The 72,089-nt window shown below is 38.2% G+C and overlaps 1 protein-coding gene across 1 annotated transcript; it reads right to left on the bottom strand.

Moving 5' to 3' along the window:
* Positions 1 to 30,064: 30,064 nt before the first annotated feature.
* Positions 30,065 to 69,602, bottom strand: LOC308217433 (ATP-dependent translocase ABCB1-like; the record flags this gene model as incomplete). The annotated part of the gene is made up of 27 exons (XM_080610503.1): positions 68,687 to 69,602; positions 67,966 to 68,017; positions 65,941 to 66,082; positions 64,566 to 64,599; positions 61,874 to 62,065; positions 61,414 to 61,585; positions 60,344 to 60,468; positions 59,419 to 59,590; positions 58,129 to 58,242; positions 57,019 to 57,129; positions 54,659 to 54,784; positions 54,267 to 54,470; positions 53,705 to 53,875; positions 51,199 to 51,360; positions 49,673 to 49,855; positions 48,621 to 48,767; positions 48,193 to 48,297; positions 46,805 to 46,882; positions 45,285 to 45,368; positions 43,070 to 43,273; positions 39,992 to 40,092; positions 38,074 to 38,214; positions 35,842 to 35,998; positions 35,199 to 35,396; positions 33,101 to 33,307; positions 31,634 to 31,780; positions 30,065 to 30,271 (listed from the first exon to the last, which is right to left on the bottom strand). The coding sequence occupies exons 1-27, from the start codon at positions 68,782 to 68,784 to the stop codon at positions 30,065 to 30,067; spliced, it is 3,834 nt and encodes a 1,277-aa protein (XP_080466629.1). The 5' UTR covers positions 68,785 to 69,602.
* Positions 69,603 to 72,089: the final 2,487 nt, after the last annotated feature.

The raw sequence follows: 72,089 nt of genomic DNA, 5'->3' as shown, positions 1-72,089 counted from the left end.
AAAAGAAGTGGGAGAGATGAGATTCCATTAAATGTTTGCCAAGACTATTCTTGTTTCAGAACAACAGGATAAAGCAAGGATTATTTTATCTCAGTAATACTAAAACCTCTGAAGAGCTGCCATTTTCATCAAGAATATTTTGAATTGTGAAATTCAGGTGATGTCAAAATGAGCAAATAAGAATTGAGTCAATCTAGTTTACACCTTTAAGCTACCTTAAAACTCGTCACAGTTTAAACCCAGCTGAGTTTAAACTACTACCGTGTAGCCGTTTGCTCACTCCACCCCAGTTGAAATCAGGACAAACTCAACTAAGTCTCTGTTTTGCAAGTTTTTATAGGGTAATCTACTTACTACAGTGTTAGATGTTTACATGGAAGTTAGCCTGGGAAATAAGATAAAATCCAAGAGCCTAAGAGCCTAATCCAAACACTGAATTAGCAAATAGAAACATTGCATTGTTTCAATCTGGTTTCAAACTGATTTCAATCAGGTTTGGGCCAAATACTTTGTCCTTCACTGAAGTGAGAATAAAGTCTCTTCACAGTATTTTCTTACACATAAACATGTAAGGTAAAAAGTGCTAAAAGGTGGAATGGGCCTATCTGAGGGCATTATTTAGGTGTTACCTCCATCCTCCCACAAGCTAATATTAGAAAAGCAGCACAGCCACTTCAAACCCTGCTAAAATGTAGCTGTGATGACAGCAAGCTTGGCACAGACATTGCACACAAGCACCTGCTTAGTGTCTTGGCCAGGTTTTGCAGCCCTTGTGGGTGAAGTGCTCCTGCAGCTATCACATGGGATTAATTCCCAGCTATTGATGTCACACAGATCTGCACCACACAGAAGTGCAGAGTGAGTTCTTCTGTTACAAACTACCCTCTTAGATCTGTTGTCAGTAGACAAAAGCAACTTAAGAATATGCAAGTGTGTTTCCATTGATACGTTATGTTTCCTTGCATTCTCTAAGTTGCTCATCATTCTTGTTTTCATTTGCTATGCAACATGCTTCACCTTTTCTTGCCATGATTAAGAGCTAAAAAGTTGGCCTCTGTAATAGAGGAAGAAGTGAAAAAAAAAGCCCTTCCCTAATACTAGATAATGTGACAAACATTTTAGAAACTTGATGAAGAATTTGCTTAAGAGTCTTCATACTGATTAAAATGGCAACTAATGTAAGTGCCAAATGATTTCAACTGATCTCTTTAGAAACTGATAAAATGGATTATTTTATTTGTCTATTCCTTTAAAAGCTGACTAAGAAAGCCCTGTTCCTCTCTATCTTCATATTCTACCTGAACAAAATGGGAATGGGTCTCCTGTTATAGATGGGTAAAACGAGACTCACTTCATATTGGAAAAGAAAATTTTCCAATACATTCTTAATAAATGTATTTTCAGAAATCATTCAAACCTTTTCCCCAGTTAATACCATCTAGAATTAACTTAGTCAAGAGCTCTTGAACGAAACAGTCTCTTCCTTCAAAGGGACAGCTTTTGCATTGTAAATGCAATAAAGCAGGTGTTGGATCTGCTGCCAGTTTCTTAGAGAAATACTTTTACCAGACTTACAGTGTAGAAAATTTGAGAGATCAGTACACTACTATAACATTTTTTTGTATTAAAATGAATATTATAACAATTACAGTTTCTCATTATATTGGGCATTTACAAGGACCTTCTAGCTTTTACTGGAAATTTCTTGTAGCTGCATTTTACTTCAAAAGGTGGGCTCTTAATTTAGTTAACTAACCAGTTCTGGCTAAAATGTGTTATTAGTTCTATACAAAAGCAAACGTTTGCATTATTTCCTGAATGCCATTTTTTAGTTACAGCAACCATTTTTCTGTAAGGCAATAAGTTATCTTGAAAAGAATCTGTATCACCTCGACGCATAATACCTTAATATCTGGCTTAGCAAGATAATTGAAGTAAATATTTTGGAATTCCAAATTCCCCTTAACATGGTTTGTTTCTTAGCTATCAAGCATCAGGTGCATTGTCAGTTTCAGATTCCTAGGCAGAACATGTCAAGAAAAGGGAAGAAGCCATTTTTTATATTTCTAATGACATTTTAGCATGATACAGGGCTGTGAAATCTTAGAAGTTAATGTTACCACGTAATACAGCATAGCAGGTCTCATTGCAAAGTAGCTGTAATTACTCACAGATGCATGCAGCCGTCAGTCCAGGTCACTGACAGATTTGCTGCCAGGGGTGAATAACCAAGGCAGATACTCAAAGCCTTAAGTCTTCACTGACATAAGGAATAGAGGCAATGATCTAAAACATCACTGAAAGAAAGGAACAACCTACACATTTGCATCCAGCCATGGCATACTGATAGTAATTTGCATTCATGATTACCCTCTTCTGTTAGGACAAGAGGAAAGCACCCCAAGTTACACCAGGGGAGATTTAGATAGGATATTAGGAAAAAGTTCTTCACAAAAAAGGGTTGTCAAGCACTGGAACAGGCTTTCCAGAGAAGTGATTGAACCATTATCCCTGGAGGTATTTAAAAGATGTGTAGACGTGATGCTTAGGGGCGTGACTAGTGGAGGACTTGGCAATGCTGGGTTAATGAACAGACCTGATGATCTTATAAGTCTTCACCAACCTAAATGAACCTATGATTCTATATTTTATGTACAGTATTTAGTATATATAATATTCAACAACTACATATATTTAAAACGGTCATCATCTGCCACTAACGGTGATTTGCCGACGTATCTCCAGAGAGGAGCCTTCAGCACCGGAGCGAGGGGAAACACCGCGTTCAGAACCCTCAGTTCTCAGCGGCGACAGACACCGAGACAGCGTCAAGCCGCACTCAGGCCTTGCCCAGGAGCCGGCAGCTCCGCGGAGGCGAGCAGGGACTCACAGGGGGCGGTGCAAGGAGGGAGGCCCCGCCCCGAGCGGAGCAGGAGTACGGAGCGGCGGTTGGCGCCGGGAGCGCGAGCGGGCAGTAAGCGGTGGGGTGGAGCGCTCGTCTCAGGGCCCGGCACGGTCTGGGAAATCTGCCCTGGCTGCCCCGGGGGAGGCAGCGTCGGCACCAGACAGAGCCGATGAAGGGGGAGGCTGCAGCGCAGAGCTCGCGGTGCCGAAAGTGCCTGCGCTGGTCTCGTGAGGCGAGGGTGCGCAATGGGCAGGGCTGCACTCGGTGCTCCCTGGTGGAGGCCCTCCTGCAGCAGCGGCTGAGCTGCGGGGCACTGTCGGTAGGTAAAAGGTGTCAGGGAAGGTGAATGGGAGCTGAACAGCTTGCTCCAGGTCCAGACTGTGCAGGGGCCACAAGCTTTCACCACAGCACATACAGAAAAGGAGAAGGGCGTTAATCCAGGGAGCTGGAAGCTAGTAACAACAACAAAAAAACCCAAAAAAACCAACCCAACAAAAAAAGGAGAAAGAGAACAATTAAAAGCAAGGGGTTCTTCCTAAATCTGACATCCCCACCCAGAACCACCTCACAGTTCTGCAGCGGGCTATCGAGGCAACACACACCTTGCCAAATTAGCAACCAGCTGAAGCACCCGTAAAGAGGGTCACTACGAGTGCCTCCAGGAAAAAGTGGTGGGTCATAGTAGTGGGTGACTCTACTTGGAAGTGCACGGAGGCACCCATCTGTCAGCCTGACCCAGTCTCAAGGGAAGTGTGTTGCCTACCAGGGGCTTTGATCAGGGACGTTGCAGAGAGGCTGCCTGCTCCAGTAAGCCCCACTGACTATTACCCACTTCTTGTGGTCTAAGTGGGTGCTAGTGATACCAACAGCAGTAGCCCGGAGAACATTAAGAAGGACTACAGAGCCCTAGGAGAGGAGGTTAGGTGCTCTGGACTTCAGATAGTTTTTTCATTGATCCTTCCAGGCCCAAGGGTAGGACCTTCAATAGGCCAGGCAGATTTGGCAGATTAATAAGTCGTTAGAACGGTGGTGCCATAGTCAGGGGTTTGGGTATTTAGAACATGGGACTCAATTTGGGAGGCCAGGTCTACTTGGGGGCTGGTGAAGCTGGTCTGACAACGAAGAGGAAGAGTGGTTTTGGTAGGAAGCTTGCCAGACTGGTCAAGAAAGCTTTAAACTAGATGTGTTGGGGGAGAGGGACATCATTCCGTCCCAACACACCCAGTCAGCTGCCAGCACCTATAATAAATGCTCAGAGCAATGTAGAGATATTCCAGCAACTCCAGCCAATGAGCCGGCTTCATTTGCAGCTCGGCTCAGATGCCTCTATACAAACGCCTGTAGCATAGGAAACAAACAAGAGGAATTAGAGATGTGTGCACGTCTATGGGGGTATGATATAATAGGCATCACAGAAACATGGTGGGATGGCTCCTATGACTGGAGTGCTGGAATGAAAGGTTACAGGCTCTTTAGAAAAGACAGGCCTGGCAGGTGGGGAGGGGGAGTTGCTATTTATGTCGGTGGTAGGCTGGAGAGTATGGAACTCTTGTCTGGGGACAGGTGAGCAGTTGACAGAGAGTTTGTGGGTCAGGGTCAAAGGGAGAACAGCTATGGGGGACATTACTGTGGGGATCTGTTGCAGGCTGCCCGATCAGGAGGACTCTGTGGATGAAGCGCTCTATAGACAAATAGGAGCAGCCTCACGCTCACAGGCACTTGTTCTCAGGGGGAACGTCATCCACCCTGATATCTGTTGGAGAGATGGTACTGCCCAGCACAAGCAATCCAGGAGGTTCTTCGATTGTGTGGAAGACAACTTCCTCCTGCAAGTAATAGAGGAGCCGACAAGGAGAGGTGCCGTGCTTGACCTCATGCTCACCAATAGGGAGGGGCTGGTTGGGAGTGTGATGCTCCAGGGCAGCCTTGGGTGTAGTGATCACGAGATGGTCAAGTTTGAGATTGTCAGAACAGTGAGAAGAGCGTGCAGCAAGCTCACCAGCCTTGACTTCAAGAGAGCAGACTGTGGCCTCTTCAGGAACCTGCTTAGTAAGGTTCCATGGCATAAAGCCCTAGAGGGAGGGGTGGCTCAAGACTGCTGGTTGATATTCAAGGATCACCTGCTCTAAGCTTAGGAGTATTGTGTCCCAACTAGAAGGAAATGCAGCAGGAGAGCCAGGAGACCTCCATGGATGGATAAGGAGCTGCTGAGAAAACTTTGGGGAGAAAAAGGAAGCTTATAAAAGGTGGAAGTGAGGACAGGCAGCCTGGGAAGAATATAGGGATGTTGTCTGGGAAGCTAGGGACCAGGTCAGGAAAGCTAAGGCCCAGTTAGAGTTAAATCTGGCAAGGAAAGGCTTCTGTAGGTGTGTAGCAAACAAAAGACAGACTAGGGGTAATGTGGGCCCTCTCTGGAAGCTAACGGGAGAACTGGCGACCCTGGATTTGGAGAAGGCTGAGGTTCTTAATGACTTTTTTGCCTCGGTCTTCACTGGCAAAGGCCAGTGAAGGCTGCACCACCCAAGTCTTGGAAGGCAAATGCAGGGACTGTGAGAATGAAGACCCTAGGCCCACTGTAGGAGAGGATTTGATTCGAGACCATCTTAAAAACCTAAACATACACAAGTCCATGGGACCTGATGAAATCCATCCGCAGGTCCTGAAGGAGCTGGCAAATGAAGTTGCTAAGCCACTGGCCATCATATTTGAAAAATCATGGCAGTCAGGTGAAGTTCCCAATGACTAAGAAAAGGGAAATATAACCCCCATTTTCAAGAAGAGAAAAATGGAAGACCCAGGGAACTACAGACCAATCAGTCTCACCTCTGTACAAATATGCTGGAGAAGGACTCATCATCAGGGACTGTAGTGATAGGATAAGGGGTAATGGGTTTAAACTTCAAAAGGAGAAGAGCTTAGGTTAGCTATAAGGACGAAGTTCTTTACTGTGAGGGTAATGAGGCACTGGAACAGGTTGCCCAAGGAAGTGGTGAGGGCTCCGTCCCTGGCGGTGTTCAAGGCCAGGTTGGACAGAGCCTTGGGTGACATGGTTCACTGCAAGGTGTCCCTGCCTGTGGCAGGGGGGTTGGAGCTAGATGATCTTAAGGTCCTTTCCAACCCTAACTATTCTATGATTCTATACAAATATTTTAATACTGATTCAGGACTTGAAAGTAGACGTTACATTGCCGAATTACTACAGATGTAGTCACTGTAAAAACAGTCTTTTAAATATTGATAGCTGAAAAATATTATCAATAAAGCGAGCATAGTTACACAAGATCTAGAATTGTCTCTCAGTTGTTGGATTGTGTTTTTTTAATCAAGAAGGTTGAAGTATATTTATTCAGGCAAGCTTTGCAATAACTTCTTTTTCTTCTTTAACCTTGTTTTCTAAAATACCAGATAAAATAACAACTGGTAGAAATTTGCAACTTCCTAATTTATTGGCTCATATTCCACTACTTAGATGTTTTGCTCTGTATCCAAAATTGTGTTGAGTGGAATTTTTAAATGTTATGATATTGTACACGCAATTGATAATTTTAATTCAGAAAAGAAGTCAGATATTCAACACTTTTGGATGACAGACATGGCAAAGATACTGTCTTTTTTACTAATAATACTAATCTATAGTATTATTGTCTATAATACTATAGAGTGCATAGGCAGCTCCTATGTGTCCAACACTAAAAACTCCAAGTAATATAGAAAGAAAAGACTTAAAAAAGGAAACAAACGAAACCCAAGCTAAACACCAAGCCCCATACCACATAATGCTCATGAGATAGCTTTACTTATCTGACAATATTAATTATCATTGCTTCAAGTAGTTCCATGCATCCTGTGCAATGTGAGGAAGCTTAGAATCAAATCGATTCTAGGCTTCAAACAGTGGCAATCATTTAAACAAAAGGTGAACATTGGTAGGAAAAAGGAGTCAAATTTCCTTCCTCCGTACTTGGACTATAAGAAGGACATTGCGAGGGCTGATGGCTGGGATTCTTCCTCAGAGTGACTATAGAGAATTGAAGGACATTTCTGATTCCACCTGAAAAAAAAAATAGCCACAATTTAATCACTTCTGTGATTAAATTTAATCACTTCTGTGATTAAATATAGAAAAAATGTTGTTTCAATAACATGAAAACAGGAGTTATTCAACCCAGAAGATAAAGGCACAGTAATCTTCTCTGTTGTAATGCTAGCAAGGACAGAACCAAATGTTTGAGGAAACTGGAAACTTCTTTGTGTGAAACTATAATCCTTTGTCAGGCTAAAGCAGACTTTCATTTCTAATTAATTTTTCAGCCTTGAGCCTGACCTTTTTGTATGTGGGTGTTTTCTTTGAACACATGAAACTCTGCCACTCATTTCAGATGTTGGAAATAAAGGCTTGTTTGCACTTTATTCTAATCAGGTCTAAGTACTAAACCAAGCTTACATTACCGTGTCAATTGCTAGTGGCCTGGAAGAGGTGACAGCGAGTCAGACTGCTGCAGGGATCAGCAATAAGCCCTGCTCTGCAGTCATGTGCTGCATGCCAGGCAAGGAAGAAGCCTGGCTGCAGGTGCTCCTGCTTTCCTTGCTCCACCAGTCACTTTCACTGGGAACATGAGATCAAAGCTCCTTCCCAGCTGCTTTCTGCAGTGTGTTGGTAATACAAACTCACATATGTGGCTTTGCCCTGGAGTGGATAAAATGGGCTTACCCGCTTGGTCACAAGTGGGATTTTCAGAATCACTTCAGTATTTTTCATAATCATTGTTCAGCTACTCTTGAATACTTACTGTAAAGACTTTTCTGACTGTACAGTCATCAGAGACTATCAGATCGGTTCCATACTGAAAGGCCGAGATGCATATATAAGAAAGAAAGCAATAACCACAGAAATGTTGGCTGAAAGAGCTGGTTTTGATAGCAATGTGTTTGGCATCTTCTATTTTTTTGGTATCTGAAAGAAGAAGAAACACTCCTCCCAAAAAACCAAAACGTACAGGAAATTACTCTTTCTTTCATTACGTGTGTTTATAAATTTCCCTTAAAATACACTGAAGAGATATATTTTTTGTAAACAGTAATCCAGTCCAGAGAAAGATCTTGATAAGAGTAGAAGAAAATGTATTGACTGCCTTGTCAGTATATCTTGTGATATACTGAGCTGATCAATTTTATCTGGAACAAGTCCTGGGTGAGTGGAAGACACTGTGTCAATTTGTTGAACAGCTTTAACCTTGTGATTTTCAGTGGAAATCACCTAGTGCAACCCCCCTGCAAGGCAAGGTCACCAAGAGCAGGTTGCACAGGAACATCTTCAGGGCTGCCCCCAACCTTTATGTCTTCAACCAGTCCCTCCTGGTTTGTTAGTACAAGATTCAGCAACACAGCTTTCCTTATTGGCTCCTCCAGCACTTGTAACAAAAAGTTTTCTTCAACAATCTGCAGGAACTTCCTGGAGTTTGTGTTCTGGGCCATGTTATCCCTCCAACAATTATCTGTGTGGTTGAAGTCCCACCAGAAGAACCAGGGCCTGTGACCGCGAGGCTATTTCCAGCTGCCCATAGAAAGCCTCATCAACTTCTTCCTCCTGATCAGATGGCCTTTAATAAACATCCACCACAGTGTCACCTATAATCACATGTCCCTTAATTATCACCCATAGACTCTCAAATTGTTCATCTGGGTAGAGCTCAGTACAGTCTTCCACATGAAGAGCAACTCCACCACCTCACCTCTGTGACCTGTCATTTCTAAGAAGTACATAGCTGTCCAGGACAACATTCCAGTCATGTGAGCTCTCCCACCATGTCTCAGTAATTGCAGTGAGATCATGCCCTGTCACCACACATAGATTTCCAGTTCATCCTGTTTATTCCCCACTCTGCATGTGTTTGTATACAGGCACTTCACAGCTAGGTTCCCTTGAAAAGATGTAAGAGGATTCACCATAACCATAAATACCCTTGATGTGGTGAGCCCTTTGATCCTCATCTTGAGAGGTAGTCAAGGAACATCTGTCACTGCACTGGTTGGTATGACCTACTCCCCAGGAGGAAGCAATGGCATGAGCACTGCCACGCTGAGCCCCAACCCTTAGCCACTTTGGACATCACCCCTGCGGGCTGAATGATGCCTTCTCCTAATATACAGACTCCATCTGGGTACCTTGCAGTAGGTGTCTAGGAATGAGGTTAAACTTCCTGAAGGTAGTAAGTGTAAAAGTTGAGAGAGACTTGGAAAAATCCTAATCAATTCTGATGTATAGGAAGAGCAATGAAAGTACAGCGGTTCAAGAGAGTAGAAGAATCAATAATGGGAGAAAGAAAATACTGGCATTGGATCAGAAAGACAACAAGGATGGAATAAGTGTTGCATGAGTATATTTTAAAGAAAGGAGAAATGGTGATATGAAGAAAATGGTATGAAATTATGTCAAAATATCTTTCGGGAATGATTGTACGAGATATTGGGCTGGTGTTTGTATCGAAAAGTCTAGACTGGATTTGGACATGGATGGAGAGAGCAATTTGATCAGGAGTGTGTGAAAGTAAGAGACACATCATAATGTAATAAATACAGATTAAAGAATCAAATGCCAGCAACAGCTGAATGGCCCATGTGCTCTGGGAAGTGATAGCTGAGATTTTTGTTTTTCAAATAGCCTCTGAACAAACAAAAGGACCTTTTTAAAAAAAATAATTTGAGGCTATTAAGATAAAGCTGGATATAGACAAAAATCAAGGATAAAATGATTGAAGCAGTTAATGTAATTACAGATGAATCTCCACAAAAAAGGTCTGCAGCAGTGGTTTTCCATTTCCTGGGTCTTAGAAATTAAAAAGCACTGAGATGATAATTTCACCAGGGGTAGCTTTGAAACTGTAATTCAGCATCAACTTTCAGTAGAAAGATACCACAGAAGTGCATGGTGCCAAAAGCAGGATGACCAATGTGAATTAGGATATTTTAATTACTGTATCTGACCTGACAGGGAAAACAGTAAGGAAGAAATGTGCTTCTCATGGTGATCATGCACTCTTTATTCTAGAGTATTGAATAAACTGACAAACATAACAGTGGTCCAGTAGCAAAGGCTCCTAGTGATTATTTTCAAATTACGGATAGAGCCACAGGACTGAAGCGTTGTAACAGAAACTGTAACCTGAGAAATTGCAGGCTTTTATCTTGACAAAAACAGCACATAAAGCTTGCAAACAAATCCTGAAGAGAATAATCAGAAATAAACAGAAATTAAACAAAATGAAATCCTAAAAAAATTCATTAAATTAAATATGTCCTCAGTTATGAAAGCAAAGGATTAAAACCCAATTACTTTTCTTTAATACTGTCTTTTCTAAAAGTGCTAGACATAGTAAAACTAATCCATTGGGACTTCATAAATGCTGTCTAATGCCAATTTATTCTAAAGCCATAGGATAAATTACTAATTAAACACTAGTTGTAAAGTAACAGAACAGTAGGGTAAGAAACTGTTTGAAGGAAGACAGCAGCATTCAGCAGGGCGATGTAATACCCAAGGGTACTTGACAACATGAATTCTTGAGCCAGTCTTGGGATTTATTGTTTTTACTTATATTAGTGATTCGGGCATGCAAGCAATACTCATGATAATAAAATTTCCTGATGGTACAAAACTGAGAGGATGAGTACAGAGGACCAGTGGCAAAAGAATACCAAAATATCTTGCAGAATTAGATACACAATGTTGGAGGGTAGTAATAGGAGAAGTAGATGAACTGTAATTATGTGAAATAAAAGATGACAACATTAAAGAAAAAAGATGACTAGTGAAATGGCGAACCTATACTGCATGAGAAAAGTAAACAAACCTAATATGATTGGCCTAGCAAAATGCCACCTGAGAAAATCTATGATTTATTTCTTAAGCAGCACAGGAAGGTAAGCTTATGAGTGGAAACTACTAAAGCAAAGGTTCAGTGCTGGTACAGGAACAAATTCATATGTAGTAACTGCATATACTTTCTTGGAAAAAGATGTCCAGTCTTCAAACAGTCAAGCAGTAGAATATCCTCCATGCAGCAGTGTAGCTAAAAAGTCTACCTGGCTTTAGGGTGGAGGTTTTACACTTATTAGCAGGGGGATTGGATGATACATTGGTTTTCTACAATAGGAGGAATAGGTTGCAGTGGCATGGAAGGTCCTTCTCAGTTGAGAGTCATGCAGGAAGAGCTATATCACATTATTGCACTCATGGCAGGAAACAGCTGGCAAACTGTGCTTTAAGGATGAGTCTGAAAAGAGGTGATAAGAAGTATGAGGATGGTGAACAGCACTGGGTAACTAAAGGAGGTTGCTGGACTGAACTGGGAAGCCAGGTGCAGTTAACAAAGGCCTTCTTTTAGCTGCCTGAGGTGGGGAGATGTGGTGGCTGAAGCATAAAGGGAAAAGTAGTTCAGGGGATGGTGTGTGTTTTCTGTGGATGACTTAATTGTTACTGAACTTTGAGTTTTTAAAACTCCTGTCAGTTTTTGTGGTCATGCTGGTTACCTTTAGGTAAAAGATCAAGAAGGTAGCAAGAATGAGGTCCCATAGTATAATAAAATAAATACATGTGCATGACCTTGGTTTGTGACCTTAGTGTTATACTTGTCTTTTCTTGCCACGCGCCTGTCCTTTTGACTTACAACTCTCACTGGATTCAGGAGGCCTGCAAGACCATATTCTGTTTGGAAAGGGACTGCATCTCTGCATATTTGGAGATGTTTTTTGAAACTAACAAAAAGGAAGCAAAAGGAAAAAAAAAATCAGCAGCAAAGATATAAAAACATGCAAACCTTCTTTGGCCACTGTTACAGAAACAGCCAACGTATGGAAACTTTATTCTCACCTTTCAATTTCTTTTCTTTGCCGTCCAAATGCTGCTAGTTTGAATTGCTGCCAGGACTTCATCTGCAATAGCTCCTGCTCTTGCATATGCAGTTAGCTCCTTGTTGGTGAATACAGAAATTATCTGTGTAGAAGCAAAATATTTTAACACTCCCATTCAAATAAAACCAGAACTACCTCAAGTGTTGTTCTGATGTCTATGAATTCTTAATTCATTGTACTGAATTTCCTATTTTTGCTTTGTCTTATTTATAAAGCCTTATGAAAGATCTCACGTTTAATTTACAAGGCAGAAATTTGAAGGGCATCATGAAAATGTTTGCATTGCATAAAATGTATTAACTACACAAATGCATGTTATCTTCTGCCAAAAAAATGAGGTTGGATTTTCAGTTCTTCTGTACCTCTATCACTATGGAAAGTCGAGGAGCTGACTAAGATCCTTTACACTTAGAAATACTTGCACCACTATGGTGTCTGGGGGAGAGAGATTAGCAGCCAGGAAGGTGGTTTTTTGTCAGGACTATCAGTTGCCCAAAAAGCATGGGAACGTTTATGTTCCTGACGCGCAGTAGGTTGCAGATGAAGCAATAGCAGGGTACTCGTGCTATGAAGTATTAACGACTGCACATTTTAAATAGGGTTGGGATTTTCATCTTGACTGAAAGGGCAAAGCTGGGAAGTGTCACTGAAATTCAGTACCTATTTGGTACTTGACACCCTGATACCCTTTTGCAAGCCATATTCAAAAGCATCGCCAAAAGCCTTTAGTTTCTATTTCTCTCTCAGAGGTCTAGAACCACTTCTTGTGAAACTTACTGTTTTCAGTAAGTTACTGGGAGAAAAGGGACAATCTGGAGCAGAGTTCACAGTGTGCCAGCTACCTGGCTGTGTCTGCCTGTATCCTCATGCTGTCCTCAAGGATAATGCCCTCCTTGCCTTGGAGTCAGAGCCCACAAATGGGCCTCGTCACAGGAAACCTGCTTTCAGCTGGTTCCTGCCAGAACTTCCTGTCACTTACCTGTGATGACCACAGCTCTGCTGTTTTATTTCATTTCTGCATTTATTTTACTGTCAGTGCTTGTTATTTTGGTTTAGTTGTCATGAAGTCCAGTGAAGAAGACAAAGGTACTGCTTATTTACCCTCTCATATGAGGGTGTGTTATACTTACATAAACTGTGCAGCGGTATAGCTGGGTGTATGTTGGAGGCACCACACTTCTTCAGCTGTACCGGTGTCATCATGCACCTGTTCACACCTTTCTACGAGTCGCCAGGGTTTAAACTCAGTATGAGCCAGACTTCATTTTTAAGTCTTACGGATACCAAATAGGACTATAGAAGTTCATTGAAAACTCTCATTTCACAGTATCACAGTATCACAGTATGCTAGAGATTGGAAGGGACCTCAAAAGATCATCTAGTCCAATCCCCCTGCCAGAGCAGGAACACCTAAATAAGGTTACATAGGAATGTCTCCAGACAAGGAGACTCCACAACCTCCCTGGGCAGCCTGTTCCAGTGTTCTGTCACCCTCACTGAGAAGAAGTTTCTTCTCAAGTTTAAGTGGAACCTCTTGTGTTCCAGTTTATACCCATTACCCCTTGTCCTATCATTGTTTGCCACTGAGAAGAGCCTGGCTCCATCCTCGTGACACTCCCCCTTTATATATTTATATACACTAATAAGGTCCCCCCGCAGTCTCCTCTTCTCCAAACTATAGAGACCCAGCTCCCTCAGCCTTTCCTCATAAGGGAGATGCTCCACTCCCTTAATCATCTTTGTCGCCCTGCGCTGGACTCTCTCCAGCAGGTCCCTGTCCTTCTTGAACTGAGGGGCCCAGAACTGGACACAATATTCCAGATGCGGTCTCACCAGGGCAGAGTAGAGGGGAAGGAGGACCTCTCTCGACCTACTGACCACCCCCCTTCTAATACACCCCAGGATGCCATTGGCCTTCTTGGCCACAAGGGCACAGTGTTGGCTCATGGTCATCCTGCCATCCACTAGGATCCCCAGGTCCCTCTCCCCTACACTACTCTCTAACAGGTCGTTCCCCAACCTATATTGGAACCTGGGGTTGTTCCTGCCCGGATGCAGGACTCTACACTTTCCCTTGTTATATTTCATCAAGTTTCTCCCTGCCCAACTCTCAATTCTTGCCTACCTTTGACCAGAGAGCTGAAGAGAATCCCAGAACAGGACAGAGTGCCCGGATAACTAATGTTAATGCCCAGCCTTTTGGAAAATCAGCTGTAAATCCAGTGAAAAAGGTAGTCACTGCCTACGAGAACATTGCCATTTCCCCCCTATTGCTTTATTAATCTTAGATAGTCTTAGTCACTGAAAAAAAACCCTGCAAAACAAACAAATTACATTCAAACAAATAAGAAAGTGAGGAAAAGACAGAAATTAGCTCTTTGGATGCAGTACAATTTTCAGTGCTCCACCATGTTTGTAACACCTGCTGTTCAGTACACCTACAAGTTTGCAGCCACAGGGAGCATGGAGCAGCATTCCCCAACATCTCTGTTCCTCAGGCTCCATTTAAATGATCTGCTCTTCAGCCTGGAGAAAAGAAAGCTGCATGGTGACCTCATAGCAGCCTTCCAATATTTGAAAGGGGGCCTACAAAGATACCGGAGCAGGACTTTTCATCAGGGACAGTAGTGACAGGACAAAGGGTAATGGGTTCAAACTTAAAGAGGGGGAGTTAAGGTTAGATATAAACAAAGAATATAGACATATTTTTTTACTGTGAAGGTGGTGAGGCACTGGAATGGGTTGCCCAGGGAGGCTGTGAGTGCTCCATCCCTGGCAGTGCTCAAGGCCAGGTTGAACAGAGCCTTGGATGACATGGTCTAGTGTGAGGTGTGCCTGCCCATGTCAGGGTGATTGGAGCTAGATGATCTTAAGATCCTTTCCAACCCAAATTGTTCTATGATTCTATGAGTCTATAGTACAGATCTCAGGATCCGTATAAATAATAGCATAACCTACAGAGGAGTTTAATAAAATAAAATAACACTGCTCTGAGGGAAGTATTAAAACTGATTTTCTAACTGAGTTGTTAGAACTAATACTCTGTTGGTAATGAACTGATATTTAATACTTACTCTACAAGTCTAGCGTTAAGTTTGCCTACATCGCTTAACATCAAGCCATCCGATCTCCTGTCTCAATACAGCATGAAAAAATTCTTGTCTGATTCTTTTTATTTGCTGGCAAGTAGCCAGCGCCCAAAATGAAACTTGAATGTAGGCAGCAAAAAGAACGCCAGCTCCTATTCCTGGATAAAAATTTGCATATCTGAAACAGAAAGATTGAAAATTGAAATAATTCTACTCCAAAAAGGGCTAGCTGCCATTTCTCTTGCTTCACTGTAACAAATATTTTTGAAGTTCTTCCAGAATCAGATTTCAGTTGTTATCTTTCGCAATCTTCACAAAGTAAAAAATGAAAATTTAAAAAGCATTGTCTCAGAATCCATGAAGACAGATTAAAAAAACAAGCTTAGAATAAATGACATATTTACCCTTAGAAACACTTCCCTCAATGGATGAAAATTAAGACAGGGATTTTAAAAATGCTCAAGTGATATAAAACCAAAGTTAGGCTTCAGGATATCCACTTTCATTTAATGCAGTAAAGTTAGAGACATTGGATTTCAATTGTTTGCATGCTGTCATCATGTAACTGTTTTGTTTAATCATCTTTGAAAAACATTGATTTTAAAAATTGTGTACATTCTTATGGAAGCATAAACATGTCAATGGTTTAGGTACTGTCCACCCAATTACAACAAAATAAGGCTCCACACATACAAAAAAAGAAAGAGCAATAAGAAAAGCCACTCTAAGTGCATTTGTTACAAATGAATGTGAACGGTGTCTTATTCATGATTTGTTTAAAATCAAAGAAAAAATATATTCATATTTAAACTCAAAAATTCTAGCACATTAATGAATATCTTAAAATTAAGTCCTAGCAGTCAGTCAGCTGATCGGAGCTAGCCCAGCTAGAGCCGGAGCCGGCACGCTTCAGAGACCACGAGGGTCAGCAGAGATTAGGAAAATCAGAGGGGACAGCGCAGAGACATCGCGATTCCCGACATCTCCCGATCCCCGAAGCCCCAGCAGCCCTTGCGAGAGAGCAGCTGACGTGGCAGGGGGCGTTCCCGCGGTAACGGCGACCGCACCCCTGCCCCTTACCTTGAAAGAGCCTTTGGGGGTCGCTGCCCACCAGGCGCAGGGAGGAACAAGCAGGTCGTGTTGTGGACTCTGTTGCTGGTGTCCCAGACTGCTGACCAATATGGTCGCCTCCAGAAGGAGAGCTTGCAGTAAGGAGACTGTAGCAACTCAGACAGAGATCCCGTCCCAAACCGTGGCTGTTCAGGTCTCTGGCTGCAGGGAGTGCCAGAGCCTGCTGCTGCCGAGGGAGGGAGGCCAGCATTTCACCTGTGTGAGGTGTGAGCAGGTAGAAGATCTGCTTAGATTGGTGGCAGAACTTAAAGAGGAGGTCGAGACGCTGAGGACCATCAGGGACTGTGAAAGGGAGATCGACTGGTGGAGTAACTCCCTGGCGTGCCAGCAGGAACGGTTCCAGGGAGATATCTCCCAAAAGGGGATGGACCCCCTGTCCTCTCAGACAGAGGGGGATGGCCCAAGACGGCCCCTGCGCTGTAGCTGTCGTGCAGAGGTAAGGGACCAAAAAGACGATGAGGGCTGGAAGCAAGTTCCAGTTTGGAACCGTGGGCAACCTTCCTCCCTTCCTGCCCTGCTTCCCCAGGTGCCCCTGCGTAATAGGTTTGAGGCCCTGGATCTTGATGGAGAGGTAAGTGAGGATGTGGTGCAAGGCCAGACTACAAGGTCACATAGGAAAAGGCGGTCGACTTCACGCCTCAAGACTGCCTCTGACAAGAAAGAAAGAAAGGTCATTGTTGTAGGCGATTCCCTTCTGAGAGGAACAGAGGGCCCGATATGCAGAGTTGACCCTCATCATAGGGAAGTGTGTAGTCTGCCTGGAGCCCGGATCAGGGATATCACCAAGGCGCTCCCCAGCCTGGCGCACCCGACAGACTACTACCCGCTGCTGGTCTTCCAGACAGGTGGGGGGGAAGCTGCTTCCCGCAGTCTGAGGGGGATGAAGAAAGACTACAGGGCCTTGGGGCGGATGGTGAAAGAGTCTGGGGCTCAAGTGATCTTCTCCTCACTTCTTCCATCTTCCTGTGTTGATGTGGGACTGAATGGGAAAATTCAGTCCATAAACAATTGGCTACGAGACTGGTGCTTTAGGCAGGGCTTTGGGTTCTTTGATAACAGCTGGTTTTATAAGGCTCCAGTCCGAATGATGGCTCGTGGGAAAGGTTTAACTCACAGAGGCAAAAGGATGCTGGGGCATGAATTAGCAGGGCTCATTTAGAGAGCTTTAAACTAGATTCGAAGGGGGATGGGGTTGTAACTGGGCTTTCCCCAGTGGGGCAGCACTCTAGAATTGATGAAGACTGGGAGGCCTCCTATAATCCTAGGGTGAAATTGGTGAGCTCCGCTCCCTCCTTGAAATGCCTGTACACCAATGCGTGCAGCATGGGAAATAAGCAGGAGGAGTTGGAGACCTGTGTTAAGTCAGGAGATTATGATCTGGTGGCAATTACAGAGACGTGGTGGGACAGCTCACATGACTGGAATATAGTCATGGAGGGCTATGTCCTTTTCAGGAAAGACAGGCCAGCCAGGCGGGGAACAACCCCAGGTTCCAATATAGGTTGGGGAACGACCTGTTAGAGAGCAGTGTAGGGGAGAGGGACCTGGGGGTCCTAGTGGATGGCAGGATGACCATGAGCCAACACTGTGCCCTTGTGGCCAGGAAGGCCAATGGCATCCTGGGGTGTATTAGAAGGGGGGTGGTCAGTAGGTCGAGAGAGGTCCTCCTTCCCCTCTACTCTGCCCTGGTGAGACCGCATCTGGAATATTGTGTCCAGTTCTGGGCCCCTCAGTTCAAGAAGGACAGGGACCTGCTGGAGAGAGTCCAGCGCAGGGCGACTAGGATGATTAAGGGAGTGGAGCATCTCCCTTATGAGGAAAGGCTGAGGGAGCTGGGTCTCTATAGTTTGGAGAAGAGGAGACTGCGGGGTGACCTTATTAGTGTATATAAATATATAAAGGGGGAGTGTCATGAGGATGGAGCCAGGCTCTTCTCAGTGGCAAACAATGATAGGACAAGGGGTAATGGGTATAAACTGGAACACAAGAGGTTCCACTTAAACTTGAGAAGAAACTTCTTCTCAGTGAGGGTGACAGAACACTGGAACAGGCTGCCCAGGGAGGTTGTGGAGTCTCCTTGTCTGGAGACATTCAAAACCCACCTGGACACATTCCTGTGTAACCTTATCTAGGTGTTCCTGCTCTGGCAGGGGGATTGGACTAGATGATCTTTTGAGGTCCCTTCCAATCTCTAACATACTGTGATACTGTGAAAGTAATTTTAAGCAGTAGTTGAATGTTGTTCTTAATCATTGCCTGCATAATAAAAAAGCTACAGAAAGCAGCAAAACTAGGGAAAAAACCCCAGAATTTATGCATTTGTTCAAGTATTTAGTTTATGCCAAAACACAACGAAATGAATTTAATTTTGGTTCAAAATCCCTATTAATTAGGGTTATTTTATAATATCATTAGTAACAATTATTTGGAAAATAAAAATATGTGGCATTGTGACTTATTTGTTCAATGACAATTGTTAACAAAGGCGTAGCTCTGATTTGGCCAGATCAGACAGAACTGGTAAATCACATAGATTTGTGACTTTTGCATCACAAATCATAGAATCATAGAATAGTTAGGGTTGGAAAGGACCTTAAGATCATTTAGTTCCAACCCCCCTGCCATGGGCAGGGACACCTGACACTAAACCATGTCACCCAAGGCCTCATCCAACCTGGCCTTGAACACCGCCAATGATGGAGCATTCACAACCTCCCTGGGCAACCCATTCCAGTGCCTCACCACCCTCACAGTAAAGAATTTCTTCCTTATATTCAATCCAAACTTCCCCTGTTTAAGTTTTAACCCATTACCTCTTGTCCTGTCACTACAGTCCCTGATGAATAGTCCATCCCCAGCATCCTTGTAGGCCGCCATCAGATACTGGAAGTCTGCTATGAGGTCTCCACGCAGCCTTCTCTTCTCCAGGCTGAATAGCCCCAACTTTCTCAGCCTATCTACCTATGGGAGGTGCTCCAGTCCCCTGATCATCCTCATGGCCCTCCTCTGGACTTGTTCCAACAGTTCCATGTCCTTTTTATGTTGAGGACACCAGAACTGCACACAATACTCCAAGTGAGGTCTTACGAGAGCAGAGTAGAGGGGCAGGATCACCTCCTTCGACCTGCTGCTGGTCACGCTCCTTTTGATGCAGCCCAGGCCCAATGTTTATGTTCTATTCCAGTTCCAGAATTGAGCCGTATAATTCTTGTGTCAATAATTCCTACTTCTTATCCTACACAGTGGGGGTTGTACAACAGGAGTAGAATTCGCCATTTGTAACTTCATGCTCCCTTCAAGGAGTAGACCATCCTGGCTTACTTACAAACCAAACACCCTTCTCTGAGGCTGAACAAGAAGTCTAGGGTTTCCTTTTCAGAAAGAGAAAAAGGAACAACCCCCCTCCAACCACAAACCTGGAAATCACTCAGATGATGATGTCATGTGTCCCCACAGCCTGTCTCTGAAAATAACTGGTGCTTAACACCTTAGAAGACTGTGAGAAAAAAACATTATTAGACTAATACATTATTAGTCTACATTATTAGACTAATATTGACAGAGAGATAGTTTAATCAGACCACCTGTTGCATCTCAGTCCCTATTTCAATTTTATTCAATCAGAAAATGTTAAAAATACGTAGTAAATTCTTGGTCTCATTTTTTTTTTCATTCTGAGCTATGCAGATTTGTTGGGTATTATATAAAAAGGTTTTCTTTTATCAATTTTAAATTTGGTGTCTCTCAACTACGCTGTCTGTTCTTTGTCCCTCTAGAAGAGAAGAGTACCAATGAGTACTTGATTTACCTTCCCAATAGCAATCATTATCATTATTTGGCTGACCTTTAGATGGATATTCCTCTGTGTTTGTAGTGCCAAAGACTAATTGAAAACTGAAAACTTGGAAATTTCATGAAAACCATATCATGCGTGACTTCATATCATGTCATTCAGGCTTATTTCTGGTAGAGTACAAGGTGTTTGTCTTTAAGGGATGTCATTCAGAATTTCATTTGTTATCAACAAATTTTTAATATGCGATCCTGTGCAGTAAGAACATGCAGCAAACAAATTACGTGCTTAAGAAGTCGTGAGCTTTTGACACTGAGGAGAGGCACAGGGGAGGAAGAAAGGAAGTAGGTTCTCTTAAGTTACAAGAAACTTTGTTTCACTTCCTTTCATAAAAGTGGATCCAAACTCAAGTAGCTGATGGAGTTATAAGAAAACAATATCTACAGTTTTCATACAGCTTCTAGGGTCTCCTAAGTATTATCCTTTAAACAGTTTATAAACAGAAAATATGTGGTTCAAAGATATAAGTAATTAGCTGACTTTGCAGACTGATATGGTGCCATTTAATTATGGGTAAAACAAAGTAGTTGTGGGGCTTTGCATGTGATCAATTCCAAAATTTTAAGGACTTTGTTAGACATCAGTCAAAACATTCATGATTTTGATGAAAATGGGAAAGCCAAAGAGCAGGAAACAGGGAATCTCTGTAAAAGCTCTTGCAGAGCTGGCACAGCTGCAAGAGATCCCTGATACTCCCAGGACCTCCCTCAGAACCAGTTGGGATGCAGCCATTCATGCATTGAACTGTGCCTTACTCTCTTTTAGAGGGTATCTACTAAGAGAAGGAGAAAAGCAGCAGAGGAAAGGAAGAAGGATGAACAGGGAAGTTGTGGCAGAGAGAAGCCAGCTTGCCAGGCAGGCAGGGCTGGCAGCAAAATGAGAGCTGTGCAAGGTGAGGAGAAGTGGAGGATACGGGCAAGGAGGAACAGCAAGAGTAGGAGAATACGTTGAGGGAAAGGCATGAGAACTGGCATAGGAATAGAATAAGTTATCCTGACACATAAGAAGAGGAGGTAGAACCCTCCCTCTGAGCTTCTGGCATAAAGGTTGTAGGTTTGCAGGAGCCATCTGGCACAGACTGGAATTACAGTGGGAAAATGCAAGGTACTCCTGTCTCAAACAATGATAAAGACGTAACAAGACATGATTTTTTTTTCAGTTCCATGAAATAATTATGAAATTATTCTTGGGCTAAATAGGAGAATCATCTTTAGAGGACAATTGCACAAGGTCTGTATTATGAGGAAGAATAGGCATGAAATGAATGAAAACTTTCCTATTACCTGGTCATTTATTTCTCCAACTTTCCCATCAGAGCATGAGAAAAAAAATCTATAGAAAAATTCACTGACGTATGGTTCAATAAAGAAATATTTGCTAGAGAGAAAATTAGAGAAAAGCTTGTTAATGATTTTTATTTAATTGCATTATAATAATTTCCCTCTGTAAGTGCCTATCCCAACAATGCTGAATGAAGATTAAGAGCAGTAAGCTATGGAACACCTTACCCAGCCCTTGAATATGTTTAAGGGAAATGGAGCTATGCAACTCATTACATAGCATTTTCTGAAGTCGAAGTGAACATTTGACCTCTAATACAATAAACAGTTAAAAAACCCCTAGTTAAATTCAGCTAATGTACAATCAGTAGCCTGAATTACACATTTTAAACAAAATACTTTCTCTAGAGTATGTGCTGATTTTATGAATATTTATAAAACAATACACTGGAGCTACAAAACCCACCTGACTTCATAGTGCTCTGGAGTACTTAACGAATGTAGAATTGTAAATAAATAAAGTTCAGACAACTATTGAATATGGTATTAGGCACTTTCTTCCAATTGTCCAGGGGAGAAACTTTTATTTATTTCATTTTTGTTGCCAGAGGTTTAAAGTGTAATTAAATTATATAAGGGTTCATCTACATGTGAAGCTAATCAGGAATGCGCAATTCTGAAATGTGCATTTGGCACTTTAATTCCAGAATAAAGGTGCCTTGGTCTGGTTTGGCCCTGAGTTGTCTTCTATCACCCTGACTTACCTGACTCCACCATGCATTGTCTTGTCTCACATTGCCTTGCCCCATCCTGTCCTGCATTGTATTTCCCGCCCTGCATTGTCTTGCCACGCCCTGCCTGCCCCACCCTGTATTGTCTTGCCACGCCCCACATTGTCTTGCCCTGCCCTGCTTTGCTGCGCCCTGCCACTCCCTGTATTGTATTGTCACACCCTGCATTGTCTTACCTCTCACTGCCTTGCCCTATCCCACCCAGCCTTGCCCCGCCCTGCATTGTCTTGTCACACCCTGCCTTGCCATGCCCCGCCCTGCATTGTCTTGTCATGTCCTGTGTCTTGCCTAACATTTGCATTGTCTTGGCCTGCCCTGCATTATCTTGCCTCTCCTCACTCTTCATTGTTTTGTCATGCTCTGCATTGTCTTACCATGCCCAACATTGTCTTGCTATGCCCCACGTTGTCTTGTCACATGCTGCCTTGCCCCGCCCCATACTCATACCACGGGGTGGTGGGGTTGCTCTTTATGTGCAAGAGCAGCTGCAATGTACTGAGTTCTGTCCAGGGACAGGGGACGAGCGAGTTGAGAGTCTGTGGGTGAGAATTAAGGGGCAGGCTGGCAGGGGTGATACTGTTGTGGGTATCTGTTACAGGCCACCAGATCAGGGTGAGGAAGTTGACGAGGCCTTCTACAGGCAGCTGAGAGCGGCCTCACAGTCACAGGCCATGGTTGTTGTGGGGGATTTTAACTTCCCTGATGTTTGCTGGAAGGACTACTCAGCAACCCAGCCACAGTCCAGGAGGTTCCTCCAGTGTATGGATGATAACTTCCTCATCCAAATGGTGGATGAGCCAACCAGGAGAGGAGCGCTGCTGGATCTCATCCTCACTAACAAGGAGGGTCTGGTCGAAGCAGTAAAGGTTGAGGGCTGCCTTGGTTGCAGCGACCACGAGATGGTGGAATTCAGGATCTTGTGTGGTAGGACCAGTGGAATAGCAAGTAGAATTGCAACCCTGGACTTCAGCAGGGCAAACTTTGGCCTTTTCAGGCAATTGCTAGGGGAAGTCCCATGGGCAAGGCTGCTTGAAGGTAAAGGGGCCCAAGATAGTTGGTTGGCATTCAAGAATTGCTTATTCCGAGCTCAAGAGCAGAGCATCCCGACACGTAGGAAGTCAAGGAAGAGGGCCAGGAGACCTGCATGGCTAAATAAGGAACTGCTGGGTATGCTCAAGTGGAAGAGGAGAGTTTACAGGTCATGGAAGGAGGGGCTGGCCACTTGGGAGGAGTATAAGGCTGCTGCTAGAGGGTGTAGGAAGGCAGCTAGGATGGCTAAGGCCTCCTTAGAATTAAATCTGGCGAGAGGGGTCAAGGACAGCAGAAAGAGCTTTTTCAAATACATAGCTGATAAAACTAACACCAGAGGCAATGTAGGCCCACTGATGAACGGGATGGGTGCCCTGGTGACAGAAGATACAGAGATGGCAGAGTTATTGAATGCCTTCTTTCTCTCTGTCTACTCTGCCGGAGGCAGTCCTGAAGAGCCCTGTACTCCTGAGACCTCAGATGAAGTCAGGTCACTGGAGCAGTTTGCCTTAGTCGACGAGGAATGAGTTAGGGACCAGTTGAGCAATCTGGACATCCATAAATCCATGGGTCCAGATGGGATGCACCCGCGGGTGCTGAGGGAACTGGCGGAAGTCATTGCTAGACCACTCTCCATCATCTTTACCAAGTCTTGGGAAACGGGAGAGGTGCCTGAGGACTGTAGGAAAGCAAATGTCACTCCAGTCTTCAAAAAGGGCAAGAAGGAGGACCCGGGTAACTATAGACCGGTCAGCCTCACCTCCATCCCTGGGAAAGTGATGGAACACCTTATCCTTGATGCCATCTTAAGGCATGTCAAGGATAAGAGGGTTATGAGGGGCAGTCAACATGGCTTTACCAAGGGGAAGTCATGCTTGACCAACCTCATAGCCTTTTATGAGGAAATAACACGGTGGATGGATGATGGCAGAGCGGTGGATGTGGTCTACCTTGACTTCAGCAAAGCATTTGACACAGTCTCCCACAGCATCCTCATAGCTAAATTGAGGAAGTGTGGCCTGGATGATCAGGTAGTGAGGTGGACTGCGAACTGGCTGAAGGACAGAAGCCAGAGAGTTGTAGTCTATGGGGCGGAGTCTAGTTGGAGGCCTGTATCTAGTGGAGTGCCTCAAGGGTCAGTATTGGGACCAGTATTATTTAATATATTCATCAATGATTTAGATGAGGGAATTGAGTGTACTGTCAGCAAGTTTGCTGATGACACTAAGCTGGGAGGAGTGGCTGACACGCCAGAAGGCTGTGCTGCCATCCAGCGGGACCTGGATAGGCTGGAGAGTTGGGCAGGGAGAAACTTGATGAAATATAACAAGGGAAAGTGTAGAGTCCTGCATCTGGGCAGGAACAACCCCAGGTTCCAGTATAGGTTGGGGAACGACCTGTTAGAGAGTAGTGTAGGGGAGAGGGACCTGGGGGTCCTAGTGGATGGCAGGATGACCATGAGCCAACACTGTGCCCTTGTGGCCAAGAAGGCCAATGGCATCCTGGGGTGTATTAGAAGGGGGGTGGTCAGTAGGTTGAGAGAGGTCCTCCTTCCCCTCTACTCTGCCCTGGTGAGACCGCATCTGGAATATTGTGTCCAGTTCTGGGCCCCTCAGTTCAAGAAGGACAGGGACCTGCTGGAGAGAGTCCAGCGCAGGGCGACTAGGATGATTAAGGGAGTGGAGCATCTCCCTTATGAGGAAAGGCTGAGGGAGCTGGGTCTCTATAGTTTGGAGAAGAGGAGACTGCGGGGGGACCTTATTAGTGTATATAAATATATAAAGGGGGAGTGTCATGAGGATGGAGCCAGGCTCTTCTCAGTGGCAAACAATGATAGGACAAGGGGTAATGGGTATAAACTGGAACACAAGAGGTTCCACTTAAACTTGAGAAGAAACTTCTTCTCAGTGAGGGTGACAGAACACTGGAACAGGCTGCCCAGGGAGGTTGTGGAGTCTCCTTCTCTGGAGACATTCAAAACCCGCCTGGACACATTCCTGTGTAACCTTATCTAGGTGTTCCTGCTCTGGCAGGGGGATTGGACTAGATGATCTTTTGAGGTCCCTTCCAATCTCTAACATACTGTGATACTGTGATACTGTGATACTCCAAATGAAGAAGAGAAAAAGGAAAAGGAGTAAAACTGTCATTCTTATTGCATAATAATGAGTTATTGAGTAAAAGTATATCTGCAGATGCATGGCAGACTGGATGTGTTCAGCATCCCATGGCTTTTAGGAGGTCCCAAAAGGTATGTGAGGATTAGGTGTGTTTCACTGCATAACATGAGGAAAAGTACAATATTATGCAATTCTTTAAATCATGGAATCTATATTCCACTGTGATCCGTTTCTTTTTTTTTAACAGGAATGGGGTAGAGAGGAGAGAGTGGAGTACATCTGACCCCAGTTGTTTCTCCATTCTAGTAAAAAAGTGATACTTCTTTCAAAGAACTTCAAGAAGCATGTAACTTACCTGTCCTTTAACTAGCCTGACTTCAGTTCTCTCAGTATTTTGTATCAACCTTTTAACAAAACAGGATAGATACAGCTATCACTGTCTTTCTGCAAAGGAATGAGGCAGCCAAATTTTCAATAACCCAAATGGAAATTCTCAAACATTAGAATCAAGATACAAGCAAAGCTTTCTGCTCCTCAGACAGGCTTTCCCTGACCTGGGGGGGGGGGTTCAAGTGGATTTATCTGCCTTCAGAGCCATAATCCATTTCTGTAAGGAATAAGATCATCTAATCCAAACCCTAGCTCAAGGAGGGTCAAGTAGAGCAGGATGCTTGGGGCCATGTCTAGTTTAGTTTTTAATGTCCAAATGTAGACTCCACAGGCTTCCTAAGCAGCCTGTACCAGTGTTTAACCATCCTCACAATAATAAACTGTTTTCTCACATTCAGATGGAATTTGATCCGTAGCTTCTTGGATACAACTGAGTGATGTGTATGGACATACATTATCACCTACAATGAGAAGTTCATTGGTGTGTTATTGAGAATTATTTTTAGCCAGCTGTTCTCTGGCATGGACATCCTAGATACATATTTTATTGTAATATAAGGAATCATAATAAACCTGACAATCTGGAACATACTGGGAGTAACTGGACACGAGCTCGTTTGATCCTTCTTCTTGATGAAACTTAGAAACAAAAGTCCAAATCAGTTTTTAGGGAGCTATAGCTGAAGAACAATTGCGCAATAGAAAATGGGTTTTCCAGATCAAATACGATTAAGATAATAAGGTAAAGCTATGGAATTTACTATGACCAAATAGTATAGTATAGCTGCATCTCTAAATATAGAAAACATATAATTTGAGGAAAAATTATATTGCAGTGTTCAAGTATCTGTTTAATATGTGAAAACCCCAATACGGACTTTTTCAGATGACAGATTTAATGGCTTACTGTGAAATGGTAAATGGATAAAAAATTATATTCAGATGCCTAAAATATGCAACCTCAATCTTTAGGCTGGAATCCAAGTAATTGGCCAGTTTGTCAGTTATTTTTCATCTGTGAAGCTGAGATCAGTAGGCAAAATACTTGAAAATGTTGAAATGATTCCTCCTGAACCAGCTATAATATTTCTTACTGATATGTGGGCATTTTGAAGCTTAACATTTGCAATATGCTTTGAGTATTTAGAAACAAAAGCTGTGGATGAAAACAGTAGTCCAAGACTTTTGTTCACTTAATCTGAGATACAAGTTCCTTTTATTTGCATGAATATTCTGATGCTTTGCTTTTGAACATGTTATGAGAATCCCAAAGCAAACACCTAAAAGAGGGGTTTGCTCTATCCAGAAGATAGAGACAGATAGGGGGTTATGGGCAGGAGAACTGCAGCTGCTATTCTGATGTTTGTAGGTGATAGTACAGGAATCAAAGTCATGGCCTGTCCTCAACATCATGAGCAGCTACACACACATCAACAACTCTGTTGGTGCTCCATGAGGCTTCTCAGAAATGTCAACTCTGATTTTGTGCCTCAAGCACCAGACTACTGACTGACCGAACTGATATGCATTTTCTTTCCAGCTGGGAGCTGAAAGTTTTAAATTCTGTAATTATATTTTTTTCAATGAGACCATTATTTGCAAAACAGTTTTCCTATGATACTCATGAATACACTCACCAGACACTCATTCTTGTGAAGCAGTCTCATCCTAGAAACAGATTTTTCCTCAGTGTAGAGTGATAAACCGTGTCTGTATCTCCACTGCAGACAGTTTTACCAATTATATAACTAAATACTTTTAAAATTATTAACGCAAGTAACATAAAAGTGCATTGTACATCTGTTAAAAAGTTTGTGGCATGTTAAATTGAACCAAACATTGACTTCCCTGTCCATAGCTGCAAAATCAAGCAATTATGTCATGCTTTTATCTTGCATTAGCAGGAAATACTAAAGTCACCTGGTGTAAAATACTGATGCCAGTCGTAAAATGCCTATTGTATTGCAGGTGAAAAGTTTCACTTTTACCATAATATGTAACATAACTGTAGCATTTTAATACTCAAGTTTGTTAATATCTATATATGTTCTTTATACATTCCATGTAGAATGTCAGTCATTTTAAATAGAGTATCTCTTAAAGAAGTAGTTCACTGAGGAAAATGTCACTCAAATTCTGTATCTGAAATCAAATTACCCACATTAAATGAAAACCTTTTGCTCTTGTAATACTCAGAAATATTTTTAATACATGTGAAGTCTCTTCTTTAACCTTCTCCTTTATCTTAATATATTTTGTTACAAATAGGATTAAATTAGGAAGAAATAAATGAAGGGCCTTTAATTTAAATGCTAAGATAAACATTATCTACCATCATTTATTGACTCTAGTAGGACTGCTAAACATAGCACAAACTGGGAGGAGCAGCTAATGTCTACTGCCTTAGTCAAGTTCTTAAGAACTCTGACTTCAGTAGATATGATAGCAATGCTGTCAGGACTGTAAATTGATACTATGCCCGCAGGCAGAAAAGAGTGGGGATCCTGGACAGTAACCAAAACCTCATAATAACATGCTTTTTGGATTAGACAGAACACTGCATATATTGGGTTGAAGGTATACATGAAGAAGAAACAGAAATTACTAAAAGAAAATGCAGAGTAACTTAGCTATTTTCTGAATGAATGAGGACATCATGTGGCAAATTAATGACATGGACACAGAAAGTCATTGATTAATAATATTTGCGATAATAAAGAAAATACACACCTTCCATCATGAGCTCAAAGGAAACTAGTGTGAAAGTTCAGACCCAGAAATATCTCCTAGCATTTCATTTTTTCATGAGTAATGCTAGAGAAATTTTAAAGGGTATTTTAGAAATTCTTTATCAGTGAAAGACTGTTCACTGCATTCAAAAAAATTGTTAACATTTTTGTCTCCTTTACTAAGCAAATGTATGATATCATTTCTACCCATGGACACTTACAGCAAATCTATTACAATTCATTAGAAATTGCATCATCAAAAATTACAAAGCCTAGGTTTTTTTTAAAAAGTCTAAAATTCAGGATTTAGTAAAAAAACCTTCCTATGTTCTCACTTGAATCTTCAGACTATGATAAAGGATATCTATTCCATTCTTGCAATTGCAAGTATAACTTATCTATATTGTGGTGCAGACTAATAGCCTTATTCATGGACAAGAACATGATTGTATTAAGTAATTCATAAATAGGAAACAAATTTGTTAGTCAAATTGTTTTTCCCATCTAAGACAGGAATAAAAAAAAAAAACACATAAGTGATTCAAGAGAAATACAATGAGACTGCATCAATCAACATTCTGGAGAGTGGTTTTAGTACATTAATGAGGCTAACTGCCTATCTTAGGCAGTTAGGCTGTGTGTGTATAAATATCTACATGTAAATAGGACAGATCATATATATAAATCTCAGGGAATCAGAAATTGCAGTGACACGAGTGTGGAAGACTGATTAATCAGGCCAGTTTTAAACTCAATAACAAAACTTTACTGCATAGATATTCATTAACAATATACATGGCTAATGGTTAGTTCTTAATAATTATCAATCACTATTAGTACCTATTCAAGGCAGTTAGTCATCCTAAATTAGCAGATAATATACAATATCACAGAGCTGAAGACATATACAACCTGTGGTTACAGTCCTGGAGAGTCTTAGTCATCTAGGAGATCAGGTTCAAGAGCTCTTCAGTGAAGGAAGCTAACATTGAAAGATGCCTTCCTTCCCCCTCCTCTAAGCCCAGATTCCAGATTTTCACCTTTTATAAAATACTGCAGTTTTTAGAGGGTGCTTAGCCCTTGATCTCTGAACCCTAGAACATTGGGAGACTTGCAAATAATAGTTTCATAGGCTGCAACAGGTGTCTCGCATTGTTCACCAGTTGTGAGTTGTTTTCTTATCTGTTCCTTCATTTCTGTGTTATACTTAAAGCAATCTTTTCCCAGCTCTTAAGGTTGCACCTCTTGCATGATCAGCAACTGACCATCAATAAGGTAATAGTTTTAGGACTTTTGTTTTCAGCCTGCATCCACATGACCTTTGCTGTCATCCCAGGCTAACATTCCACATCATAACAAAAGACATCTGGCATCAATCTCCAACTGACCTGCAAATTCATGTAACAAGTTGATAACAAGCCTTGCACAGGCACAGTGAGGATAAGGCTTGAGGTTTGTTTCTGGCACCAGTGAAACTAATTTTACTGAGCATGGAAATATTTACAGGTTGTTTACGAGACATGCCTGACTAATCTGGTTTTGACAGAGTTCAAAGCAAGCTAATATTCATTATATCTGGCTTAGCATGCTTCTACTTTTATGAGTGCAGTAGGCTTCTGTGTTGGTCACATAGTAGAGTGTTTTGAATAACAAAAAATAGTTGTGATAAAATGGTATATATTTACTTAGTATTTCTTGTTTTCATAGGACTTATGAAAGGAAGGAGGAAAACCAAAAGTATAAAGACTGTCTATTGATATTGAAATAATTACAGTGACAAAAATAGCAGTATTGAAATAATTCCAGTGACAATTCAGAGATAACTACTGCTTTTAATTTACATGTTGAACGACCCACTTTGAGCATTGACCAGAGAATAGTAGATGCCTTTTAAAGCTAGGAGTTGCTGATGGGTCCCTTGCTCTACAACCCTGCCATTCTGGATTACAGCAATCGTGTCAGCGTTTTGGATGGTAGAGAGGCGGTGAGCTATCACGATGCAGGTGCGACCTTCTCTGGCTTTATCCAGCGCTTCCTGGACAATCTGCACAATGAACAAACAACAAGGTGAACTATTATGGCAGCTGTAGTGAAATATACCTCAATTGCCGTCTGTGAATTAAACCATAATATGACAATGACAGAAAGGCAATATCTGTGGCTTTAGCTTCCTGTTTTATAATTGGCCTGTGCTGGCAAAGAGTCAAAACTGTCATAGTGGATGATGCCATGATAGCTAAGAGGATGAGATAGAACCAGCTCATTACTGAGGTGCATGGCAGGAGAACAAGAGAAAACGGTTAAAAATTGTAACAGGGAGGTTGTGAAAAATATTCAGCACAAGGATAATTAAGCATTGGAACAGGGACAAAAGAGACTGTTGAATCTCCCTGTATATTTTCAAGGGCCCGACTGCACACAGCACTAATCATTCTTGTTTGAATTCAGTATTGGCAATTGTTTGAAGAGGAGGTTTGATTAGAGACCTCCAGAGGTCCCTTCATGACTGATTAATTACATATGGGAGTTAAGTCAGTAATCTTGGGTCAACTATTATCATACTAGTTCTCATGATTTCACAGGGAGTCTCATGATTCATGTTTTTATTAAAGCTAGCACTGGCAGAAAAATACTAAGAACCTCTGCTTGCTTTTCTTTATTCCTTATATTTATTAATGCAAAATAAAACATGAGATTAAATTTCTGTACCTAGCTGGCCCATAATTAAGAAAACAAAAGAGCCTGGAATGAATGGCATTTCCCCCTCAAACCTGATGTTTTCACGAATAGGTTTGACCAAAACTTAGTCCACAGGGTTTGAGATTTTCATATAAAATATTTTTTATAACATTTGCCTCATTAATAGTAAGTACTTTTGTAGAATCTGTTAATTTTCTACACCTAGCCTGTACTTCTGTTACACCAAGATTATGGCTTTAGGCTTAAAAAAGAAAGAAATATTCTAGCCATTTTTTCAGTGGAAGTTTGCATATTAGCCATGAACATAGAGCAAGGACTGAAGAGCAATGGGAGAAGCAAGAAAAATTATGAAAGCAAGATTGGCAGTTTCCTAGTTCTCTGGCAGCATCCTCAGTCTTTTCAGCTTCTGAAGTTTGAGACTTCTGATTCAATTTTGATAGCACTTTCCAATTGAAGAATTCCGAGCAAAGAAATGCTTTCTTCATTGCTACTTCAACCTGCTTACTGCCACACAGATGCAAAAAAATGCAGGTTATTTTTTGGCAAGGAGGAGTAAAACCTTTATATTTGTTTATTATTAGCATAAACATGTAATTTATAGAAAGCACTATATTTCCAGCTTTGGGATTTAATATGTGGGAGTGAAAACAATAATCATAATGCAAAGAAAGATAGATTTAGATTCTGGACTTTTGGTTCAAGTTACCTTTTCACTTTCTGTATCTAAGGCAGATGTAGCTTCATCCAGTAGCAGAATTTGGGGCTGACGTACAAGAGCTCGGGCTATAGCAATACGTTGTTTCTGGCCACCAGAAAGCTGGGTTCCTTTGTCTCCTACTCGGGTATTGTATTTCTAGAAATAATATATTAAGTTCATACTATGCATGCAAATCTATTCTGAAGCATATATTTAAGCATATGGACCCTGACATCTATGAAGTGAATATTCCATGCCAACAGCTCTCTGAAAACAGATGACCAGCATTGATATCTGCCACAGGTCTACAGTTCATTCAGTAGAAGACTTCTTTGTAGCATCAAACGTTTTATAAATTCAAAGTAACAACCCCTGTAAAGTTGGAAGGCAACATAATTCTCTATCAGGAGATAAAAAAACCAAAGCTCATTGATAGTCTATGGCAATACTGGGGATCAAGTCCTGAGTTTAAATACTCCAAGCTAGCTATGTATAAGTTTCAGGCCAAATTATATATGTAGACATAAACGTTCATACACTTCGTCTATATCTATTCTACAGTTTTGGACATTTAGTTATGCCAGTTAAGGAGGACCACTCATGTCTCTGAACAAACTCATGTGTAGGTAACAGTAGTTCTTGAGGTATTACATATTTGGTTGCAAAAAGCACCAAAGTTTCATGAGAATCATTATATAACAGATTATTTCTCTGCAAAGTTTTGGAAAGAGTAGATCTTGATAAACTATTAGAAACTAAACATGATCTGAAAAAATCATGTTGTTTTGTGGTTTTTTTTAAAGAAATGCAAAAAGCAGCCTAAGAACCTGAAAGTAAGCTGAATATATATAACGTACAACTAAGCTGGCAAATTCCTTGCTTCAGAAGTTTTGGATACAAGTTGACAGGTTAGAAATTGACTTACTTGTAAATATGTCTTCTTGTTCACTGCCAAGATTTTTTGTATGACAGACCTTTCATCTGACACAAGATATTAATTCTTACATTGTTATGTATTGGTCAGATATATATGAGAAAAACTTTCTTCATATTTTTTCTTAACTGTAGGAATACTAGAAATATAAATTCTGACTATGTATAACTGGAAGAAAAGTGTAAGAAAATTGTCAGTCTAGCAGAATCTTTTACATATGCTTGAGATAAGTAGGAGCTTAAAAAGAAATGCTCAACTGTTTAAAAACCCATCCCACACTTCCAGCTCTCAATTAGTTGTAATTGTGGATTTTCTTCCTTGACATGTCAAATGTTCAGCTCTCCACCTGACAGTGGAGTCTCTCAGCATAAAAATAAGAATGGCAAACACAGTTCAGAAAGGATAAGATTTAAAAATCATTTTCAGATCTACTTGCATCTAAGGGAATGATTATATTCCAGGGAATCATAAATGGACACATTTATAACCTGCCACAGTAGATCACCTCCAGTTCTGAGTAGGAGAGAAAAGGAATAACTTACATGTGGCAGAGAGTCAATGAAGGAATGAATATTGGCTTCTTTTGCTGCATTAACAATTTCCTCATGTGACACCTGCCGACTGTTGTCTCCATATGCAATGTTTTCACCAATAGTGCAGTCAAACAGGATTGGTTCTTGTGAGACGATACCAATCTGAGATCTCAGCCACTTGATATTTAGTGTCTTTGTATTTTTGCCATCAAAAAGCTGAGAAACCAAACATTTTGAATTTTAGTCACATGGCTATATGTGCATTTGAGATTTACTGTAAATTCATACACAGAAGTTGTGCAATTGCAGCTTTTTCTTTAGAGATACATAGTGCCTTGCCCTCCTTCTCTATGTTCCAAAATTTTCTAAGGGCTATCATGTAGGAGTGAGGATAGTTCCTTCTGCTGCTTCAGGCCTTTTTCTTGCTTCAAGATTTAATGAGGATTTTGAAGACAGTGGAAGATAGGATACGCTGAGACAACGTCAGATAATTTTGGGTAAAGTTCTTTTATTTCTTTCTTCAGCGTGAGAACTTTCCTCTATCTCACATATATATTCCCGCTGAAGGAACAGATTGGCACTAGTATTCTATTTAAATAAAGGAAGAGTTGGGTTTATTCATTCACACACTTGTAAGCCAAGCATCCAATATTAAATTTAATCATGATGTAATGCCTGACAATGGACAAATTTACTTCTGGATTCCTTATGATGTCATTTGTAGCCAGTTTTCTTTATTGGCATCTCTGTCACACTTCTGAAAATTTGGCTATTGAGTTGCTATCATTGTCTATTAGATAAATGACAATAGATAATTTTTCTGGATAGATCAGTTTCAAAATTATACAAGTAATATAAACTCAGACATGAATATACCACATCATCCAGAGGGCTGTTACATATCCACTAGAATCACCCAGTGCAGTGCTCAGGCTCTGTAACATGATCAGCTGGATAAATTGAAGAGCTGCCCCCTTCATAGCATGGCTACTGGATATGATCAATCTACTAATTCCACAGTTTGTGCTAGAACAGCCTATTCACAGCCAATATAATTGTTTTTCAAAGGAAGGAGATCATAAGAACCTGATTCAAAATCCACTGAAATGAGTGGCAGCGTTTCTACATACGTGAATGTAAAGGCAGAGGGGAAAGCCTGAACGCTGACATTGCTTTCAACTACTTTGGTATTTGCCACCTCTTTTCCTTAGAATTCCAATGGATTTTCAGGCTGCTAAGGTCTGCTCCCTGTTCTTAATTTTATGTGAAAAATCACTGATGAAACTAAAGAACTCAATTCTATGCTGCTTCTTTCTACACATCAGTTTGCTACACTGGACCTGTTTGGACATTTCCAAACTCAAAAAGATCTTGCCTGTTGCATCTAGGCCTTATTTAAGTATTGCTTTACCTTTTGTGAGCATCTCTGCAAGGACAACTTCTGAAATCCTTCTTATTCTCACCTCACCCAACCCAAAATGTATGGGTTCTTTTTCAAACGAAATGTCTGAGCACATTTATGTCAAACAGAAAACAGCAATAAACAATATGTGAAAAAAAATATGTAAAGTTGCTGAATAAGTAGTGTGGGAAGACCTAGATGTATTTTAAACCAAAATTACTAGAAGTATTCACAATATATAACTTGGTAAGTGGGCATACTCTGAAAGATGTTTCTGACAAGTAAAAATTCTTAATAAAAATTTTTTTTTTGTCAATATTCACTGTTTTAGGAAAGAAAAGATGGCAAATTCTATTAGTTCATTATACAGATGTAGACACATATATTTAATAACTTCTAAAGTGTTCTTAACAAAGACCTCAGGAAAACCACTCTGAATCCAAAGCCTTCATCAGGCTGTGGATCGGGCATATTTTTACAATGCAGATCTTGTTTTATGAATTCATTATAATGTGAGAAACAGAGCCTTTTCCCATTATATTATTCATCACATTTAAATAAAGAGCTCTGATGAGCCACTGTTTGTCTTTAACATGAAAAATAGGTTTAAAATAAAACTAGGAATATCTATTATACTTTATCACATCAAACCAAATAAGCACACCCTCACTTAACATGTTGACATGTTCTTACAAAAATACGTACCATTTCTCCACCAAGTGGATCATAAAATCTCTCAAGCAGCTGAATAACAGTGCTCTTTCCACAGCCACTGCTACCAACAAGAGCCAGAGTTTGTCCCTTTTCTACTTTTAGATTCAAACCTTGGAGGATTTTGACTCCTGGTCGGTTTGGGTAGTTAAATGCCACATCTTTGATCATTATGCTTCCTCCAAATGTTTTCTACAATTGAAATAATGTCAGTGTTACATCTTTAAGATGATTTGACAGAGGATTCAAACAGAATTGCCAAAGTCTTTCCCTCCCTCCCCCATGCTCACTGAAATCAACAGTTTTTCATTTGCTGAAAAGCTGACTTTAACCTGGTGATTTGAATCTTTGCGAAGCTATAAAATCAAAGTACAGAACTACTTTGAAAATGCTCATAATTCTGCTGGTTGGATTCCACACAAGTTGCACCTTAACCAGATTTTCGACACAAATAACATTTAGGCACTGTAGGCAAAAGCTGGACTCACAATAGAGAACATAGTCCATGGTGTGTTTAGGTATGAGGAAACATTGACATAAGGAAGTAAGCAGAGAGAAGAAAAATCAGTTTGGAGTGAAAAGAATACTGTCCATATTGGCAATAAATAATATTGCCCATCACACCTGGCTTACTTACAGGCTTCTCTCCTTCTTCGCTGTAACTATCTATTGAGGGTACTCTTTCAAACAGCAGAAACAAGTGGGTTGCTGATATCTTTGCTTTGGCATAGTCTGGAGCAAAAGAGCTGGTTTGTCCTAGTGCCATTGCACCAAATACAACAGCTGAAAACACTCTATAAAAAGAAATCAGGGGGGGAAAAAAAATCAATAAATAGACAGTGAAGAAAAACTCAATGTAAATGGGACTGTAGTCAACTTTTTTTTTACTCAGAGAAAAAAGGGGGTTACATTTAAAAAGAATAAAGTAGTAACCAACTATAACTGCTTTAAATACTCATTTAGCTCCAGAAATGTCTTTTTATTCTCTTTTATGGACACAAGATAAACAAGACTCCATTCCAAATTCAGTGTTTTCATTACTTATTAGGACTAATTTTTTAATTATGAATACTGGTTAACTGCATTAAGTCTCAACTGGAGCTAGGAGAAAAGTGGTGAATGGATGGTAAAATTGCTACTCTAATCCTGTTCCAATATTGCTGTGGTTTCCTCTCTATGGTTCAATGACCTCTGGAAGTTAGCGATTAATTTTTAAGGCATCAATGAAAATAAGAAATCAAGCATGTAATAAGGTGACAGTAAAGGTTTAATTTGCTATGACAGCTTTGCTGGAAAGAAACTGAAAGGTTCACAACACAAAAAAGAAGATTGAAAACTGTGCTATTGTTGTTTTATGGTGAATTTAGATGTATCTTTACAGGCTACATTAGAATGGTTTAAGAACCTGATGTCCTCAGCTATTAATTACTGCCATACCACATAAAATTACTCATCACTGAGAAGGGGAAATTGACTTATGAGAACTCTTAGCCTGTATTAGGGCAAAGTAAAACAAATTAATTTATATTATTTTTATGTTTTCTCTTTAAAGCTTTATAAACTAATCTGTATTATTCTGCATTTGAACAGCTTTGAAGGGCTCACACAGTATTAGATCAGACAAACTGAGGCACAGGAAGTGCACTCACTGAGCTGGCTAGAGATGTTCAGTTAGCTGTTGGGATGCAGACACTTTCTAATACCTAGTATCAGCCAAAATAAGCTGTGTTATCTACTTTAAATCAGGTTGCCAATAAGATTTTGTATTGATTGGCCTTTGTTAGGTATTCAGGTCACCGATATCCATACTGGTAGAATCTCACTCTTTTCATACTTGTTCCCATGGGCCTGTATTGAGTTAGTGCCTTTTAAATTACAAATTATATTTATTCTGAGTTTATGTACGATCTAGAAGAATGGAATTTTGGTTGTGATAGGGGCTCGTAGGTACTACGGCAAATGATCAGATAAACAGTGATTATAAACCCAAAATATAAAAGAAAGAGGCTAAGTATAAGCTATAATTTCAAAATTATTCCTTTAATTTTTGTACAGTTTCTGCCCTTAAAAGCCTATATAAAGGGCCCTCAGAGACAAATAATTGTACTATTCCTTGCGTAACTTCAGACTGCAATGGATACATTTTCTAAGAATTCTGCAAATCAGAATCATATTTTATTTGCAGTACCCATCTAAATTAAAAATAAAATGCTCCACCTGACTATGGGTTTGTGCAATACTCTACATACTGTTCTTACATTCATGGTTCATACTTCCATTTCCCAAAGAAAGCTGGCCGATTTAAGTGAACAAGCTTCTTACCAAGAAGTCATCTAAAATAATTCAGTTATCTTTTGCTTTTAGTGAACAGCATCTACCTTATGGTATCCCATTATCCAATTATTTAATGTGTTTTAGAGAATATTTCAAATTTCAATTAATAAACATGACACAGAAATAACAAAGATGCTGATGACCTAATCTTTAAAAATATTTTTAGAATATTATTATGCTTCAATACAGGTACAACTATGTTTTTTACAGAACATACAGAGGATCTCACAGCTACATGAACAAAAGGATTGTGAGAATAAAAAACGTGGCATAAGTAGGATACTGTTTCAAACTCTGGAAAACATAATGGTCCCAAATAAATACAGAAAAAGAAATCCAAAATCAGGTCTATCTGCACAGCTCAGATTCTGTAGTCACCTAAAGTATTTACTTTGTAATATGCTTTCATTATATTTAATTACAGAAGAAGAATTTGTCTGTTTTCTTATAGCTTACTCAATGGGTTAATATCTCCAGCAGTAAACAAAGACGATTGTCTGGACTGACAGAAAAAACCTGCAAAAGAGATACTTACAAAAACACACTTTTATACTCCATGTGTCCATTTACCACTAGATAGGCACCAAACCGGAAACAGCCAGCATAGGTGAAGAACATCATTGCTTGTGAAAGAGCAAAACAAAATCCAAATATATGTGCCTTCTTCACAGAATTTCTGTAAGAAAGAATGCATATTTTCATAAAAATGTGCAACCATACTGAAGTCCTGATTTGCAAAAAAACAATTAATTGACTTTAGGTCATACTGTTACAGGTGAGAACTGTACTCAAACAACATAATCCCTTGTCTCCTATTAGACTGTGTTCAAGAGAAAGTTTTGTTTTCAGAATTTTATTTAATTTCAAGAACAGCTTGGAGTACGGTGCAGAAAAATATGACAACTTAACTGCTATGTATAATTATTGTCTTACCATTTCCTAGTTTGAGTGTTAATAAAACACTTTCCAGTTCAGTCCATGATTACCACTTTGAAGATGTAAATAACATCTGAAATGGTACTACCACATCACATAAAAGCAAAAAAAACCAAAAAGAGCAGAACTCTTAGCTCATCTTCAGCTAAAGCCAAATTTTTGTGTCTTTTTTGCTTTACTTGCAATTTTATGTTGAACAAGTAATAAAGATACTAAGCAGTTCAATACTATATACTTGAAAATCTGTTTCTTTTCAATGTGATCAGTCAAAATTCCTCTCTCAGATAAGATTAAGCAAGCAAGTATGAGGCAGAAACTAGATTTTGGATGATAAAACTGCCTATAACTAAAAGCAAGGCAGAGAGAAAATTTTCTGTAACTATGAATGATACCAGAGAAAAAGAAAGGAAATATTTTAATGATATTGACGCTATTCACAGGTCACAACTGTACGGTTCCTTCTGGAAAAAACCCAAACCAATACAAACAGAAGCCAGATTCACAAGTTCGGGTTTTGTTGACTAAGAGGTTTTTGTGACTTCTGGCAGATTTGTGCATTAATCCAGAATAACAGAAGGCCTGAGCTCAATTTTTATAATATAGAATATCCTTGCCTAATCAATGGCTTAACATGCATTGAAACATTAACTGAAAAATCCATGTCCTACTTCCTCCGGACAAATTGACCATAAGGCAGTAAATTCTTATTTATACTAGAACAACATTAAGATGAAAGTCTTGGAGCAATCCCATCAGTATCACCTTGAGAATGGTTACGTGATGTTCTGCACATTGTGACATATGGACTCAAAACCCAGCAGCCTGAGAAAAAACCTAAATAATAAATTTTATGACCTGCACTGTGCTCTAACTACACAGTTATTTTGGTGGATGTATTATCAGTACCCCTACTTGTCTCCAATTATATCTGTGTACATATGCCATCATTTCCTTTACTTTTCTCATGGATGTCTGGAAATGAAACTTTGAATTCCAAAGAAATAAAATCTAATTGACAGTATGTTTTTAGTTTGTTACTGTAAGACTTTTTAAAATTTGATTTAGCCCAGGCAGATTTATATTCCTTTTTTTTAGTCACAAATAAATAAGTAATTATTCCAATATTTTCAATCCTATTCATATTTTGAAAAATGGCTTAATGAAATATTCAGCTTACATTTAAAAGTTTTAAATTAAATATATAAACCACTTCAGGTAGGAGTTCAGATTAGCTGACTTCCAAAGCTCACCTAAAACTAACATTTTTCCAAGCCAAGTGACTTCACAATAGAAGATACTCATATTATCACAGAAACTTAATTAAATCAAAGAACAAAAATGTTGGCTGTTGGTTGCATTTGTTAATAAAAAATATGCAAATATTTACATTAATTCTGAGTTATTGTACATTAAATCACACAGAGTAACAAATAAATCCATGTTTGTCCAAGTAAATGTTTGTAATTCATTCTATTATTTAAGTACAGATTTTTTTAGCTTGGTTATTGTTATTATACCTGTATGGTACATGCAAATGTTCTCCGTACATCAACTCAAATTTTCTTTCTCGGGTCAAACTAGCAACAGTTCTAATATTTTCTATGGCTTCTGTAGCAATCTGCAATAGGAACACAAATGTTTTAATCAAAAGTTAAGATTATGTTGCGATTCTTCATCCCAAACTAATTAAAAAGATTCTGCTAGAATATAATTCTGCTTTTTTTTGCTGGTAATTGTTTTTAAAATAATTGACCTTTGATAGCAAAAGTAAGTATTTCACACTTTAATTTTTATGACAGGGAGATTTCCTGATGATGCTCAGGATTTTCTGGGAAGACCTCTTTAATATCCTCCAAATAAGTAGTGAAAAACCGTTAGACAGCAGTTACTTTATGAAGAAGATATTCAATAAGAAAAATGGCAATTTAGCATTCAACTTCCAGCCCACTGAGTTTGGGCTATAATAAGAAAGTCAAAGTTACTTTTGTGTTTAGAGCCTAATTTAGATCTCTGCAGTAAACATTTGATCTGATCAATAATACCTTCTTCAAACTTGCAGATTCTTTAGACTTCGGTCATTTGCATACAAAGAATCAAGGTGGGGAGAGGCTTTTTTTTTTTCCCCAAGAAACTGACAATGTTTTTTAACATGTTAAAACCTATAAAAATTCAATCTTATTTTATATTTCAATTTTAGAAAGCATAGAATAGATACACATCTATTTTTACACGACACTGTTACTGCATTTGGTGTGTTACATAGCTCATATTTCCATGAAGCTCTTTAAGAACCAGTGTTTTGGAACTCCAGAGGATCTCCTCTCTCTGGTGACCAGTGATAGGACACGAGGAAATGGAATGAAGCTGTGTCAGAGGAAGTTCATATTGGACATTAGAAAAATGTTCTTCACTGGGAGGGTGGTTGGTCAGTGGAACAGGCTCCCCAGGGAAGTGGTCATGACGCCAAGCCTGTCAGAGTTCAACAAAGCGTCTCGATGACACTCTTAGTCATACGGTTTAGCTTTAGGTAGTTCTATGAGAAGCAAGGAGTTGGACCTTCCAAGATGAAATATTCTATGATTCTGATTCTATGAACAGAATGAAATTCTGTTCTGAAAATTGACCCTGTAAATTCACTTACAGGTCATCAAAGTTATGGCAATTCACCATACAGTTCAAATGCCTACATTTTAAAACAGGGAAAAGAAAAAATATTATTCACACTACACTACTTAGGTTTCTAAGGTATCTAAACCACAGACCTGAAAGCATTTTTCTTCATGAACTGTCACCAAAGATTTTTAAACCATGGTACTGTTATCTTTGTTCTAAAATATAGGGATATAATTGTCTTATAGCCTCAGTAATGCTTGTGCCACTGTTTGAAAATTTGCACGTAATTGACTAATTCATTGATTTGACTGTAATAACACAATGTTAATGATTACAAAGAAATTAAATAGATTTTTTTTCTTCTTAGTTATATTGTCTCACCAATACCCAAAGGAGTAGTCATTTTTTTTTCATTAGCTTCAGCAACCTTTTGTAGAAAGCAAATTTTCCAAATAGAACACCATATTCACTGAAGAAAACTGCTTTTTAAGAAAATGGTCATTGAATAAAATGCCTGTAGTCTAGTGTAGTCTAGGTAAAATCGCACATTTTTGTAACACTTGTGTTAATTCTTCACAATCTGCCACATTACAAAAGGCTGTAGTCCCTATTCCAAGAATTGTCAACCTTTTTTCTGTTGTGTCTTACAACAAAACAATATGAAATAAATGCTCAGTCATTATAAAGAAGAAGCAGAAGAAATGCAGTCAGCTGAAAGGAAAGGAAATGAATCCTTTGGCTTGTATGAAAAAGCCCATGGAAAGATCATTATGCACTATTCCCTGTAGACTTGGAGAGACAAAGACATTTTTCAGCATCTTTATCTACAGACATAATAGAAGGAAATAAAACCCATTTAGTAGATAGGAGTTACGGGGCAGGAGGTGGGGGAAGTGTCAAATCCAGATTAAGACATATGAATTCAGGTGTCTAAGCTACCAGTGTCCTCAATGGATACCCATTCAACAGAAGTAGAAAGCAATTCAGTTGCCTGTGCGTTATGTGTCTACCAGTCTGTTTCTGCAGGATCGTTGACTGAAGAGGGAAGGACTCTAATTCAGCTGCCCACATATTGGTAGCTTGTGCCACTGGAGATGCTCTAGGATACTCAAGATGTTTGGGTAAGGCACGGCAGATATGACATAAAACAGATTAAACCCATATCCTTTTGAAATGGCAGCTAGAAACCACCCAGAGACTATTGCATCTCCAATAACTATAAGGGCACATTAGACTGCTAGCAAATATGCAGACACAAACATTTAAACACTAAATCTGGAGGTTAATACAATTCCTTATGTGCATGACTTTAGATAAACTATTTTCTTCTCACCAACTTTAAAAAAACAGTATGACATGTGAGGGGATTTTAGAAAAATTTTACCTTGAAGAGAGCAATATCCAGGAAGTGATGAAATGGCTGTTCCATCCCAGAAGGGTTTGTGGAATGAATTGACATTAAATGCCTTTATCTAATTTCTTAAACAAGAGTCTAGCCTTCTCGATTTTCAGTTCTTCCACTCAGGAAAGAAAGGAATGGAAAATAGACCAAGAAACCAGTACATATATATGTATTATCCCTGCAAACATTAATAAGATGAAAGAGAGGGAAAAAAAAGAGCAGTATAATACATGTAAGACAGATGACATGTCAAAAAGGGATGACAGAAAAGAAATAAGAGAATGTCAAAATGAAGAGGGTTGTAAAATTAGGAAAACAGAGATGACCAGAACAGGAAGGAGAAAATAATGTGCCAGAGGAGTGCTTAGCACATTCTGGGATTTACCCAGAATAAATAACATTCAATTATTATTGAAGAAGTGTTATGCTCTGTAGGTCTACAAGTGTAACTACATAGAGTTTAGCTGTATCTGGAAGTTATATATTATGACATGTTCTTGTATTTCAAAGTAATACATCCATCAACAATGCTTTGGTAAATGACTGTAGGCATTACAGAAACAAAATTCTCTAGACCCACCTTTCCTGCAGCTTCCAGCTCTTCGTTATCTTTCTTAGTATGCCCAGCTAACATCTTTATTTCAATCATTCCTGCCAATGCCATGATTGGCACAACAGCTAAAAGTAGTAGGGTCAGCTGCCAGCCATAAACTAGTGATATAATAATTCCAGTCCCCAGGTTAGCTACATTTTGGGTAATTAATGCCAATCTGGCACCAGTTGCCTGGAGGAAGAAAAAAGACATTTCTTGCTAAAGTAACTGCATCTTAAATAAGGAAAGCATTTTCACCTATAATATGCCTGATTCTCAAGACATAATTTAGAAAGTCTTAGCTCAGTTTTGCTATTTTTCAAAATGGGAGTTTCTTAAATGATTGTGTAAAAAATCATCTAGATCACATTTAATTCTGCTCTCTCTATATTCTGATTACTTAAATTTGCACTGTAATTTCTAAATTCTGCTCCTGAAGCTGAACAGGTTTTACCTGTACCACATATTTACATTTACAGCTAAATATTAAGATCTGTCACATTTTGTAGATCATGCAGCTGGCTTTAGAAGTCATCACCCAATGAATAATAAATTTAAATATTTAACTTCTACTATGGAAATGAGGCCAAAGATATTACAGAACTCCTCAGTTCAGCGAAACTGAACAAACTTAGAGTGTAACTTTAGGTAAATAAGATCTCTCTAAAGAGACTTTCATCTAAAGAGATTACCAGTGAATTTGTTTAATAATGAAGATCACAATACAGCACAATAGTAAACTTAAAAAAGGGTTTACTTGGAAAATATTTTGTCAAACTCAAGACTTTTATCCAACCTTGGAACTATCTTGGAGCAGATTCTCCTGGAAGACATGCTAAGGCACATGAAAAACAACAAGGTGCTTGGTGACAGCCAGCATGGCTTCACTAGGGGGAAATCCTGCCTGACCAATTTGGTGGCCTTCTATGATGGAGCTACAGAACTGAGGAACAGGGGTAGAGCAGTTGACGTCATCTGCCTGGACTTGTGCAAAGCGTTTGACACTGTCCCGCATGACATCCTTGTCTCTAAATTGGAGAGACATCAATTTGATGGGTGGACCACTCAGTGGATAAAGAACTGTCTGGATGTCCGCATGCAAAGAGTTGTGGCCAATGGCTCGATGTCTGGCTGGAGACCAGTAACGAGTGGTGTCCCTCACGGATCTGTGTTGGAACTGGTCTTGTTCAACATCTTTGTCGGTGACATGGACAGTGGGATTGAGCGCACCCTCAGCAAGTTTGCCAATGACACCAAGCTGTGTGGTTCAGTTGATATGCTGGAGGGAAGGGATGCCATCCAGAGGGACCTTGACACGCTTGTGAGGTGGGCTGATGCCAACCTTATGAAGTTTAACCATGCCAAGTGCAAGGTTCTACACCAGGGTTGGAGCAATCCCAGGCACAGCTACAGGTTGGGCAGAGAAGAGATTCAGAGCAGCCCTGCAGAGAAGGACTTGGGGGTGTTGGTTGATGAGAAAATGAACATGAGCCGGCTTCAGTGTGTGCTCACAGCCCAGAAACCAACTGTATCCTGGGCTGCATCAAAAGGAGCGTGACCAGCAGGTCGAAGGAGGTGATCCTGCCCCTCTACTCTGCTCTCGGGAGACCTCACTTGGAGTATTGTGTGCAGTTCTGGTGTCCTCAACATAAAAAGGACATGGAACTGTTGGAACAAGTCCAGAGGAGGGCCACGAGGATGATCAGGGGGCTGGAGCACCTCCCGTACGGAGACAGGCTGAGAAAGTTGGGGCTGTTCAGCCTGGAGAAGAGAAGGCTGCGTGGAGACCTCATAGCAGCCTTCCAGTATCTGAAGGAGGCTTATAAGGATGCTGGGGAGGGACTCTTCAGTAGGGACTGTAGTGACAGGACAAGGAGTAATGGGTTCAAACTGAAAGAGGAGAAGTTTAGATTGGATATAAGGAAGAAGTTCTTTACTGTAACGGTGGTGAGGCACTGGAATGGGTTGCCCAGGGAGGTTGTGAATGCTCCATCGTTGGCGGTGTTCAAGGCTAGGTTGGATGAGGCCTTGGGTGACATGGTTTAGTGTCAGGTGTCCCTGCCCATGGCAGCAGGGTTGGAACTAGATGATCTTAAGGTCCTTTCAACCCTAACTATTCTATGATTCTAACTAGTCAAAACCAAGCTGCAACTTTACTGCATACTAGTCGAAATATGAAAATTCAAAACAAAATTTTACTTACCCCTTTCACTTGTGAGGCATCATTAGCAAGTCTTGTAGTTAATGCTCCAGTGCTATTTTTAGTATTATCAAACCAGCTCATGTCCTACAGTCAGAAACATTTTTCTTATGACCAGTTTTTGGACATTTCACATAAACCACAAAGTAAAACTGAGGTCTAGCTAATATAGCTGAGCTTGTTGGCAGAATAATATGTATCTAGTCTAGCAGTGCATCTGTTCTGCATATTTAATTAATCTAATACCTTCATTGCACAGTGAATGTTTTTAGAGAAAAGTGTATGCTTGTGGATGGCCTGATGTGTACACTGTCACTGCTGAGAAGGAAGGAGGGTAGCCTGGGGGATTCCCAGATCCAGAATTTACTCTCCCCACTACTGTGGAAACTGCATCTGCTTGGAGAAGATGACTCTTCAGTCATACTCCTTTCACAACTGCAAATCTGTTTGAGGGTGAATTAAGTGTATGGTATTCTCAGGGCAAAAACTCCCAGTTCATTGCTTGTTTTGAAGAGGCTTATTTGGAAGCTATGAGACAAACCAATCCATCAAACTGGTCTATCTGATCATAGTCAACTGTCGGGGTCAGGTACATAGTTTATAATTTATTCACCGTGTAATCAAATATCTGATTCAAACTTTCATGTGTAATATGCATTGAATGAAAACCTGGTGATGCAATACAGGCATTTGTGACCTCAAGACTCAGCTGTAAGATTGCTCTTTTAATTAGCTTTTAGTGAGGCTGGTCTATAAATCACAGTTTTTCAGACTACAACAGCTTTTTGTCCGAATTGCAAATGGTCATGTTCAAATGAATCAAATTCTGTGCCTACGTGTAGCTTTATGTGCAAGACACAACCCCTCAGAAATACTATATTGTACATTTGAAAATCTAAAACATTTATCCTGAAATCATGCAAGATTAAGACCAATTTAGATTATTAAATTAATTACTTAATACCACTATGAAATATTTCTAATTCTCTGAAAGTGGCTTTAAATTTAAGTATGCAATCTCACTATTGTATTAATACACAACAACTGTAGATTTAGGAACTCTTTGAGGAAGACCTTCAAGAAATAAATAAAACCATATCTGTACATATTGCAATTTAAATCAGACATTTGAACTAAGAGTTACAATGTAAGCTGCACTGCCATTTAATTTCTTTAGGGAAGAAAGGGCATCAAGAAAGCAAAGCAACTAAATGAACAACACATAATGGGATACTGCTGGTGCACAATAACCTATCAGGCCATAGTAACTTGGCTGTAAATCTAAGTACTTGCAAGGAGTACATAAAATGCTCTTGTACTTGCATTGATTTAAGACTCTCCTTCTAAGGGTACTTTGCTTAACCACATGTAAAAAACCAAATTGGTTTCTAGACTGATTTAAAGAATATTCTCTGTAGAAAAGTAATAACATGATAGAATTAAGTAGAATACAGTTATTTTATGATATCTATACAATTAATTAGTTTCAAACCCTTAGAAATAAAAATATTTATTTTCTTTACCTGCCTAAGCATTGCTTTAAATGCCATGAATCGAAGCCTCATTGTAAGAATTTCTCCAGCTTTGCCAAATGTGAAACCCTATTTGAGAAAAGATACAATGCTTAGCATACTATTACATTGTTTGTGCTTATTCAATAAATATTTTGGATACATTGTCTCTACATCATCAAAGTACAAAATACTGCACTCCTGACCACACTAAGCAAATATAAATTATAAATTATAAATTAATATTCATCAATTCTAATAGGTTGACAGTACAACATTCAAATAATATGTATCAAAAAAAAAATATGTAGAACATAGTGTTAGGGTTTGAACTAGATGATCTTAAGGTCCTTTCCAACCTTAACTATTCTATGATTCTATAATTTCAGATGTTTCATCTCAATAAACTCTTCCCACTCAAATTTAAAATATGAACATTTATAAATTAAGCAAACCTATCATAGCCATCCACAAGTCAGTCTTCTATACTCAAGGCCTTCTTGAATGCATGTGCAAAAAGACAATTCCATAAATAAACAAGGAGTTTTTTGCAAGAGATTGTTTATGCTGCTGTCCCAAGTGCATTCATTATTTCACTGTGTATGCTCATTCAATGTATAAAACTATACAAACATTCAGAAATTATAAACCAGACTATAGATGAAAATATTACAATGCCAAAGTTTGCACTTGTATGATTACTACTTTACCATGGTGCTCTTGGAACAGTTTTATATATATATATATATATATATATATATATATATATATATATAAGAATTAGGGAATTTTATTTAAGAAATTGAGATGGTTATAGAAATCATTGACAGCATGGTATAAGGTACTACTGTTCAACCGTTAATATTTAAGCAGGAAGAGCTGAATATCAGCATGATGGGGTTTACTTGATGAACTGGGCTAGGGAATCTTGGGGCACACTCCTGTAAGATGAGACTTGAATGGGGAAGGGGTGAGGGGAGTAAAAGATTTGAGAGCTTAATGCAGGAGATTAGAACATTTGAAATTAGAACAGATTCAAATAGGCCTGAGAGTGAGAAAGGAGTGGTATAGTGTAAAGGCTTGAGAGGTTGGTGGTTAGGTGGCAACGTAAAAAGAGTGAGAGAATCCAAAGTTTTATGCCAAGATGTGTTTGACTTGTGAAGAAGGGGGAAAGTTCTGAAGTTAGGAGGTCAGAATAGGTTGGAAGGTCTCTTAACACATGAAAAGCTCCAGGTCAAAAAAGATACAGTTCAGCACAAGGCACATCTAGAACTATAAATGCGGGTTCTGTTTTGAATCGGAGAAATTGCATTAAGAAGTTACAAATTTTTAGTATATTTTAGATCTGGTTTCTAAAACATGACAAACAATCATAATAAAGCTAAAATAATAAAACATACCTGAAAAAAGAAAGTGAAAAAGGAAATGATCCCAAGTACTAAAAACAGCACTGAATATAAGTTGCTCTTTTCTCTTAAAATATTCTTGTCAGTTTCTGAAAAGATCTATAAAATAATAGTTAAAACAACTTTTTTTTAATCAATAATACTCTAAAATACTTCCATCTTTCTCAGTAACTATGTTTGGTAGTCATTCGCATTAATATAAAATTTGAGCATGTGTTACATATGATTATAGGTATAACAAGTGAATTTCAGACTGTAGTAAGATTTTTATGATTTTGTAAATGTCATATAATTCTTCAGATTTTTGTAAGATTGCTTCATCCATTCCTCAGCTTCATTATGCAGTGATTGTTTAAGGCCTGCTTTTATTTGAAATAAATGTTGTGGGCTTTATAGATTTTGCATATTTTATTCAAACTTACCCCTATAATTTCTGAAAATATGATTGAAAATGCAGGTTGTAAAACTCCATTGATAATTGCACATAAAGTTCCAGCTACAAAGTATGGCCATTCGGGTTTGTTCAACTTCATAATTTTCAGAAATGAGGCTGGAACTAATTCTTCATCCTAAAAAATGGGAATTCTGTTAGGACAAACATGTATCTATTTGGAGAAATACAGAGAAAAAACAAGATTAGTATAAACTTCCTATTCCCAGAATCTACTCAGAGGAAGTTAAAATGTATTTTTAATAACATGAATAATTAACTTATTGTATATTTATTATTTTAATACAAGGAAGAAAGAGCTGTTAGAATATATCTATAACTCTTGCCATCATGTTTTAGTTTATCTATATAATTTTCATTGATTGATACTACTGGTATTGGTCAGTGGTGACTGAACTATTCATTCTGGGCATATTGCTCTGTGTAATCCATAACTAGAGTACTTCAAGTAATTGTTCATTAAGCAATTTATAGCAGCAAAGTATTTGTTGCAAACATGAATGTAATCGTATTTGTTCTATGTTTTTTTTGTAAGGTTTGTTGTAAGAGTTGTATGTCGCACCAAATGTCCTGTCTGTGATCCAAAAAAGAATGTTTAGACTATGTTAGTATGGTATGCAAATACTTAGTATAGTGAAAGGTTTCCCTGCCTTTGCAGAGGGATTGGAACTAGATGATCTTAAAGTCCTTTCTAACCCTTACCGTTCTATGATTCTACGATGATATGATTCTATGTAAGTATATTTCTTTTATAGCAAATTGATTTTCAAGAATAAGCTCATCCTTGTTACATATTTTTAAGGCCCCATTTTAATTTTATAATCATTCATGGTGATAATAACAAAACAAGATATGAACAGTATCACTCAAAGGCTATTTGAATTAGAAAATTCTCATTATTTTTTACCCCTATCAAATGTGTCCTTCATCTTGTACCTTTCTAGAGCAGGAGATTGAATTTAATTTTAATATACTTTGTTGAAAGGAATCAAAGTTCATTAACAGCTCTGCAAAGATACTTACAGGTGAACTCTCTTTCTCATCAGTATCCTCATTTTCTGCTCCTGGCTTTTTTGTATTTCTCCGAGTCGAACGTCTTCTTAATCCTCTTGTTAAGGATTCTTCAAATTCTGGTTCAGATTCACTTTTTTTGACACTAAGTGCATTCTCATCTTTTTCTGATGATGGAACTTCAGCTTCTATTGACTAAAAGAGGGAAGAACATGATGCTAAGATTAATTCTGCATACATTATTTTGAACTTTCAAAATTATGAGGTAATCAAGGTAAAAATAACTGTCATTATTTCAGTGGAAAGATATATGGGGAAAACTGTATCTAATGCTGTAAAACAAGTATGAAAATCTGTATTATATTTGAGTATATCTTTATCTTCAGAGTTTGATTCATATATAAGAATATCCCATCTCTCAAGAAAATGCTTGTAGTATGTGTGCGGCAGAGGAGTGGGAGTAACTGCTCTTTTTTTTATGAATTAACTCCTAACAGAGTTTTAAATTGAGTGTAAATCGTTTGCACTCACCTTGGGATCTTTTTGAATTATTTCTCAGTGGGTACACTGTTTATTCATAAAGTGATAAAAAATTACTCCTTTTAGTACAGAACACTTAATTCTTGACTTTGAATGTAATAAGGAAGTTCAGGGTGGAACAAGTCAAAAAGAGGTTTTGACTGAAAAATCAGAACAGTCTGGTAAAGCGCCCTATTTTCGGTCATAGTTTGCCAATCTCTTTGACAGAATAAATAAATATTTACCCAGCACTGAGGTATTTAATAGTAACTGGATTCAAAGTTGCCTTCAACTTGTATTTCTTTTTTTTCAGAAAACTTTTATTTCTTACTGCTTTTTGCGCTACTAATAAAAATAACTTATTTTGCTTTCTCCCTTCTTTTTGTTATTTTCTCTTTTATTAAGCTCAGTTAAGCTCAGTTATAACCTAACTATAGCAAAGGACATTGGAAAGTATCAAAATATTTTGTTATTCACTTAATAACTAAAACATTTCTGTTATTTATATTCATTTCCAACCTGGCTACATAACTTCTAAAGCATACGTATTTCTGCATTAAGCATAGTTGGGATCTTTTTCTCCTATTCCTCCGTTATTTTATTTTTCTTTCAGAAAGAAATTCAGTATGAAGGATTATAACCAAACATCTTAAAATGCATGCTCTATTCCTCCAGTATCAGCTACTGTATTTTACCTTTTATCATAGGCTAACAAAAAGCAATGGAATAGCAAACTACTAGAGTCAGCTGCTCTACATTAACTGCATAAAAGGAAAATACAAAATAATCTCATAAGCTTAAATCCCTAGATGATTAAAAATTTACTGTGCTGGGTTTAAATAGGTCCGGTATCAAAACTAGTGGTCTTCTCTTTCAAGTTATTGCTTTCCTTTCAAAGTACAGATTTTTTGCTGTTAACACAATATGCTGCAGAATTCCTCATACTTCTGATAGCATACAGTAGCCATGGGCATAGAATACAAAAAAGAAAATGAGGCAATAGCTGAAAAGAAAAGTACCTGCATGTTAACGAGTTTGTAGTAGATTCCTTTTCTCTCAAGCAATTTAAAATGATTCCCTTGTTCTGTGATAACTCCATCTTCAAAGACAGCTATAAGATCTGCATTTCGGACTGTTGACAGTCGATGAGCTACTACAACCGTGGTGCGCCCTTCCCTTGCCTAGAAATAACAATATTTAATATGAGCATTTCTAAATATATTAAAAATTGTTCATTTTCATATTAGAGTTGAATAAGACCCAAGGAAAACAATAAAATGGTTCGCATAAAAATATAACTTTCAAAAAGAAATTTAAAAACCAGATTTCAGTATCCTAAAACAGAAATGTAATCTTTAGTTTGGAAATTAATATTAAAGACAGTCTTTCACTGTGGCACATAACACTCCCAATTTTCAATCACAAATATCTAAATGAAATTCGTAATATTTCAAATTTTAGAATGTTAAAATGTTACAAACCTTAAAATTTTTAAAATGCTAAATGTTCTTCTATTTAAGCCCATAGCTGTTCAATTAAACCTTAAAATCTGTGAAGGAGTTTATACTCAGAAGCATTAGAAAATATTTCAGACTGACATTTAAAAAATGTCAGTGTTTTAAGCTCTAAGTCACTGACAACTCAAGTAGCTTTATTGAAAATAAAATTCTCTACAATTCCATGTGAAATTTCAATTACCTATCTTTGGATATTTATAAGACTATCACATATAATGTATCAAATGTCACAGCTTGCCATTTTAATTACTTGGCTGTATTAAAATGATCAAGCAACTTTTAGTTTAAATAATCAAAGTAATGACCCCAAATAGTGGAATTTTGTTGGAACCTGGATGGAGTTCATCCTCAGTGACATCCCTCAAGCATCCATACCAGGACCAATACTGTTTAATATCTTCTTATTGACATAGATAAATGGGATTGAGTGCACACTGAGCAAGTTTGTGGATGACACCAAGATAAGTGGTGCAGTAGATTTGCTTGAGGGAAGGGATGTCACCCAGAGAGACCTTGACGAACTTGAGGAGTGGGCCCATGTGAGCCTCACCAAGTTTAAGAAGGCCAGGTGCAAGGCCCTGCACCTGGGTCAGGGCAATCGTCAATATCAGTACAGACTGGGGGATGAAGGGATTGAGAGCAGCCCTGTAGAGAAGAGTTTGGGGATACTGGTGGATGAAAAACTGGACATGAGCTGACAATGTGTGCTAGCAGCCCAGAAGGCCAGAAGTGTGGCAAGCAGGTTGAGGGAGGTGATTTTGCCCCTCTACTCTGCTCTTATGAGACCCAACCTGTACTGTGTTCAGCTCCGGAGTCACCTGTACAAGAAAGATAGGGACCTCTTAGAGCAGGTCCAGAGGAGGGCCACAAAAAAGATTAGAGAGCTGAAAGACCTCTTACATGAAGACAGGCTGAGAGAGTTGGGATTGTGCAGCATGGAGAAGAGAAGGCTTCAGGGAGACCTTACTGTAGCCTTTTGCTATATAAAGGGGACTTACAGCATATGTGGAGAAATACTATTTACCAGGTACTGTAGTAAGAGAACAACGGACAATGGTTTTTAACTGAAAGAAGGTAGACTTAGACTGGATATAAGGAAGAAATTTTTTATAGTGAGGGTGGTAAGACACTGGAACAGGTTGCCCAGAGAAGTTGTGTATTCTGCATCATTGGAATTGTTCAAAGTCAGGCTGGACGGGGCTTTGAGAAACCTGGTCTAGTGAAAGATGTCCCTGCCCATCGCAGTAGTGTTCAATTAGATGATCTTTTAAGGTCTCTTCCAACCCAAACCATTCTATGATTGTAGGAGTCCCTAGGTCTTCTGCAAAGGTTTGTGAGGAACCAAATTTATAAGATAATGTGACAAAGAAAAATAACTTCTCTACTAAGTGTACTTATAGTAATAATTCTCAAACTGCCTTTATCCACCATCAGTGGGAAGCAGAATATGATTGAGTAACTTCAGAATGCCATTTGGGGGTATAGTCCCAGTATGAATATAGAGACTCCTGAGTTGGATCAGAGATCAGCTGTGCCTTAGTGAGACAGCTCTACATTAGGAACAAAACAGAACCTAGAAGTATTTAAGTGAAACAAATGTTCCCCTGGAGCATGTCCTGCCAAGTCACTGCTACAATCACTTATGACATGATGGTAGCACTTACCTTGTCTGTCAGTCTTCGACAGAAGTTAATTAAGTAGGTGATTAACAACAATATGCATGTGACTAAGGTAAGTGCAGGGGATGGTATTTACACCAAGAAAATGTTGAATTAAGGTTAAAAACGCAGAAAATTTAATTCCATCTTCTTACTTGAAAAAAGATTCCTGTCTTGTAATACCTGCAGGATCTCAAAAATTCTCTGTATAATGAATATTTGGCAAATCCGAGTTTACCTTTTGTGTTTTAAGAGTCTGTTTCTTGCAGCCCTTTCAACAAATGTTTTGGAGAAAAAAAAAGTAAATATTAGGCTTCTCCTTATATGCTTCATTTTAGAAGCCTACTGACCTTGTCCAGTGCTGCCTGCACGACTGCTTCACTCTCAGTATCCAAAGCTGAGGTTGCCTCATCAAGCAGAAGAATTTTAGGATTGCGAACCAGAGCTCGGGCAATTGCTATTCTTTGCTTCTGGCCTCCGCTCAGCTGTGTCCCTCTTTCTCCAACCAGGGTTTCAAACTTCTACAAGACAACCACACACATTTTCAAAACACTCAGTGGCACAGTCCTTTCAACAGAGAAAGACAGTGTAAAGAAAAGCAAATTCAGTGTCAGGAGCCCCAGCAGCTTCTCCTTCCAATAAAACACTACAGGATACACAACTAACTTGGATATACCTGCCTCATCTTTTGTGTCCCTGGAACTCTAATAGCTCTTCAAATGTTCACCAAGTCATGACTTAAAGATATAAAATGAACATTATTCTCAAAAGTTATGAGGAAGCTCTGGATAGCTCTGCATATTCAGAACTCCAGGGATAGCTTCCGCTGTTTATGACAATCACTTCTAAGGAACTGCTTGACATAAGAACATTTAGGAGAAGTTACTTCAGCAGGACAGCTGCTTTGCTTACGTTGGGTAGCTTCATGATGAAGTCATAAGCATTTGCTTCCTTGGTAGCTTTTTCAATCTCTTCCATGGTGATATCCTCACGGCCATAACGAATATTTTCTGCAATAGTAGTAGCAAATAGCACGGGTTCCTGATTCACCACACCGATAATTTCCCGCAGGTATCTCACATTTAAGCACCTAATATCCTGCCCATCAATGGTAACCTAAACAAAAGGAAGCAGACAAAAATCCTTTACTGAGTGTTTTGGTCAAGGAACTTCTCTCCCCAGGCTGGCACACGCCTTTTAGGAGAGACTTCACTGCGTCATTGGAACAAGGGCAGTGAGGTGTAGTGAGAGCCAGACTTCCAACAGTTGTGATAGACAGTGTAATCTCTCTGGAGGTATCTTACCCTGCCTTCCTTGGGATCGTAAAATCTCTGGATGAGCTGAACAGCTGTACTTTTCCCACAGCCGCTGCCACCAACCAGGGCCACTGTCTGGCCAGAACTAATCTTGAGATTCAAGCCCTTCAGTATCTGCATATGTAAGAAAGGTGACCAAAAACATAACAGTATGTAAAAATGTCAGTGTAAATTTTAAGAAACTTTAAAGACTACAGTGAAATAGCCTTCATATTTATAGCAGAATCTGATAAAAAAAAAATTTCATAAATATGTACATTTAAAGTTTCAATAACTAATGACTTCAGCTTAATTTTCTTTGTATTTGCCACACAATTGATCTGATATCAATGTACTATACAACACATTTGATCATTATCCATATCATAGACCAGTTCATATGACAAAATAATAATAGGATTACTAGCCATAACTAAAATATAATATAGGAACAACATGATGCAATATTTCCGTATTATGTTGCCTCAGCTTTTCCTTTAATGCACCATGCAAGCTGCAGGAACTGTTGTATAGTAGAAGACATGGTTAAAAGTGGCAGAATATACTCTGCATTGCTTTGGAGGGAAAGTCATCGACTGGAATTGCTGGTTGGGCTTCTTTACAACAGTGACATTTCATTGCACAACATACAGTGTTTTTGTACTAGCCAACATAAAACGTAGCATTTCACAACCATGGAATATACAAAATTTTGCCTTCCTTGGCACTCTCACAAGTGTAAATGTAGCTCTTTGGTGCTCTTTCATTTTCAGGAATATAACCTGTATTGACCTGAGTAGTGAGGCTGGAGAAGAGGCATGTAAGGGACTTGCCATGTCCATGCCTTTCTGCTTATCCTGCTCACATGAGTAGTAAGAAGATACAATAGGAAAAAATGAATAAAGTGGGTTTGTTTCTACTTTACACTACAAAAGGTGCATGAGAGTTTCTACAGCTGTCACTAATTAGTACTACTTCTGTGGTTGGACATACTGAAATGGATGAAATGGAGAAAAACAGGTGGGTTTTTTTTTTTTTTTTGCTAGTTAGCCTTCTAGAAGGACTAAGCTACAATGAACTATTCATACCTGAATGTCAGCAATATGCATCATGGCTAAGTGCAGTTTCCCATACTAAATGTACAGCCATGCACTGATACATTCCAATACTCTCCCCATGTATTTCCCAATACCTTGCAGCCCTGTGTCCTTGTCATCATCTCTTTCTTCCTAAATTCCTACCCTTTGAACTATGCTGCCTCTCCACCCTTAGTACCACTGTCTGTGTGCTTTACAAGTGAAATGTATCTCACTGTTTAGGAACAAGAGGCATAGATAAACACTAACATTTAGTATGTCTTATTTTGCTATAAGTTTTCTCTTTACTATAATTTATGGGATTATTATTACTATAAGTTATGAAATTATTACTAAATGTTTGGTGTAGCCTTAACTTCCTATAATTATTATCTTTGAATCCATGAGGGAGAAATCTCTATTCATATCATACCTGTATAAACTTATAAAATAATCCACTGAGATCAACAGTTATCATTTCATTTATATTTCTATATGAAGAAAAATAAGCACATTGGCTTAATTCACTTTCTTAATAGAAGGAAACCCCAAAATATGCAACATATTTATGAGTAAGAATGGCTTAAAAAGAAAGCTCTGTGTCTTTCTGCCTATCAAAAGTAAGGAAGATACCTTTATCCAGGTAAGTGATTTTCCTTCAATGTAGGGAAGAAAATAGTTACATGGTACAAAGACACTCTTCATGAAAATGTTTTCATGAATCATTTAAATGTCTTCTACCTCCACTACAGTAAGACTCTAGATTTATGACAGTGCTTTAAAAAGCAAACTTTGTCTAGAAAAACAAATACAGATTCTGATCTCTATTCTATATTTAACAAGTCCTTGCAGGGTCTGGTTTCATTATCTGAGATATAGTCTTAACAGAACTGCATTGCAGGTATGTTTGAAACTCACTATGTCATTACTATTATTAACAGTACACACCCACTTGGGTTAGATGCATAAATTTTTATTCTGATAGCAATGAATCTTTAAGTTTCATTGCATAGCCACATTGACTACAGCTTTAGGCAGAAAATTATTCAGAAAACTTGACATGTTTAGATATAACTCTAAACATGTCAAGTCAAACATGTCAAGCTCTAAACTTTATAGAGTAAATAACTCTAGCTAAAATCCCTGTGATGGCAAAGTTGTTTTATATAAGCTAGTGAATCAAATAGGAATAGTTGTAGTTCTAACAAAATTTTACTTATGTGGCTTTTTTTTTTTTCTAATAAATCATCCACATGTTTAACTATAATATGTATAAAGCTTCATTTACAGTACCTCAACATCCGGCCTGGATGGATAACTGAAGTAAACATTTTGGAATTCCAAGTTCCCTTGAATGTGGTCTGGTTTGTAACCTGCGTCTGAATAGCTGTCAATTTGAGGTTCCTGTGCAAAATAAAATACAAATTAAAATAAAACCAAACAAAAAATCCAACCAAACTTGTTTCCTGAGGATTTCTTTCATAAAGCAGTCCTAGAGTGCACTGTTATTCTGCAGAGATATTAAATGTAATTTTACAGCAATTAAGATGTGAGTTCTGAAACACATAAATTGCATGATGTTTTGCTGCCTCATTACTACATTGATGAGCTTATGCAAGAATACTTACATAACTTCTCCATTTAAGCTTTTGTGTGATTTTGTACTTATTGTCTTTAAGACTGTACCACAGCTTGCCATAATTTCAGATTTATTTCACTGCCTGACGGTTAACCTGAACAGGTCATTCTAATGAGCATTCATACACGGTTCATTTATACCTTTGCCCTTTTTGCTGAAACAATATGTGTAAAAAAGAACCAATCCACTGACCATAAAGCAGAAAGACAGTTATTAATTATGACTGCTTTTGTTTGCATCCAGGGTGGGTTTTACAAGTTGAAGCGTGTCTTAACAGTAACCCAAAATATGCAATTGCATTTTATAGAGCTTCATTAGTTAGTAAAATTGCAGCTTCCCTCACTTCAGACTCTCTTGGCAATTGAAGTACACATCCAGGTTACCAGGTTGTGTTTTATTGATTTGCCAATGCTCACACTACTGGTGGTGACAATGATACTTTGAAACCTATGCTCACATACTTGTGCCATTTGTAATCACATCTTTATATTGCATCATAGATGTGCCTTTCATGATAAAACATTAGAGGATACTTCCAACATTAAATGATTCAGAGATCCACTTTTACCTTTGAAGTAAGGACTGATAACTCTAGAAGACAAAGAGGAACTGACTAATAATTATATAGTCTATCTGCTTATATGTTTATAATTCTGTTTATTTTATGCAGTTATTTTCCTAATTTCATATCCATGAATAGTGTCTGTACTTTAAAAAGAATGGTATCTCAGTTTTGAAATGAGAGTAAAGGCAAAGATACTCACATTGTCTATGATACTAAAGATTACATAAGCAGCTCCTCTTGCAGCAGCAAATGCCTCTATGCTTGGAGCAGTCTGTCCAATGCTGAAAGCTCCGATCAACACAGAGAAAAAGACCTGAAAGAAATGTTCATGGTGACATATTTAACAACTTATTTAAGCACAGAATTACATTTATTTATTTACATTAGATATCTTTGGGTCAGGAGGCTCCATGCATGTTAAGGGAATTTTAAGCAATCAAGAATTAAAGAAAAAAATGAAAGGGTCTCTCTTAAACAAAGACAAACTCTAAGAAAAAGACTTTTTAAGATTCAGCTGAGAACTGAGTTCATGGATAATGTGAATGTTGCAAACATATTGATAAAAGTGAAAAAGTGTCTGAGATTTGCAAGTTCTATGCCAAAAAATGTATAATTACACTTGATGTCTCAGGATTTATTGTATTAATTAATTCTTTGGCAAAAAGATGTTCCAAAGCCCAGAAAGTATATTGTGTATCTTCCAATGAAACAAAGTCAAGATGCAAAGCACTATCATTCTGCTTTCAAAGTGACAGTGAGATAAAGTATGCAAATCCAATTTCTTAATCACGAAGTAATAAAGGGTCCCTCTGCTGGAATGAAAGAGAATGCGTGCAAACAAACAAGGAAAAAATTAAAGCAGAATAATAAAAAAATGTTATTTTCAGTGAGGCATAGTTTATTACTTTCAGCTAGTATCAAAACAAAAGTAATAAAAACACAGTGCTTGGAGATCATAATAACAGCCATAGTATGTCAGAGAAAAGGTCCATCACACCCATCATCTTTTCTCCAATAGTGGCCATTCACAGATGTGAACCTTAATAAGGTTACACCCTCCTGTTCTTGTTATAAAAACACCATTCCAATGAACTACAACATAGGCAACAGAAACTGCAAATAATTAGAACTGAAAAAAATTGCACACAAGGGCATGAACCTCAGTGAGATGTTCTATGTGCCAGCTTGTCTTTAAAAAAAAAAAAAAAAAGGCTGGTTCGAAAGAGCCAATAACACATATCAGAGCCATTTTTCACAAACTTCAGTGACCCACAAATTAAACAAAACAGATACTTTTAAAAATATTTATAGATACATACACATATATGAGGTCTACTGGCTGAGTTTCATCATGATTAACAAAGTCATTCTTCTTACCATGTTTGTTTGATAACTCATACAAAATCGGAATTATTGCCACATCAAGAGAAGAATTTTATTTTCTTTAGCATTCCTCGCTGTTACAGTGAATTTACTCATTAATACTTACCGTAAGAACTTTGCCAATAGTGTAATCATTAGTTAAGACCAAGGTAGTTCCATACCAGAAGGCCAGAGCATATGATGCATATATCAGTAAGAAAGCAGCACCCATAGAAATATTAGCTGTAATAGCCTTTTTTATTCCAACCCGTTTAGCATCTTCTAAATTTTTATGGTATCTGGAAGAAAGATAGAAGTTTAAAATAGACTCAGACTTGTATCATGGCACACAGCACCAAAACCTCTGTGGATTAATTAGAAAAAGAACACTGACAAAGTACACCAAGATGTATAAAATAAGTACAAAGGTAGTCAGGCACAGGGACTTTAAAATAACTCACAAAAAGGCCAACATTAGTCAACCTGCTATACAGAAAAGAAAGGGCATCGCAGTTCAGGAACTGGTATTCAAGTTCCTTCAATAAACTGCTGGTCAGTGAACTTTGATCATGAACCATTCATGACAGGTTTTGGGATTATAATTGCTAGCTTAAGATAAAAGGTTAAAATATATCATAGGAATGATTTTTTATAGTATAGTGGAAACAGAGACATTGCTTATTAGTACCTTCACAACAATTACTGAGTAATCATATTACCAAGGATACCATCATCTCCTCTCATGACAGGCCCTTTTTTTTTTTTTGTCTAAAGCTCTCACAGTCTGCTGTTTAAATTAGTTCGCACATTTCCAGAGTGGAGACAATATATCAACTGCTTTTGACATTTTCTAGAAAAATAACTAATTGTCTTTCAGCATGTAGTGAAACTTATAATAGGCCGTAATAGAAAATTTCCCATTACGTAAAACCACAGGAAGCTAAAGGCTTCCCCATTTTGAAAGATTTTAAACAGCAAAGATACAAGAAAATTTCAAGCCATCTGAAGCAAATACTTTAAAATCAGCTGATGAAAGCAAATATTGCTGTTACCTTTTAATTTCTTTTTCCTGTCCTCCGAAAGCTATTACGGTACGGATTGCTGCCAGAACTTCCTCTGCAACAGCACCTGCTTTTGCATATGCAGCTTGTTCTTTGTCAGTGAAAGCAGAGAGAACCTAATACAGGATCAAATATTTTGACTTAAGAAAAACAGAATGAGCTCAAGCACTTTATAATGGCTTTTATCACAGTTATTTTCTTCCAATGTGAAGCCTTTTGATTTTATTATGTGTAAGTGCAGAATATTCAGTATCAAATAATTCAACATTACTTATTCTCAACACTAAGAAATGGATTTTTCCACTCTGCTTTTGCCCAGTTCAGGAGATTAGATGGCTACTTCTACTGAGTGTGGTTCTCCCCAGGTAGACCTCCTCATCTCTGGCTACCTTAGCCTGAGGGCTCTATAGTTTATGCTAGTTGGCCACTGTCAATGAAGACTCTTAGCCAGTAGACATACGTAGCACATGCTTCTCTACTCTTACCTTTTCTACAATATACTCACTCAAGACGGAGAAGGCATATATGATCTTCAAAACATAAGGGAAATACGATAACTATAAAAATCTGAAGGCTTCCAAATTACAAATGCAAGTCACTCCAAACTCATGGTAATTTAGTACTTCTCTCACCTAAGTCTAAAATTTCTTACCAAAGCTGTTATAAATCTGAAAACAAACTCTGTCCGAGACCAAGGCTTGGTCTAATTTATTAACTTATTGGTGCAATTATTCCTTTCAACAGAACAAGTACTCGGGGATGAAGTTTAAGAGGTGGATTCTACCTGTATATTTTGCTTCATTTTCTATATAAAAACACAGTATAAAGGCAGAAACAGCTTCAAATCAAACAACTATGTCCAGTCTACAGGACTTATAATATTCAAACTACATGAGGGTACTTACATAGAGTTCATCTAAGATCTTATGTACACAGAAGTTGTCTATAAAGCTGTAACTGTTCTAAGCAATACATTTTAACAGCAAGAACTACAGATATGTAGATTTATTTCACTATCTTTCTTTAATATAAAACCTAACACTGAATGTATGTTAACCTACCTTTGCCCAGAGGGCTGCTGAGAGTCCCAGGACAGGACTGACTGCTAGTATTACAAGGGTTAATTTCCATCCTCTTATGAGACCAACAACAAATCCTGCTATAAATGTTGTTAGAGCTTGAACAAGCATTCCAATTTTGTCACCTATTCCATCATTAATCTTGGAGACATCGCTGTAAAACAAATCACATCCAAAATACATAGGCTGGGCCTTAGTCTTCCTCAGAGGGAACTTATCAAAATACTTTTTTATATCATCGCAACAGTCCAGTATCAGAAGTATTAGAAGTTTAGTCTCTAAGACTCTCCATGAGAAAACTTGTAAACTTAATTTGACAATAAAATAATGAAATTCAATTTCACAATTAAATGATTCAGTTTAAAAATCATCATTAAAAAAAATGTAATTCATACATGCTTAATAAGAGAAAATAACTTTGGGAAAGGTACAGTATACTTACTCCAGAAGACGAGTGTTAAGTTCTCCCACATCATTTACATCAAACCATCCAATTTCCTGTCTCATAATTGCATGAAAAAATTTTTTTCTTATTTTTTTTATTTGCCGGCCTGCTGCTAAGGTCCAAAATGAAGTTTGGATATAAGCAGCAAGAAGAACACCAGCTGCTATTCCAGAATAGTAATATGCATATCTAAAAGAAAAAAACAAAACAAAACAAAACCCAAAAAATAGGGGCAAAATTCTCTGAAATTAGTTTTAATTACCTCACTAGTCTGTATTTAGATTGATGCTTACTTCTTCTCTTTTAGACCTGAATTAGAGTTTATATGTTTATACTAGAGTTTACACTTCTCTCTAAAACTTGTCAAGTTTTCTATTCTATGGGTAGTATTTAATATCAGATTTCAGATATGTAATAAATAAAATGAAGCTACTTTTAGAAATTACTTTTTTTTTGGTATAGTATATATTTTCTCATAAGATTATTTCAGAGCTACGTTTCAGATACAATACCCTTTTCACTTAAATGGTCATTTTCAAAAGCTCCCTAACATTTTTGTTTCAGCACATAAAGACATACCTAATAGAATGCACCCATATTACAAACAAATTTATATCAGACAACATGCCTGTCTATATAAATATATATATGCATGGATGTTGTAAATATTTCCTGATTTGAGAATACAGCATTACTATACATACATCTATTGCAAGCAAATGCCATTGGAGCAATTTTTCTTTTTTTTTTTCTACTTTATTCATAGCTGGTATTTGACTTTTAAATTCTGCTCTGTGCTATGAGCAGGGTGTCAAGTCAAACCCAAGGAGTGTGTAAACCCCTACATTTCTCAAACTGCAACTAAATTTGAGCCACAGTTTTAAACTGTTCAAAATCAAACCAGGTTTGATTTCATTCAGAATTGACATCAGAATCAGTTACAGGTGAACTCAAAACTAGAGCTATATCAGAAGAATGTAACTGAACTGATTCCCTATTTGTAAAACATGACCAAAACCAATGGCTACAGAATCAGTATGCTTAGAACTGCAGCACGAAACTTGGCAGGAATTTGTGTGCAAATGCCCTGCTCACACACACACACACACAAAAAAAAAAAGGGCTTTATATATTAAACTTTTCAAATTTGAATCCAGCCTTTTTTGTGGCTAAGATATCATACAGTTTAGTCAGGGACTTTGGAACTATACTCATTATGAAATGAACTACATCTAAACAGTTTAATAAACATGGGTTAATGTCTAACTGAATGCTGGTTAGTTAAATATTGACCTCGATCATCTCGAGCACCGTTAAAGCTCTACACAGAAACTACCAAACTAAAACCAAGAACAGTGCTTCAAAATTCAGCAGTAATTACTTTAGGCAATTACTTTATGATGTTACAACACTTAAATAATTGCTTTATGCTTGGGCTTTGCTTCATGACAAATTGTATCAAAAGGGATTGGTAACTTCTCCAGATTCCATGCTGATGAAATACATTCTGTAAATTCACTGCTGAAACTGAACAGCAAGTAAATGCTCACTGCACTGTAAAACAATGATTCTTTTTTTTTTGAGAAACAGTTGGGGTTTCAGGAAAACTGCTGTTTGAATAACAAGCACAATGAAATTTACATGTATAGTTCGATACTTGAAAGCAAATGTGAGAACTTTGCCTTTGTAAACAGTTTTTGTTATTATTTGACCTGCTGGCAGGCATTGTTAGAGAAACAAGGAGTGGGTACAAACAGCTGCTTCTTCAAACCAGCCAACACACTAACTCAAGGTTCTATGTAGAAACTTTAGAAAAGAGAACTTACTCCTCTGCTTCATTCCCTATTCAACAATTTGTTTCTACAGAGAAACTCAGCCTACTTTTTATTCATACTTGTACTTTCAGATTTAATGTCTAAAAGACAAGGGGGCATGCATGAATTTTGTGGTAGGTTGACCTTGGTTGGGTGTCAGCTGCCCACCAAAGCCACTCTATAACTCCCCTTCCTCAGCTGGACAGGCAAGAGAAAAATATAATAAAAAGCTTGTGTGTTGAGATAAGGACAGGGAGAGACCATTCACCAATTATGTCATTGGCAAAGCAGACTTGACTTGCAGAAAAAATTGATGTAATTTATTACCAATCAAAACAGAGTAGAATAATGAGAAAAAACCCCAAATCCCTCCCACTGGAGACAGCTCTCCATGAACTTCTCCAATGTGAGTCCTTCCCACAGGCTACAGTTCTTCATTAACTGCTCCAGTGTGGGTCCTCTACGTGAGTGCAGTCCTTCAGGAACTGACTGCTCTACAAGTTCAACTTTTTATCAGCTCAAGGAATCTATGGATGATAATCAATATAATTTCTAGCATAACAATCACTTTTTATAAATTCACAGGGGAAAAAATAAAGAAGAGAATACAAACACGTTGGGACCCAAAGCGCCCCTGAAAAAGGGGTGGGATGGGTGAAAGCAACAGATTGCAGGAAAGATGCTGGGAATGGCTGGGGAGGTTCGAGAATCCACCAAGTGTCTCCAATAATCTCATGTGCAAATCCTTAGTTACATACAATATTCAATCAACCATTACTTTTATGCTAAAGCATGCAAAACATCTGTGGGAAAAGAATGGCTTGACTAGAAACGTGCCTACATTAAAAAAAGAAGAAACACCAATTTCGAATTACCTGGTCATATCTTCTTCCAGCTTGTTAAGAGCATCTAAAGAGGAATTCCTTTCAGTGTTGTTTCCTTAGAAAGGAAGAAAAATGTAAATCCTTTTAATTTAGCAAGTTTAAACAAATTTGCTTTCCTGCATGCTGTTCAGCAAATTTTAGTTACATCTCCTTTTGAATCAAGATGATTGAAAAAAAAAAATCAATGAAAATGAATGAACCTTACTCATATAAGGTTTGCCACAGCTCCACTGACTATAAAGCTACATCAGTGTAACTTGAGATTAAAAGGCCTTCCTGAGTATTTGTTAGCCTCAGGAAGCCTCAGTCTGGGTTGGTTTGGATTTTTTTTAAATATAGAGCATTTGTGTAATGCAAAACCCCATTAAAAATACCTAGACAATGACATCAAATTAGTACCTGCAGAGAGCTTAACCCATTATGAAGACAGTTGGCCCTAAAATTGTAATGCCCCCCACGAGAACTTAGTGACAAAAGTTTTGAGAAGACCACAGCTGCAGCATTTTTCATTTGCGCCATTAAAAATCTGACCAATTTATTGTACTTTGGAAGGAGTAAATCATGAATTCTTTGTTCTGATAAACACAGTATGCCCAAGTTTCTCGCTTACAGCAGCTTAAGAACAGCAAAAAATGGATGCAGGGTAGAAGATAGTCACATCCCCTATCTTTTTCTGTATCACCATAGGCTTTTATTAAAATGTTTAATAAAATGTTATTGGGTAATACTTCAGGCAACAAAGCTGTTTACTAGTTTAACATCTAATGTGTGAGTTCAGAGAACAATGTAATTTGGTTTAACTGTTTGTTGATACCAAAGTGACAGTATCACTCCTCCCTTTTGTATCCCGCAGCACATGCCTCTCCTACTTTGTGTTTGATTTGATACTTATGATTCAGCAAATAAGGCTATTAGACAAACTGATCCAAGCTAAAAATTAGTACTTTCATTTTTGGTAGAGAATTTTCTATTGGGTCTACTTACTGATCTGATTCACCTTGAGAACTATAATTGTCAGATTTGATGCAAGGGAATCTACAGGAACTCATGCTGAGGAGCTGGAAAACCAGCCTCTTTCTATTTATCACAGCCACAGTTAAACATGATTTGTTGAATATACACTGTAGTGGATCATTTGAAAAAATTAAAAATAAAACCTACTAATGCATGAACTAGAAATAAGGAGAAAAAAGAAAATCCATAGCGGTATCTCTATTACAACAAATACAAGAGTTACTAATTTACATTAGAGAGCAGTAGCAAGCTGAGGTTTCTGACATCAGTATGTCCTGTCAAGAGGCTTGAATCTCCCTAGCTCTTTCCCAAATATGAGCTATTGTTCTCTTCATAGCAGATATATTCATACCTGGCAAATCTCCAGAAGCAACAAAGCTATCAGTCATATCACCAAAAATTACCATCGCAGCAGGGAGACTGGTTCCATGGGCTATTGCCAAGAGAGTGCCTAGTATCATTAGTAATTTATCTGACCAACTGGAGTATCGAAACTGTGAGTGAGAAAAGAAATTAATTCTAATTGTGGTTATTAGAATGCCAACACAATGTTATGCCTACAAAGTCAAGAAAAAGCTATCAGTTGTACACCTAGTGTCACAAAACTACAACTTTGTCTTAATAGGAATTAAACTTACAAAAAAAATATTTAAAGGTACAGGAATAAATCCATCTAATGTAAACACTTTTATACTATAAACTATCAAATCCAGAGAAGTATACTATTTAAATGCATCAGTATCTGCACCTGGGTAAGAAAGGCTATATGAAAGTAAGGCATAAGAAATTCGCCCTTTTAAAGTTTGCCATTTACTATCTAATTTATAAGAAACTTTAATGTCATTGTGACAATTAAGGCAATAATTACTTTTACTGTAAATTCATTATTATGCAGTCAGAAATACTGTGCCTAATATACCAGAGATATTATCAAAACGCACTGAAATCATAAATACCTCTTGCCATTGAATTTAAAGTTTCAGCACATCCATTACAAAATCATTGCCTTTAATTTGTAGTGTTAAATACTAAGTTTACTGCTGCAAATTATAGGGGTATAATATAATTGTACAAGTGCAAGCTGGTATAGCAAAGCAGAGAAATTGTGCACTGGCCAGCATCATGACCCATAGTTTTATTTCTGTTATTTGACATGTCATTACTGTGCATTATGCACACTAAACCTACAAAATACAAAACATTTCAGTATTACTAAAAGAGGACCTAAGATTTACTTTGATTAAATAGTAACAGACTGCCTTTTAAAAAATATACCGAAAATAAAAAATATCTGGAATTCTAAGTACTTTTTAGTACACAATTTTTTATTTTAAGTGTCCTCAGTGCCATGGAGTTGCCCTTTACTGCTGACCCAGGTGACTGAATAATGATTAATTGGGTTAATTAGTGTGATTAGTACCCAATTCAGGTGAGTTAGAGGACAAAACCATATATAATATTAAGTATATGGACACCCTTTTCATTGTGTTGGAATTAATGACTGAACATGTAAATCCCTACCTTTCATAAAAATCTAGTATGGGTGTGTTTAGCATCATAACTCAGTAAGGGAAGACTCTTAAGAATCCATATCAGTAATAAGACAGCTTCTTTAATCAGAGAATCATAGAACTATAGAATCATAGAATGGTTTGGGTTAGAAGAGACCTCAAAGATCATCTAGTTCCAACCCTGCTGCCATAGGCAGGGACACCTACTAGACCAGGTTGCTCAAAGAATCATCCAACCTGGTCTTGAACACTTTCAGGGATGGGGCAGACAAAGCTTCTCTGGGCAACCTGTGACAGTGCCTCAGCACCCTCACAGGAAAGAATTTCTTCCTTTTACCTAACCTAAATCTCCCCTCTTTCAGTTTAAAGCCCATTCCTCCTTGTCCTATCAATACATGCCATTGTAAACAGTCCCTCTCCAGATTTCTTGTAGGCATCGTTTCAGCACTGGAAGGCTGCTCTAAGGTCTCCACAGAGCCTTCTCTTCTTCAGGCTGAACAACCCCAACTCTCTCAGCCCATCTTTCATTGAGAGATGCTCCATCCCTCTGATCATCTTCATGGCCCTTCTCTGGACTCACTCCAACAGCACCACCTCCCTCTTGTGTTGGAGGACCCAGAGCTGGATGCAGTATTCCAGGTGGATTCTCACAAGAGTGGAGTAGAGAGGGAGAATCACCTCCTTGGCCTGCTAAAAACTGCATCCAGAAAAAGAACTGTTTGATTGCTATACTATATGCAATATTCTGTATTATCAAAGTATTTGATAGAGACCATATATGCACTACTACAATATAATTTTAACTACTTTGTTTACACATTGAAATGCATGTGCATGTACACATATATAGAGAGAATAAATCTTACCAGTGTAAATGGGCTGACCACCTTAGCCTTTTCTGCTTTCTTCTTCTTCTTTCTTAAAAGGTATGATAGTTTTAGTGCATTTAAAAAGCAACAACATTTCACAGAAATACTAATTCGCTATATTAATAAAGTTCAATTAGAATATAACTATGAAATAATTTTACAGGAAACATTTGTGTATAAAATGTGAAGCTCTTCCCAGTTCACTGCTCTCAAAGATGAAACAGCACCCTTGGGCTGGTGGTTCCACAATCTGATCAGGAAAATTGCAAACTGAAGCAGTATATAGCTTTCAAATTGGAAAAGAGGAATATAACTTATAAAATCATGGTGGATGGGGAATACATAAAATGTTGAAGGTGTGTAAAATATTGATTCCAAGCCATACTAGAAATTTCAAGATAACTTTTAGCTGATGATGTAACTGTATTCAAGGTGTCAATTCCAACATAATTTGTGTCATATTTTAAAACTATTTTTCAATAAACTCTAGTCAATGCTGTGGACACTTAGTTCTTAAAAGAAAATTATAAAGATCCTCCTTCAGCAATGAATGTATCAATGCTACTCTCAAGTTGTTACAAAGCTTTCTGTTACCAGATTTTCCTGATAAAATAAACTAAACTAAAATTAAATTAAATATGAAATAAAATTTAAAATAAGATAATCTATCTTATAAGCTTCAATACAGAAAATGTTTTCGATGTTTAAGAATACTTACTGTTTGTCTTCAGAATCGTGACCTTGGCTAGGTACAGTGACATCATAACTATTTCCGTGTATAGTACGCTTCTTCTTGTTTTCATCTTCAGAATGCATTTTAAATTTATTTAAGATAGTTCCCTGTAAAATAGTATTTCACTGAGAAATATACAACTGTTAAGCTAAGGACAGTAATCTCAATGACTATTTGTTTGAAAGAAAAATATAGATACTTATTAAATTCAATAAAGTTATTAATGTCATATACTGCAAATGAATTCTCTGAATGGGAAAGTATAAACATGTTGGAACAGGTCCAGATGCTTGGAGTTTGCCTACAAACATCTACATTTTGTAGTTGTATCTATTTGATCACTGTGCGTCCTTCATTTGATTTCATTTGAATTATATAAGCATCATATTTTCTGCAATTCTGCACAGATATACAAGATAAATGGGAAAGCATATGTTTATGTAAAAGAATGTGCAGTTATTTGGAATTTTCTGAAATTTAGTTATGAGTTAATTTTATAAAATATCTCTGATTTAAAAAAAAAAAAAAAAAAAAAAAGGTATTGACATACCGTGAAGGTTGCTCTTGGATTGCGTCTAGTCCTCTGAAAAAATATTTAAACATCAGCCGAATTAATATGGTTAAGGACCTGCAGCATGATTGGACCTTGCTCTTCTCATGTAAAAAAAGAGATGATCGATAGCTGTCTCTTGGGTTTTTTCCACTCCCATTGCCTTGCCTTCTTTGGAAAGTAAGTGTGTGCACTTTGGACTCTGCTAAATATTTTCTAAAGTGAATATTGAGCAAACAAAGTCCTTATATTCAAGCTTATTTCATTGTCTCCTGGGAAAATAAGCCTGAAAAGTCTATTCTTCCCCCAGAAAAAGCTCCTTTTATCTACTGTTGGCTTAATTATGCCCCTGAAAACTTCCAGAAATTCCTATTTACTTATTAGAGATGGGGCTGAATGCTCCAAGTAACTGTTACACTTGAGGATTAATCTATAGTGAGAATGAAACCAAGTAATATAAAAGGAGTGTTTTACTCTTTTGCTTCTTTTCCCCTCTTCTAAATCTAATCCAGAAAAACATGAGCCATCTAGCCTGAAAGAAAACGGAATTTTGCTATAATGAATATTGTTTCTCATTTGAGTAACTGCAGAACAGCAAGATGAGTTTCAGACTCAGTTTAGAAATAGTTTCAAAATAGCTATCGTTAGCATAAATCTACTCAGTCAGTATCCTTCTGTTTTTTTAATGTATGTTCAGATTATAAACAGTTTCAAGTGGACCATTTATTTTACTGTGGAATGTATTTTTTTTATCAGTATCTGTAGGCAGTACCTTATTTTCAATTAAAATAACAACTATTTAAAACATTTAAAAGAAATTACTTGAACATCTTAACTGTTATTTCAATGTATATAGTAAACTAGTTATGTTTTATTTCCTTTAAAGATGGAGAGTTGGATTTTCCAATAAGCTTGAGGTAGGCAAAATGGTGGAGGGTCCCAGCAATCCTGTAATGATTCCTCAACAACATTTAGCCCTAGCATAGGTTAGAAAAACTGTAAACAAGCTCTGATTTACGAAAAATGGGGAACTCCTGTTCCATTTTCATAGAAGCATAGAGTGGTTTGGGTTGGAAAGGACCCTAAAGATTATCTAGTTCCAACCCCCCGGCATGGGCAGGGACACCTTCCACTAGACCAGGTGCCTCTTTTCTGTTAATCAGTGCTGGAAAAGAATATTCCTTTGTATAATACTACTAGAATATTACTTTGTACTACTTCATACAACTTTGCCAACTTGGCCATCCTTCTATCAATGAGAATTGCCCTGTATGAAGAGAATTATCATATAGTCAGAAACTGACGATTTTGCATTCCTTGAACTATGCTGTATAGCTCAGCCACAAGACACCATTCAGAGGAATTGCTACATCTTATTTGTCCTGGACCAAGCATGAGGCTAAATTAAGTTACTGTAAACATCAAGCTCCTATTTGTGTTTAAAAAGAAAGTGTACTCTGAAAATAATGTTTTAATGATTTTACAAAGCTCCACTTCTATTACCTGGTGATTTCATTTGTAGCTAATTGTTTATTAGCTATTAACTGTTTTATATTAATAGTTTATTGTAGTAAGAGGGACTACCACAAACTAAACTAATGTCACTAGCTTCCTATTAGGAATTTACAAGCTCAGTCTTGCTTCTGAAAGCTTGAAAATTTTTTGGCTTATATTTAACAACAGAAAATCCAGACAAATCTACAGCTCAGTTTGAGAGATGTTTCCTATATACAAAAAACATTTTTCTTGGTGTTTATTTAGCACTGAAGTTATTAAATATGATTCAATGATGCATTCATATGTGAGAAGATACTATTTTTCATAATCATTGCTTGCAGAATAGTTGCATTTAAAACTGGATTCTTAGCTACAGTTATAACTTATACTAAGTTACATTTACACGGTTATAAATGAATGTAACTGAAGTGGTATTTACATTTGTCTTAGATTTACTAAGATTTCTTAAACTATTTAAAGCAGGATTAAAAAATTCTATGTATGAGTATGAGCAGACGTTTTAGCCCTCGGAATATCTAGAAAAACGCATGCCTTTTGGATCTGGAAAAACAAGATACATTAATTTAAAGGAATATGGTATAGAACATTAGAGATTTAAAAGAGTTCATTACTTCAGTTTACTGTATTTAATTTGCTATATGAAAAATTATAGAAAACCAACAATAAAATTGACTTTTTGTGCAGGTGGCAAACATTTTTCTCTGTTGAAGTTGAATACAGCATGTGTTATTAGAGACACAGCCAGTTCTTTTTCCTGATGTTTTCTCTAGCCAACCATCTGTCTGGTAACATTGTTAACAGTATGAGTAACCACGGAACTCATACAGTTACTTAACTATTATCTTTCCCTCACTGAATCACTTGGGTTGGACACCTTTTTCTCACGTACAAAGAGCCTTTGTAAGCTGAACATACACAGCTTAGCAGTATTCAGCAGTTACTGATTAGTCACTACACAAAAAAGATAACTTGAATTAATGAAATACTACACAGATTGTTAGTATGCTCAGTGCCCTGAATGAGAAACAGAAAAAGCCTTTGCTGGCTAGGACCTTCTCAGGGAGGTGGTGTAGGGCTGGTTTTTACTGCCCCGGAATGGGTCCTCAGTGTGACTCAACTGACACCTTGCAAATTCCTGCTTTTCCCTTAGTATTTTATTCCTCCTTTCCTCTTGAATCCTTGAACTGCTACCTAGCTGCACCTCAAGAGTCTTGCCTCTGTCTGCAGTTTTACCTTTTTTAACTTGCAAAAGTCCACTCTATCAATTTTTCACAGTTCTCAGAATCACAAGTCTGAAAGAGGGTTATGCAGCTGTATCTT

This window comes from Psittacula echo, assembly GCF_963264785.1.
Source record: "Psittacula echo genome assembly, chromosome: 2".
NCBI lineage: Eukaryota > Metazoa > Chordata > Aves > Psittaciformes > Psittacidae > Psittacula > Psittacula echo.
Note: the sequence above shows the minus strand (reverse complement) of the source record. Positions and strands in the feature narration are given on the sequence as shown.